Here is a 72,089-nt window from a genome sequence, read left to right as displayed (position 1 = left end):
GACACCATTCAGATGGCTGTGATCCAAAATTAAATATGGTTCAAACATCATGATACAACATGATTTCCTCCAGTACCATCCACCTCCAACATATATTACAGTTTCTCTCAGTCGCTTTGCTGCAGTTCTCACATCAGTGATGCTTTTCCCCAATCAAATTAGCCTTTCTCATTGTTTTCATACACACATACACACTGCTGTTGTTTCTACACTAATAAAGGGATTTGTTACTTCATTGATCCACAACTCACAGCTCACAACTGTAGTGATCGGGCTGTGTCCAGGCAGGAATTGGACCCAAACCAAACTCACTGGAAATAGGACTGAACTCAAAGTGGCAGCTTTTATTGCTGAACAGAAAACTCCACAAAACCTAAACTGGGAAGAATCTAACAAAACACACACAGCATGAGGAAGATCACGGCACTGTAGTAAACAATCAATCAATCAATCAATCAATCAATCAATCTTTACATGAGCCGGGTGAGGAAACACTATCACAGGGAGCCGTCTACACCGGGAGCCTCCAGGCTGGGCAAAGAAGCCCCCCAGCCAGGCTGAGAATGTGTCGATGATGTGAGCAGAACACACATATAGTTTAATGAGTATTATTTTGCTTTTCTCCATTTCATCAGTTTTGTAAGGTTAAAAAAATACAAAAAAAAACATCAGACGTGATTTTTGTTTCTGAAAACAGTTTTAAACTTCTCATTAGCTGTCACAGTCCGGGTGAGCTGCTGGTAAATTTCCACCATGTTCTCCTGTGTCTGCCCCTGTGCAGAGCCGTCATCTCCTCACATGGAGCCAATCTGGAGCAACCTACTCAGGATATTCAAGACCAGCGTTGCCGTCTCTTCACTGCTAGTTTGCCAACTTACCCTCGGTGCTAACAGGCTACCATGCTTCATGCTCCTTGCCCAAGTCTATGCACTCGGCCATACTCACTGCAGTTTCATGCTCCGTCTCCTGGGAAGGATTTCAATATCACACCTGCTGCCCTCTTCCCACTGCTTCTCACAGGATCCCTTGGAGCTCAGGTCAGCTCATCTTAACTTTGTTCAGCTCACCTGGACCTTCACCTACTCCCCTCAAAGTACCACCAGCTCCACCTGCAACATAAGCCATACTCCTCTTTAAAATTCAACCACACCTGGAGAAGTCTGTGAACCCACTAACCCCCTTTTCCTCTCTCCCTCTTGATCACCACGCCACCTTAGGCCACCACGCTACGTTTTCTTGTCAGGAATCCCACGTCAAGTATAACTCTGTGTTTTTGTGCCAAATAAAGATTTGTGTGAAGCAAACTCAACCGTCTCCACATGTGGTCCAGCACTTGAGTCCAGTTTCGTACAGGCCTTTGGCCCCTTGTGACATTAGGCCTACATTTTTTGCAGTACTCTTTCCAAAGTAGGTGAGGTTTTGAGAAAAATGACAAAACAAAAAAACCTGTTTTGATGTCTTAAAACGACGGTGAAAGTGTTTTATGAAGTGTCTTTTGCATAGATGAGTCTGTGTGGTGAAAAAGGCCTTACATATTTGGAGAGCTGCATTAAGAGTGGTGAGAATGACGTTCCTGATGTAAGACTTTCACCAAAGCAACTGAGAAAAGCAGTGATGGGGAAACATTTACTGGAGTTCATTTAAGTGTTCACGAATAAATGTCAGTGAAGTCGTTTGAAAACGTGTGTGTGTGTGTGTGTGTGTGTGTGTGAAACATGTCAAAAGTGAACCAAAGCAACACATGGTGATAAAACCTGAATTGAATGGTAATGTTTACCAGTTAGAAGCCTTCACAGTGAGAACAGCACAGAGCACCGTCTTCTCTACCTGGAAGGAATTTTCAAAACTTCCTAAAACACCATTATTTGTAGACAGCAAATCCAGCATGTCCAAATTAACACTGTCGGATTTGATTTCAACACTATTAAAGTGTCTATATGGGTCCACACCAGAGAGTGTTAATTTAACTCTTTTTGGAGAGTTGGTACGTTAACTCTGATTTAGTGTTAAACACCAAATCTGTCTGGAGTTGATAATTTAACACTTGGTGTTAAGAGTTTATATATTAACTCTCAAAGAGTATTTTAGTTTAACTACGTAAGAGTTATCTTCTAATTCATTCTAAAAAGCGGGATTTTTACTGTTCTGAACTTCTAGAAATTTCTTTTGGAAATAAACATTTACTAAAAAGATGCAATGGTTTTTGAAAAACTTTTATTCTGAACTGTGCACCACAATTTCAAAACATTTTCTGAAAGATGTAACAGTGTACATGTTCTCACTTTCATTAGAATTTTGTTTATCAAAAGGTCTGACATGGTAAATGCAAATAACAGCATCTCATCACTTATTTCTTCAATACAATATGCATGTCCTTCATTCATCCCTTTGTGGAACTTCAGCGCACTTCTGCTCTCCCCCATATTCTATCTTCACAAGCATATCCTGTGCGGAGATTGAATAAAAATTAGTTGACACTAATTGATGGCACAAATAATCCAGTAAACAATTGCAGCACAGTTAAAAAAAAAAAAAAAAGGAATCCTCTTTGAGCCATTACTTGTGTAAAGTATTTTCCCAAAAGACAAAGACACAGGCAACAGGTAATACTGAACTAAATGTAAAACCTCAACCTTTTTCATTTTTACCTAAACCGTGTGCACAAAACTCTGGAGGGATCTAAATGCTAACGTAGAATCCAGTCAGGACGTCTGCTGCTGCTGTTTGCTCGGTTTTTTGTTTTATTTAAAATTTTTTATGGGCGATCGTTTTCAGGCTTCAAGTAGCACCATTATACCAACATTTCACATTCTAGACATTGTTTTAGGTGTATTTGACCAAAAGTTTGACTGAAAATTCACATGCAAGCTTTTTTCAAGGCTGTGGTATTTGCCCGCAAACAATACCTTTCAGCTAGCTTAAAACAGAATGTTATCACCGAGCAACATGGCTAATGCCTTTCACACAGCTTTGTCTCAACTCCAAAGAGCCACAGAAGTAAAAGCTCATGATAATAATTGAAACAATCTTTGAAAAAATGACTTACCAAGCATGGCAAACAACTCAAATATGTAGAGCAAAATGTTCCGAAACGGCTTCACTTCAGCTTCGATTGGAGCCGTGCTGGGGGCGGAGTCTGTGAATTTACTCTGTTGGTGTCATAGCCCCTGTAGGAGTTCAGAGTTAAGAGGTCAAGAGTTAATGTTTCCATTGTAACACCTCCAGATTTGACAGAGAAACACTCATTTTTAACACTCGATTTTAACTACTATCATTTTACACCTCAGAGTTACATTAAAAGAATGTGACTCTGCTTAGAGTAAAATTAACTCTACTTTTGCAAGAAGACTATTAACACCAAAACATTTAACACTTTTGAATTTGCTGTGTAGACAGAATTCCAAAATAGAAATAAAAACTCATTAAATAAACCCTGTATGTGTAGGCAGCGTCTTAACAATGGACATGTTCCTTCAGAAATTAAAAAAAAATTATAGAAAAAAATGCTGGTACACTTTCCAGAACTTAATATTTTTGTGAAATTCAAAACATAACTACATGAATCTGAAGTGTTTTTGAAGCATTTTAGGCTGAGAATTAATTTCAGTGTTTAGAGCTGTGAAAAAATAAGTGCCAGGTTTCAAGAGATGTTTTCACATGTGAAAGCTGTAAAATCTACATTTTGAAATCAGATTCTTTAAATATTGTTGTAATGGGCTTTATTTGTTTTAATTATTATAATATTATCAAATGATACAAACAGTGAATGATTTTGTTGAGTTTGTTTGTCTCAGAGTCAGAGAGCCGTGTCTCTCTACAGTCAGAGGTTTTTGTACGGCGGCTCAATGAGTTTGTATCACTGTGGTACACGTTCGGTGGAGGAACCAGACTGGAATTTGGAAGTAAGTCAAAAACAAAGTTACTTCTATGTCCTATTTTTTTTTTTTTTTTTTAGAAAAAATATATATCTTGAGTAATGTCCAAGTTATGTTTAGCATTTTTATTTTTTATTTTTTGGGGGTTTGGTTTTGGTAGGCTGAGAAACAAACTGACTTTTAGAAAAGTAAACATAAAAAATTATTTAAATTTGGAAAACACAAGGTTATGCACTACAATTATTTGCTTTAACTGGTTGAGCCTGTAGGTTTAGTTCAGTCTGACGGTCAGAGAGCCGTGTCTCTCTACAGTCAGAGGTTTTTGTACGGCGCCTCAATGAGTTTGTATCACTGTGGTGGACTTTTGGTGGAGGAACCAGACTGGAATTTGGAAGTAAGTTACTGTTGTAAAAATAAGATCTTTTATTTGCTTCAATTGTTGACTGTTGGCTGAGAGAAAAACATTTAAAAACTTTTTTCCCCTGATATCACAAGGAGGCTGACAGAAATTTATGTCTAAATATGTGTTTGAAACGTTAACCTACTTGCTGTTGATAAAACTGTTCCTTCAGTGATTTTTCTGTACATGATCTTCACGGTAAGTTGTGGATAAACAACATTTACTTGAATAAAAATCTTCAAATGAAATTAAACAGACTAAACTTAGATAGTTTCAGATCAAGGTTAACTGTATAGTAAATATCTCTGTTTATGAAGTAAATAGTTTGAGTTGTGTTTCTAAACGTATTTCCCAGTAATACTTAAAATCATGAGTGAGTCAGATTTTTGTGAGTTTAACACTCTTTTGTCAAATGTTGCACTTTTTTCCTTCTGTATGTGGTTTGGACATATTTCACTGCTGTTATTTCTGTGCTGAGAGGTTTCTTAAAGGGAAGTGAAACAACGTGTGAGTGACTGTTGGAGCAGAAAAACATCTGACAGAAACTACCTGTTACCCTTTCTCTAAGCTGATTGGTGTCTCCTAGGTGATGTCCGTCCCACCCTGACGGTGCTCGCCCCTTCCAGTAAGGAGCTGGAGCAGGGGAATGCCACGCTCACATGTCTGGCCAACAAGGGCTTTCCCTCAGACTGGAGTCTGTCCTGGATCGTTGACGGCCGCAGATGCAGCGGCATTGGTTGGGAAGTGAGCAGGAGCCCCGGGGCGCTGCAGACAGACAGGCTCTACAGCTGGAGCAGCACCCTGATGCTGCCTGCAGACCAGTGGGAGAAGGTGGGCTCTGTGACCTGTGAGGCCACGAGGGGCTCCGATACTCCACTCTCAGAGACTCTGAGGAGAGACCAGTGTTCCCAGTCCTGAGCTGATTCACTGGGGGCATGATGCTGTTTTCTGTTATTGTTGTTGTTTTCTACACTTTGCTACAGCTCTCAGTCTGCAGTCTTTTTCAGTCTCAGTCTCTTTATTCTTAATCTGTTTGTTTCCTGTTTTATGAACTTGTCAAGATTTTACAGCAATAAAGATTTTTCACCTGAACATGTCCTGTTATTTCTGCTGTTTGTTATATATGTTTATAAATATATTAACATGGATTTGAACGTTTTCAACATACTTTATTAAATAACAGTTTTAATGTGGTTACAAACACACTGATTCATTGAAATAAATAAACCACTTAAAGAAGAAAGAAAAATATATAAATACTGGAAAAGTCAAAAGGCTAAAACGCAGTAAACCATGTTTGTTTGTAAATAATTTATATTCATATGTATCATGTTGATGACAACAATCGTGATATTTGTAAATAAAAATATTATATTTATTAATCATGTAATTTTCCTGCACCTGTCATAGACGAGCACATGACGTCCAACAATGACCCAGTCCAAAGTTTAAATGTTAAACGTCACACTGACGTCCAGGTTGGGTCAGGGGTGGACGTCCAAGTGTCCATAGTGGACTGTGCCTGATACTAAAAATCAATAAGGTCTTGTTTATGCTCTTGAATCATTTTTGTATTGTTCTTCAAACTGAGTTAGAAAGGAAAACTCTAATAAAATGTGTTTATGTGTCCTCAGTGAACTGTATCAGTCTCTGCAGTATCTTCCAGCTGCAGCAGTCACTTCAGTTTCTGTTCAGTCTGACTGAGGGAGGTTTTTGTACGACTGTTTTTCACTGTGTGAACGGGAAGCTGTTGTCCTGCTGACAGTAATAAACTCCTGCATCTTCAGCCTGAACTCCACTGATGGTCAAAGTGAAGTCAGTTCCAGACCGACTCCCACTGAAACGCTCAGAAACTCCAGAGTACCGACTGTCTGCGTTGTAAATGAGGAGTTTGGGAGATTCTCCAGATTTCTGAAGATACCACTGCAACTCATAACTAACACTTGAACTGGCTTTACATCTGATAGAGACAGTCTGTCCTGGAACAACAGACTGAGCTTCTGGAGTCTGAGTCAGGACGACATCTCCAGATGAACCTGAAAACATGAAAATAGGAGAAGTTTAGAGAAAGATGATCAACATCTAAACATTAGAGGATCATTTCTCTAACATGGAGAACAGATGGAAGAAGGTCAGTGCTGCTGGTTTCAGAGTTTCTCCATCATAGCAGAACATCATTGTGGTGAACCTGGCTGCATGCTGAAGCAAAGTTTTCACAGAGAGTCTCACCCTGAACAAGGAGCCCCAGGGTGGCCAGCAGTAGAGTCAGTGACATCATCATTGTGCTGCTGGTGTGTGAGTGGCTCTGAAAGGCCTGGACAGCCACTGATCAACACTGGCCTCTTAACAGCTGTGAGCAGAGAGGCAGGACACATATGCAAACACACAGAGTCAGTCAGCTGCAGCTGCTTCCTTCTCAGTGCTGAAGCCATTTCCACTTTACATTATTACATATTGAGGATATTGAATATTCGGACATGGAATTGTAGTTTGTGAACATTTTTTTCCTGGTTTGCAGTTGCTTTGGTCTTTTCACAAGTGATTAGTAACAACAACAATTTTTTGACATTTTGACATAGGTTTTTACAGTGATTTAAATAGAGAAACATACCACATGAAGGAATGATGAGATCAAAATAGATGATAAACTCCAAACATCAGTCCTGAACATGTGCAAAAGCTGTAAAAACTGGAACTCATGGCAGTTTCCCAACACAAAAACCTTTGTGAGCTCAGATTTCCTCTGGTTTTTATTGTTATGACTGTAACTCAGCACATGGAGTTTGTAGTATTTCCTATTGATAGATGTGTCTCCACCTGTGAGTAAGATCAGGTGTTATGAATGAAAACTGCACCTCAGGTCTTAGTGGTGAGATTGTTCCATCTGTTGTTCCAGTGTAATAAAATGACCTTCAGGTGTTTAACTGGCTCTTGAGCAGAAGCTGTAGAAGTTTAATAAAAGTTTTTATTTTTGATTCAAGTCTTTGAGAATATTTTCTAGTGTGAACCTGAGGTCAAAGTTGAGTGAGGATTTTCTTATTCTCTGTCTGGCGGCTTTCAGGTTTTCGCAAAACAAACAAAAGGTGAGAAATTAACAGAATGTGAATGATTCATGATATCTGACAGGGACAGTAGTCTTTTTTTCAATACATATTCATTTAATCATCATTAACCGTTGATAAAATGTTAGTGTGTGTGTGTGTGTGTGTGTGTGTGTGTGTGTGTGTGTGTGTGTGTGTGTGTCCTCAGTGAACTGTATCAGTCTCTGCAGTATCTTCCAGCTGCAGCAGTCACTTCAGTTTCTGTTCAGTCTGACTGAGGGAGGTTTTTGTACGACTGTTTTTCACTGTGTGAACACATACTGACTGTTTAGATAGTGAAAACTCTGACAGTAATAAACTGCTGCATCTTCAGCCTGGACTCCACTGATGGTCAGAGTGAAGTCAGAGTTTGATCCACTGCCTGTAAAACGAGCTGGAATCCCTGAATATCGAGTGCTAGCATAGTAAATGAGCAGTTTAGGAACTCCTCCATCTTTCTGTTGGTACCAGGCTAAACAGTCGTTGCCATAAACATCCTGACTGGTCGTACACTTGATGTTCACAGTTGCTCCCACAGCAGAGCTCACTGCTCCAGGCTGAGTCACTGTGATCTGTCCTCTGGACTCTGAGGACACAGAGACAAAAACATAAAGCAGCTTCATGGTTTTGTGGGCTTCATTTCAGAGGGACAGATGTTGATAGAGGAGAGGAGTTTGATTCTCTGGACTTTACCTGTGAAGCAGCAGCAGAGGAGAGTCCAGATGAGGACGCAGATCAAAGTCATGTTTTTGATGAGGAGGATTTCTGTGGCTTCTGTTGTGATGAAGGACAGCTGTCAGTCATCCAGTGTTCAACTCTCAGGACTATAAACTCTCCCAGAGCACTGGAGCATGGTGCTGCTGATGCAAAGTGCCTCTCTATGGAAATCATCTGACTCCAGCAGGACTTGTTTAAAAAAAGTTTTTCACAGCATATTTAGCATGTGATACACATGAACCCTGTAGAATTTATAGACAGTTAACAAATGGTCTTTGAGCGCAAAATCTCCAACGGGAGATTGATAAACATTGAGAGCGACTGTAAAATTGACATGCAGTTGTTTGCACTAAAGGAAACTACCATCATTTCATGTGGCTACCATATCGGCGCCAGCTGTGGTCTCAAGGCTGGAGATGACCAACAAAAAAACTCTGTTTCTGATGACAGACTCTGTAGACTCTTCGTTCCCATCCTGTGTCCCCCATCCTGGATTCCAAACACCTTTGAACGCTTATCTCCAAGGCTGAGGTCGAACGGCGGGTCTAGTCCCAGCCCATGCTGCAGGACCGGATGTGCTGTCTACACCGACTTACTCTCACCCCTTACTCATGCCTGTTTCTTGTCATGTGCTTCTATGGTGTATTAAGATTCATGTGCTTTTGTGCTGAGGTGGTTTTTTTTCTGTCCTCAAACTGTTCACCCATCAGGAGCTCAGTCTGGGTGGAGCTTTTTTCTCCTTCTCTCGCCTCATGTTGTGTATCCGTTCTTTAAGTCTGACGTCGTTAGCCATGTCTGGGCCCAAACTCCGCTGCAGGTCCTTAAGTCAAATGATCACTGCAGTATTACTGAGAGTTGAAATACTTTATAAATTCTTTCATCTTTAATAAAATGATCAGTGTGGCTGCTCTACCAGGTATAACAATTAAGTTTAACATCCGGGCATCCATGAAAACAGAATTTATATTTAGACTTCCATCTAAATATATTACACCATGTTCTGACTGAGAGATTTATGAAACAAATTAAAACGTACAGCTCTGCTATCACTTCCAACATAAATGAAGACAGGAAAGTAAACAGCAGTGACGTTTGTAGGGTTACTGAAGTTGGACTACCTGGTATATAATGATGTGCTACGTGATCGCTAGCACGACAAAGCTATGTTAGCATAACATAAACAGTGAAGCTGGAGGACGAACGCTAACGGAGGACTTTTTTCCACTCGATAAAAGTTAATGTGAGGGTTCCCAATGGTTAGGGGCAAATGCAATCGCATGGCAGGATGCTGTAAAAGGACTAAACGTCAGTCCAGTGTTGCCAACTTAGCGACTTTGTAGCTATTTTTAGCAAGTTTTCAGACTCCCTTAGCGACTTTTTTTCTAAAAAGCGACTAGCGACAAATCTGGCGACTTTTTCTGGTGTTAGGGAAAAATATAACTCGACCCCTACAGTGAGGGGATGTGAACGCTGTATGAATTTGAACAGATGTGTTAGAGCTCACCTTTATCCTCCTGTATCATCACCATCATTGACACTGAATGAGGGGACATAATCATAATTATAAGACTTTAGAACAAACAGGAGAATCAGTGCCAAAGAGCACCGAAGGTTTTATAATCAATGTTGACTCAACAATGTAAACAAACACTTGTTCAGTTTTTGCTCTTTTGTTGTGAGTTACTTACCTCACTTTGTCACTGCAGAATGATGTCATGGAAATTTCATTAACAGTCCACAGACACGATGAGATGTAGCCAACACCTTTTAATTCCCAAGCAGGTGAGAGAGAGAGGACATTCAGTGGGGCACTGAAACGCAGTCTCTAAGGCTACGTCCTCACTAATGCGTTTTCATTGGAAAACACATCATTTTCTCTCTGTTTTGGCGTCCCATCTACACTGAGACAGTGTTTTCACTCAAGGAAAATGCTGCGCTCTCGAAAATGCATACATTTGAAAATGGTGTGTTCGCATCATGTGCGGACAGCGAAAACGGAGACTTTCTAAAACGATGATGCATGTTAGTCATGTGATGCAGTCATTTGACCAATTAAACTAAGATAGCGGAGGGCATTATACAGCAGTTGTTTTGTTTGCTCTATTAAGACTAATATCAGTCTGTACATGCTCCAGATTGCTTTTCTTCAAATTCTTTAACTCTTACTCGCTTTTGCAACTTTGTACTTTTGTGTTACTCGCAGCAACAACTCCACCTCCTTGTTAGTCCATTTAAAAAACTCTGTGCTTTTCCTCAACATTTTGCCGTGACGTTTAAAGAGCTGGAAAGTAAATACGCGGCAGACAGAAATGAAGCAGGTCGAATCTTCTTGCGTTTCACACATGCGTGGACCCGCAACTCTGTGAAAACGACTGAAAACCCTAGTGTGGACGTGAAGTGTTTTCAGATGAAAACACCGTTTTCAAATCTATCTGGGCTAGTGTGGACGTAGCCTGAAGATGAATGGCACAGCCCTCTTTAAATACAGTCAAACAGTTGTTGTTCTCACCCTTGTCTCGTCCGAGAGAGAGAGAGAGAGTTTAGAACCTTGTCTCCTCTTCCAGTGTCACATAGAGACTGCTCCTTGCCTCTTCTCCCCATCCCCAAAGACCTGATTAACAAAAGACTTCACCACCTGTTGAATTCTCCCCCTCTGGGTGTCACCAACTTTCTCACGATGTCTGACTTTGTGCAATAGAGTAAAAGCTGAATGCTTCCCCACATGTGAACCTTGAAGTGACCCAAAAGTGATATTACTAAAACATGTGACAAATTCATAAAATAAAATAAATTTCCAGCACATTTCCACTCTTTGGATTACTCTGCTAATCACATCAATAACAGACTTTTCTTTTCTGACATTCTGTATATATTACATCAACATTTTTGTTCATCTCCAATCATCCTCATAGCCTAAACTTCCATATGCAAAGGATAACAATAATGATAAAAAGAAAAAACTTCCCAAAAATGTCAAATTACACATGGACACATGATGTTCATTCATGAGAAACTGTGGCTAAGATAACTGGCGTACTAGAAAAGCAGTGGTAGTTCTGACTGCTGGTATACCACAACTTTATGCTTTCAACAGCTATCATTAAGCGACCTAGTTTGTATGAAGCTTATCTGATATTTATATAGTGATCCTCCAGCTTCCAACTGTATTACCCTTCCAGGACCTGAAGCTCAGTAAAGCGCCCCTCCGACAGCCAAACCCATCTGTTCTCTGATTGAATTGTTAAATTTGTGATTGACATGACATTGACCAATTAGCTGAAAGGAAGAAAAATCGGGTCAAAATTTGTAAGTTGAGAGTCACACACATGAGCGCAGAGATTTGCACATAGTTTTTTGCTTTATATCTGTAACCAGACCTCAACAAACAAAAATTATAACTCGTGTATATTTTTGACACACACACAAATTTTTATCTGTAGATGCACAAACATAAAACTTTCACATATTTTGGTTTACAAGGTTACAAAACTCAGTTCACAACTATGCATTTGATTCACAAGTACAAAATATTTATGACCACAATTTGAGCCCATAAATGGCCTTCATCCCTCCAGTAGAGTTCACAGTCTTAGGCTATGTTCAAGCTGCAGGTCTTAATGCTCAATTGCGATTTTTTTGTCTGGTTGTTCACACTACAAATAAAATGTGACATCAAACGCACTCTACTGTGAACGGTTCACGGCCCTCGAATCGGCCCGCATGAGCAAAAGAAGACGTCACACACGCTCTGTTTACGGAAGTAAAAATGGCGGCTACAGAGCTAGTAGGTGTTGTTGCAGCAGTCTATCAACTTTTGCACAGCCAACAGAATTTTACAAATTAATTAGAGAATGAAGGACACTGAGAAAAAAGAGAGCTTGTGCTTTAACAATGGCCTTGTTTGGAGCAGTGGCTGCTACCTCCGTGTTGTTTAGCTTGAATAGAATTGTCTCCCCATATGCTAATAAAGTCGAAAACCTCAGTTTTTGTCCATTGACTCGCTCCGTCTCCAGTTTCCGCTGTCATGCTTTCTCGTTTGTCTATTCTGGCGCTGATAATTGGCACCTGTCTTGTGTCAGTGATGTAAAAGACGGATTTAATGCAACATGACCATTCACACAGCAGTCGCTTTCTAAAACGTCAGATATGTATCGGATTCAGTACCACATACGAAAGTGAACTAGATCGGATTTGGAAAATATTGGATTTGTGCTTTCTGTCATACCATGATCGGATATGAGTCGCTTAGGGTCAAAAAAGTTGGATTTGATGCACTTTCGCCTGCAGTGTGAACGTAGCCTTAGTCTTGCTGTTCAGTGCTGGCTCAGTACCGTTGTATGTTTGTGTCCTTTGTCAATATATATGCATCTTTGTATGGAGTGGATCAGCCAGTTTATCAGAGCATCAAACACAAATATATCTGATTTTTCTATATTTATGAATATAGTCTCTAAAAATGTAGGAAATCACAAAGTCTTCATTTACACTGATGCATATTAATTAACATTTACATTTCTGTAAATTGGATCCACTCTGTTATTCTCAGATTTTGATATCAGAAAAAGTCCCAAGTCTCTTTGCTTAGGTTGCTGCCCCCGCGACCCGGCCTCGGATAAAGCGGATGAAGATGGATGGATGGAAAAAGTCCCAAGAAATCAAAGTCAAAAGTTTTACATTCCAAATAAATTATTCATTATTTAAATGTGATGCACTGTAATATTTTCAGTTTTCACATGAGCTGACAAAATGATACAAACAGTGAATGATTTTGTTGAGTTTGTTTGTCTCAGAGTCAGAGAGCCGTGTCTCTCTACAGTCAGAGGTTTTTGTACGGCGCCTCAATGAGTTTGTATCACTGTGGTACACGTTCGGTGGAGGAACCAGACTGGATGTTGGAAGTAAGTCAAAAACAAAGTTACTTCTATGCCCTTTTTCTCTTTCATTTAATTTTCTTTTCTTTAATTTCATTTAATATGAAAGGCTAGGAAACTTTTTGTGTAACTGATTAATTATTTTATTCATAAATTTTGTCCTAAGAAACAAAGTCAGCTTTGGAAATGAATATTCAGACACTCAGGACAATTTCCAATGAAAATCTGGGATGTTTCATATTATTCATTATTATTTGTAGTTCTGATGATAAAGTTGCATTTTGAGGGCTTGTAGGTTTAGTTCAGTCTGACAGAGTCAGAGAGCCGTGTCTCTCTACAGTCAGAGGTTTTTGTACGGCGCCTCAATGAGTTTGTATCACTGTGGTGGACTTTTGGTGGAGGAACCAGACTGGATGTTGGAAGTAAGTTAATTAAACTGTGTTTATTATTAAATATTGTATCATTTTATTTAATAACTACTTGTTAGGCTGCTTAGATGAGAGAAAAGTATTTTTTTAAAATAATTTAGTGTTTGATGTTTGTCCTTTTTACTGGACTAATTCAGATGAGCTCTGCGAGTTTCTCTTGTTTAATCTACATTTCTGTCACAGTAAAATGTAGACAAGAGTAAACTTCATCATCTTATGATTAGTTTGTAAATTTCCACCACATCAGCTGCTGTTTGGATGAGTTAAAGTTTGCTTTCTGATGTTTTTATCGTGTCAGATGTTTCAGATTTAGTTTGAAATCATGTGAGCTGTTCAATAACATTTCAAATCTATATGAATGAGTAGCTGCTCTGTGCTTGTGTCCACTAATGTCTTCAGTCGTCCATGATTTAGACTTCTAATCATTTTAAAGCTTCTGCTGTAAATGTTTCCACATCTGCTTCTTTTATTTCCAGTGTAGTTTGAACATATTTCAGCTCAAACTGTGTGATGATTCTCTCTGTGCTGATATGCATGAGAGGTTTCTTACAGGGAAGTGAAACAATGTGTGAGTGAATGACTGGTGGAGCAGAAAAAACACCTGACAGAAACTTCTTAACGGAGAAATTCAAATTGTGGTTCCTGTCCTCTAAGCTGATTGGTGTTTCCTAGGTGATACCCGCCCCGCCCTGAAGGTGCTGGGTCCCTCCAACAAGGAGCTGGAGCAGGGGAAGGCCACGCTCATGTGTGTGGCCAACAAGGGCTTCCCCTCAGACTGGAGTCTGTCCTGGAAGACGAGCGACAGCAGTGGCAGCAGCAGCATCAGAGGGGAGGAGAGCAGGACTCCTGGAGTGCTGCAGAATGACGGCCTCTACAGCTGGAGCAGCACCCTGACGCTCACTGCAGACCAGTGGGGGAAGGTGGGCTCTGTGACCTGTGAGGCCACCCAGGGCTCCCACACTCTGGTCTCAGAGATACTGAGGAGAGACCAGTGTTCCCAGTCCTGATGTCAATCACTGAGTCTTTGATGTTGATTTTCTTCTGTCTCTTTGTTTCTTTGTGTTTACAGATTTAAAAAATAAACTCATCAAACAGTCATGTTTCCATCTCATAATGACAACAATCAGAGCAACAATCTCCTCTAGTTTCATCCTTTTGTGTCTGTTGTAAAGCTGATATTTCAAACTCTTAAAAGAATAAAAACGTACCGAGAAAACATGTTCTTTGACTCTGTGAGTTTAATAAATGCACATTAAAAAATTAAGATTTTGTAATATTTGTAAAACCAGACCAAAATAAAAATGTAAACAGACACATCAAGTGTAATGTGCAGTGAAAATGGTTAAATATATTTTTTAATCCACATATTAAATATTTCTCTATAAGATGTTGAGGTCATGTCAACCATAGATTATCTGTGTGCTCTTCATAATTTCTAGTCTCAAAGCTGTTTTATGATCTACATTTTAATCTGATCTAAAACCTAATAAGTAAAATTAAAGAGCAGGGTATCATCTGTATGTTTAAACAGAGATCATTTAAATCAAGTTCAAGTGAAGATTTACTGAAGTTTGATTAATGAACTATTTGACAGTGAAACTCTGATGAAGCACCAAAGCAGAGAAGAGTCTAGAAGCTGGTGGTGGCAGAGGTGAAGCAGGTGGAGACTTAGCTGAGGATCTCTAATTGTCAGGATGAGGTGGAGATCAGGAGTCTGAGAGTTAAAGCACACAAAACAGAGGCTGAGTAACTCACAGAAGGCAGCGAGACAACAACTGGACTCACATAATGACGACAGAATTGAGCTCGACAGTGGACATGATGTTAAAAACAGACTAACAGAACAAACACAGGAATGCAGGCAGATGAGAGACTACAGGTCTGCTTTAATCAACTTATATAGAAGTTAATCTCTTCTAGTGTTCACAGCAAAATGAGAGAAACTCACTTCACTAAACCTCTTAACACAAGAAAAAGACCACGGTCTGTCAGGAGGACGCTTGCTGGTTTTACATCTGACAGAGACAGTCTGTCCTGGAACAAAAGACTGAGTCGGCACTTTTTCTCCCAGTTAATAATAAAGAATATCAGAGTTATTGAAGTTACAGCTTTCATGTTTCATGCTTCATGCACGACATTCACAGTGTTGGTTTTTGCCCAGTTTAGGTATTTGTGTCTTAGTCCTGTTTTTCCTTTGCTTTGTATTTTTCATGCAGTCTCAATGAACGCCTCGCTTTCTGGTAAATTCCATCCTGTTTCCACGTGTCTGATTTTGGGTCCTTTCACTCTCCGCTCCACACAATCTGCTGCTGCAGATCGTGACATTATTGGAATTATTCATTGTTTTTTTTCTTTTTCTTTTTGCCTGTCCCGTTTGGCTCTTTTGCCATCAGAATTGTTGTCTAAAGGCAAAGAAAGATGCCCAACGGATTTACTTTACCAAATTGACCATCCCAGCCTTGCTGTAATGGTCCATTTGATTCACCTTTTATTGTTTATTTTATTTTCACTTGCTGAATACGGGACAGACTTGACTGGGGGAAAGAAGGGGAGAAAGAAAGAGAAACAGCTGAGAAGAGGGACGGGGGAGAAGGGCAAAAAAACAAAAACCAACAGAATGGGCAGAAAAAAAAATACGTGTATCGATCACCTGGATCACCTGTTGAGAAAGAAAAAAAGAAAGGAAGCAGAAGAAAACAAGAGTAATAGAATAAACAACATCACAATGATATATGGGAATATGACAGTAAATACTAAATATTAAACATTATTGTGCAGCACATAAGATCAACAGAACACAGTGTGCTTTGAGGTAGGAGCCAAAAAGGGTGTAGTTTGTGGGTGTGGTCACCCGTGGTACACCTGTGAGCATGGACGCGCTTGTTTTTTTAAAAGGTTCCTTCATGTAATGATCTGCTAGAGGGTGTGGGGGGGCCACAGCCCCGTCCTCCAGGGCATGAAGCAGGTATGGAGGAGATCAAAACTCCAGACATCCAGAGGCCCCCAGAACACAAGAGACCAAGGAAGACCCACAGAGGGGCAGCCGCGCCACTGTCCCAGAAAGAGCTGAGGAGAGTCCCAGATGAGGGTTCACCCAGCAGCCGCGGAGCAGAAGCCAGGGGGGTTGCAGTGACGTGCCCGTGAGCTCCGCCGGCAGCCAGCTGTGCCTGAGTGACCGAGCCCCAGGCCGAGAGGCCGGGGGCACCCCACCTCCAAAGTGGCCCGAGCGAGCCCCAGGATCCAGGCCCCGATAAGCGGCCGCCAAGGAGTGAGCCGGCGTGTACCTGGATGCCCATCCCCAGATACAAAGAACCACCAACGCACCGATGTCTGAGGGAGTCCGCCACTGGCAGGGGAACTGGTGGTGGGGGGAGATAGGCCTCCAAACCTTGGAGGGCCTGAGATGTCCCCAGAGAGGTGGCGTCTGATACCCAACCTGACATATAGACACAGACATACAGGCACACACAGACACAAACATCCATTCCCACCCTCATGCTCTCATGTGCACTTCACACTCAACCGACGTGGAGACAGACATAAAGAGACGCTGTACACACAATCACACTCCCCAAGCGTACTCTACAAACCGGGTCTAGGTACCCTTGCCCCTGGAGGCGGGAACTGCACCCAGACCCAGGTGGTGTTACCCTTTTCCCTGCGGTGGGGAGAGGCAGACCGCCCCGACTCCGCAGCAGCAGGGAGGCCCACACCCCAGACCGCAGTCGGACGGCCAACTCCTCCTCCCGGCCCTCCCGCTCCAGCAGGCCGCAGATAACGGGGGTGAGAGAAGACTCCAAACCTCCCCCCACCCGCTCATTGTAGTGTTGATGCATGTGTGTTCTAAGGTGCATTTAAAACCCAGGAGGGCATGGAGCTACCTGCCAGAGAGCAGCAGGTAAGCGCATAGTCCCTCCTGCTAGCCCTCAATGTCTACGTGTATTTAAAATTGAGAGGTGGGCAACGACGCCAGGGGTGAGGTGTACACCCTGATGGTAACTTGGACTCCGTGTATCGTGCCCACCCCCAAGATCCTATATGTATGTGTTATGAGAGTGTGAGTAATGTGAATGTCTAAGTTGTGGGATAAAATTGAGGCAGAGGCAGCCAGAAGGGGACAGAGGGGGGGGATAGCCTCCTCTGCACCCTGGTGACATACCCCTACTCCAAGGCCCTGCATGTGTGGGTGGTTGTGGTGGAGCGGGAAGAGGGAGGCAGCTGGAGATGGGGAGGGAAGGTAGGGAGGGGCAGGTGACCCCTCCCTGGGGCCAGCTCCCCCGCTGACCCCAGTAGGCACCCCCATACTCCGCGACCCGCCAAGGAAAGGGGGCCCAGGCCCATCCAGACCGCGGCCCAGTGCAGCAGCGCCTCCCGGCCCCACAGAGCCCGGGACAGTCCACCCAACCCCACCACAGAGAAAACTGCGCCCACCCCCCCACCACTCATCTTCCAGACTACATGAGACAATAGACGCCCAGGCTGAGATCTTCCTCCACCTCTCCTGAATCTCCCCCTCCTGCAGAGAGTTCCTGAGGAGAGGAAAGCTCCTGCAAGATGTGTCAATCTCCCCCACCGGTTGAAGAGCCCCCCAGGTGGCTCGACACACCGGCGGCACCCTGCGCCAGGGCCGGGCCCCCATGCACCCACCCGCCCACAACCCTGGCAACACACCTACCAGGACCCAAGCCCCCAAGGCCCGGCAAGGGCCCCAGCCTAGAGACGGAGCGCCACCAGAACCTCACGCCCATCCCGGACCCACCCAGGGGCAGCCAGGCTACCAGGTCAGTAACCCACGTCCGTCAGCACAGACCCTCCCCTAGCCCCGCTGCACGAAGCCGCGAGGAAACAGTCACCTGAGAGCCAACAGAGCCCCCAACCGGACATGACCGCTACCCCGGGTTGAGCCCCCCAAGGAAGATGCCTCCGGGGAACCCCCTGACGCCCTAAGCCTGTCCCTACCCCCACACCAATCACAACATTGAAGGCAGGACCAGACTATGACCCCCCACTAGGTGATGGAGCCGATCAAAGGAGCCCAGAGCAATTGATCTGATGTGGTGGCAGAGGCTGTATCAAGACTAATGTAATCTAATAGATAATTTCTATATTGGTTAGAATTAAGATTGTTTTTATTTTTCCAGTTCATGAGGACAGTTTTCTTGGCTATGCATAGGGCAGTGAAAACCATATGGGCTATATTGTTTTCTGAAGTGACATTATCTAAGCTGCCCAACAAACACACTAAGGGGGAAGTTGGAATGTTACATTTCAGACACTTCGATAAGTCTTCACATATCTCGCGCCAAAACTTCTGCACTGGTGGACAGAACCAAAGAGCGTGAATGTAATTGTCTGGTGTATTGCTTTGACAGTGTGAGCAGTTGTTGGAAGATGTAAAGCCCATCTTGAACATCCGATGACCTGTATAGTGCACTCTATGTAGTATTTTGTATTGTATTAATTGCAGACTGGGATTTTTAATCAATTTAAAGGTTTTTAAGCAAATCTGAGACCAGAAGTTTAGGTCTAAGTTAACTGATAAATCCGCTTCCCACTTTGCAATAGGAAGTGATATTGATTCATCTGTTTTAGAAAGCATTCTGTAAATTTTGGAAAGTAATTTGGAGGTTTTAAGAGTAAGAAATTGAACCACACTTGGTGGTGTTTGTAGTTCAACTTGACCCGGTTTGAATTTCTTTTTTACTATGGATTTAATTTGTTGATATTCTAAAAATCTTTTCCTGTTGATCCCATATTGTGTAACTAGTCTGTCAAATGGGATAAATTCTGTTCCTTCTAATATATGTTCTAAATATTTGATTCCTTTACCACTCCAATCTGAAAAGTTTATCATATATCATCAGCAGAGCGTCTGTGCACCGTAACTTTGTTCTGTATACCTGTTAATGGATTAACTTGTTCATCACAGCACTGAGCAAATAATAATCAAGACAATACCATACTTGTATCTATACTGAATTGTGCTGTATTAAGTTGTTTTCTGGGAATGTTTAAAAACTTACAAGATATTCAAAATGTTTATTTATCAAGAGTATTAGTGGCACTGCATACAAACATTTTGAAATCATAAAATATAAGCTTTTTAAATATAAACTTTTCTTTTATAATGTAATGTTTTTATAATATAAGCTTTTTTCTGACATTATCAAACAAAGATTAATAAAAATAAAATGAAAGGAGTTGTTACATTTACTCTTAAAAGTTTTTTTTTTATCAACAATGATATTTACACTGTTTTTTACTCTTTTAAGCCAAGTTGATGAGATTTTTCAGTTATCTATATTTCAATATTTTCAAGCTGAGTTCAAAGGTCATAGCTAAGCTTTTTTCAATACACGGCCCAGCTTTCTTTATCATCATTTTTCAAGCAAGAGGAGATTCTCTAGACTTTCTTCCACTTTTCCTTACTACGCAAAAAATGATGGTAGTTGTTTAAGAGATAACAGCGAGTATCTGTCAGTGTGTGTGTGTGTGTGTGTGTGTGTGTGTGTGTCCTCAGTGAACTGTATCAGTCTCTGCAGTATCTTCCAGCTGCAGCAGTCACTTCAGTTTCTGTTCAGTCTGACTGAGGGAGGTTTTTGTACGACTGTTTTTCACTGTGTGAACACATACTGACTGTTGATAACATGAAAACTCTGACAGTAATAAACTGCTGCATCTTCAGCCTGGACTCCACTGATGGTCAGAGTGAAGTCAGAGTTTGATCCACTGCCTGTAAAACGATCTGGAATCCCTGATTCTCGATTGCTAGTGTAGTAAATGAGACGTTTAGGAACTCCTCCATCTTTCTGTTGGTACCAGGCTAAATAGTAGGTGCCATGAACATTCTGACTGGTCGTACACTTGATGCTCACAGATCCTCCCACAGCAGAGCTCACTGCTCCAGGCTGAGTCACTGTGATCTGTCCTCTGGACTCTGAGGACACAGAGACAAAAACATAAAGCAGCTTCATGGTTTTGTGGGCTTCATTTCAGAGGGACAGATGTTGATAGAGGAGAGGAGTTTGATTCTCTGGACTTTACCTGTGAAGCAGCAGCAGAGGAGAGTCCAGATGAGGACGCAGATCAAAGTCATGTTTTTGATGAGGAGGATTTCTGTGGCTTCTGTTGTGATGAAGGACAGCTGTCAGTCATCCAGTGTTCAACTCTCAGGACTATAAACTCTCCCAGAGCACTGGAGCATGGTGCTGCTGATGCAAAGTGCCTCTCTATGGAAATCATCTGACTCCAGCAGGACTTGTTTAAAAAAAGTTTTTCACAGCATATTTAGCATGTGACACACATGAACCCTGTAGAATTTATAGACAGTTAACAAATGGTCTTTGAGCGCAAAATCTCCAACAATAATATGTTATATTTGCTTCAGTTGTTGGCTGTTGGGTGAGATAAAAAACATCCAAACTTTATTTTGTTGTTTTTCCTGATATCACAGGGAGGCTGACAGAAATTTATGTCTAAATTTGTGTTTGAAATTTTTACCTACTTGCTGTTGATAAACCAGTTCCTTCAATGATTTTTCTTTGTATGATCTTCACAGTAAGTTGTGGATAAACTAAATTTTACATGAATAAAAATTCTTCTGCATCATCTTCCTTGGTTTCAGATTAAGGTTAATTGTATAGTAAATATCTCTGTTTATGCAGAAAATTGTTTTAGTGAGTTGTGTTTGTAAACGAATTCTGGCCAACAAGGGCTTCCCCTCAGACTGGAGTCTGTCCTGGATCGTTGACGGCCGCAGATGCAGCAGCATTGATTGTGAAGTGAGCAGGAGCCCCGGGGTGCAGCAGACAGTCCTGAGCTGATTCACTGGGGACATGACGTTGTGTTGTTGTTGTTGTTTAAATTTGCTACAGCTCTCAGTCTGCAGTCTTTTTCAATCTCAGTCTCTTTATTCTTCATCTCTTTGTTGCCTGTTTTATGAACTTGTCTCAAGATTTTACAACAATAAAGATTTTTCAACAGAACATGTCCTGTTATTTCTGCTGTTTGTTATATATGTATATAAATACATTAACATGGATTTAAAAAAAAACAAAAAAACATTTAACACATTTTATTAAACAACAGTTTTGATCTGGTTACAAACATACTGATTCATTGAAATAAATAAACTAGTTAAAAAAAAAGAAAAAAAGACATATATTGGATAAATCAACAGGCTAATTAGATTTACTGTGTTAACACAGTAAATCGTGTTTGTTTGTAAATAACTTGTATTCCTATGTATTATCTTGATAACAATGATAATGTTTGTAAATAAAAATATTATATTTATTAATCATTAATTTTCTCCCTTGATTTTTCACAGCTTATTAAAACTGATTATTTCAACATTTTAATGAATGAAGCAAATATTTTGTGTTGTCAAAAAGGTCGTACCAGTATTGAGATACAACTAATAAACAGCATCAAAGTAAACAATGAAGTAATGTTGCAATTTGTACATTTTCAGACTGAATACATACTATTTTCTGCCTTTAATGAATATTTTTGATATCAGTATTAGCATTATTGCTATTTGATTGGGGATCAGCCATCTGAAAAGTGTTTGGAGACTCATTGTTTTTACAAGACTTTAAATATTTTTGACTTTATCGAAAATAAAAAAATAAAAACACTAATATTTATTTAATAGAAAACAAAAAGGTCCTGGTTTAAATTGATGTGATTATGAGATTTGAATATCATTGCATTTTGTGAAAGTTGCCTGAAAAGCTGTGTGTGTGTGTGTGTGTGTGTGTGTGTGTGTGTGTGTGTGTGTGTGTGTGTGTGTCCTCAGTGAACTGTATCAGTCTCTGCAGTATCTTCCAGGCACAGCAGTCACTTCACCTTCTGTTCAGTCTGACTGAGGGAGGTTTTTGTACGACGGCTTTTCACTGTGTGCGCAGTTCCCAGTAGCTGCTATCAAATCCACCCATACAGTAATAAACTGCTGCATCTTCAGTTTGAATCTGACTGATGGTCAGAGTGAAATCTTTGTTTGATCCACTGCCTGTAAAACGATCTGGAATCCCTGATGCTCGAGTGGTAGCATAGTAAATGAACAGTTTGGGAACTCCTCCATCTTTCTGTTGGTACCAGGATAAAAGGTTGGAGCTCCAAACATTCTGTCCAGTTGTACATTTTATGGTGACAGTTCCTCCCACAGCAGAGCTCACTGCTCCAGGCTGAGTCACTGGGATCTGAGGTTTAGACTCTGAGGACACAGAGACAAAAACATAAAGCAGCTTCATGGTTTTGTGGGCTTCATTTCAGAGGGACAGATGTTGATAGAGGAGAGGAGTTTGATTCTCTGGACTTTACTTGTGAAGCAGCAGCAGAGGAGAGTCCAGATGAGGACGCAGATCAAAGTCATGTTTTTGATAAGGAGGATTTCTGTGGCTTCTGTTGTGATGAAGGACAGCTGTCAGTCATCCAGTGTTCAACTCTCAGGACTATAAACTCTCCCAGAGCACTGGAGCATGGTGCTGCTGATGCAAAGTGCCTCTCTATGGAAATGAACTGACTGACTCCAACAGGGAGTTTGGTTGATCTGATGATGATTGTTCAAAACACATTTAAAGACTTTTAGTGAATCCATTGTTAGATTATAATATTATTTTATGCCATGTTAGACCCCTAATTAAAGATTGGGAATTATTATGTAGTTTTAGTTTGCATTATTCTCCTGAATTAGAAGAAGCTGATAACTATTGCATTAGTTAAACTGATTTGCATTACATTAGACTGCTGATTTATTGTGGATGAATGATATTGTTTTATGATGCATTATACTGCTGAGTTATGAGAAATACTGTTCGCAGAAAGTCATCGCCTTATTTGTCTGATTAGAAGAGAACAGAATATACTGGAGTTTTCTGCCCCATCTCAGCAGGAGCAGATAGACGGGGAGCCAAGGTCGTAGCTTAGGCGCTGTGTGAGAGAAAGCATGTGAATGTTTAGGTTTTATGATAAGGTGGAGGCACCAGAGGCTATAAGAGTTTGAGCAATGCTCCACCATTTTGAGATTTTGAGGCTGTCTGCATACAGTGTCCATCTCCCACGCGTGTGTTCATTAAAATCATCGTTTGACTCAACCCGGCCGGACCAGTGTTGTTATTGTGGTTTTTTCTCTTGTCTCCATCCCCAATATTTGAATCCGTAACAGTTTGGGGGCTCGTCCTGTGGTATTGGGGTGGAAGTTAGAGGTTTGGACGGTCCGAGGTTGTCGAACGGACAGGCACAAGCCAGTGGTCTGACGTGAGTGGGCATAAGCCGGCTTATCTAAAGGTAAGGCACTACCTGTTGAATTATTTCCAAAGTGTGCCAAATTGGATATGACTAAATTAAAGTCTACTCACTGAAATTACTGGTAGAGGGTCTGTTTTGATTTTGATGAGAATCACCGTGTGTGTTATGCAGTTAAAGTCGGTTAATGGTTAATTAATGGTTTAATGAGTGTTTAATGCAGTCGGAAACTGCTAGGAAGAAATATTGGGTTTTAGTCCCAGGATATTGAGTTAAAGTCTCAAGTAGTTTGGTAGGGAATTGGCTATGTGTTGTTCTAGAAATTAGGCCATAGGCTGTTCTGGAGGAAACAGATATTGGTTAATTGATTACAAAAAAGTTAACTTTCTTCGGTCGGACCCGTTATGATAAATTTGTCAAAATCGGTTAGGTGAAAATTATTATAGGACGGCAGTCGGAAACTGCTAAGAAGCGCATAGCCCGGGGGTTACGCCCCCTCCTGGCCGTGGACGCGCGGCTTTGACCTGTCGTCGAACAGGGTTAGTTCAGTTTGGCTTATCTGTGGGGTACAGGGCATCCTGAAATAAGCTAGGAGTTACCGAGTCTCCTCATCGTTGGAAACGGTGTCATGTGCTTTTTTGGACAAAGTTAAATTGAGTTAGGGACTTTAGAATTTAGGCCAGAGACTGTGGAAACAGATACTGGTTAATTGATTACAAAAAAGTTAACTTTCTTCGGTTGGACCCGTTATGATAAATTTGTCAAAATTGTTAGGCGCTGAATCTGTCAGGCCTGTCAGTGATTGTAAATATAAGACGTCTTTGTAATATAAAATAATAGAGTTTTGTCTGAGCTTTGTGTGACCCTGTGTGTGACGACAGCGCACTGCAGCGCTGCGAGCTATTTTTAGACTGTGTGAGCATGCAAATGAGCTATGACGTGCACAGAGGACTTTTGTTGCTGTTTAGCGTGTTTTTGAGTTTTATAATTATGATTTGCAAATAATGATACATGCCTGTAATTAAAACGCTGATTTTGCTGATTATAATATTACCAATAAGGTTATGAATGACTAGGGTGAATGTTTGATGTTTGGCTGGGTTTTGATATAGAAGAGATAAATCGAGCATGATTAAGACCGGCACTTCAGCCGGCAGAGTAAGATTGTGATAAAAATGATATTAAATAAATCTCTCAGTGTGTTGATACAGGTGGCTACGGGCCTGGACCAACTGCCCCCACAAGCACAGCAGCCGAAGCAAATTATAGTAATGGAAACCACACTCAGCAAGAATCAGCAGCTGTGGAAAAGACAGCAGCTAGCAGAGAATTAAAGGAGAAATTAAGAGAAGCTTTTAAACATAAAATTGGGGCCAACAGACTTGTGGAGGTTGGGAAGGTGGCCGGAGCATCACAACAAAAGGTGAAACAAAACACACAAGCAGAGAAATGTGAGAGAGAGGCACATGTTAGAGAAATGCCTTGTTTGAGAAAAAAAACGTTAAATTAGCCAAGAAACAGCTTACATTCATGAACACGTGAAGATTTTCCAGCAAGTTTCAAGCAGTGAAACTTAACATACACCCGCCGTTAAAGAATAAAGTTTATCCACTACTAACAAATAAACTCTCTGGGTTTCAGGACAACAACTTAACTTGAAAAAAAGGCACTGGTCTGACCAACCAGTGATAACACGACAAATTTAGTGGTTAGAAAAGTCAAATTGTGACATGTTTTCTGCTGATTGATTAATACAAGTGATTACCAGATGAAAGAAAATTCCAATTTTTGTGCTTTTAAACACGATCTTAAGAATTTTAACATGTACCTGTGATGTCCTGTCAGCTTGGTGGGTCATGAGTGGATTATATGGTGAGAAAAAACAAAAAAAGGGGGAGAGAAGGCTGACACAGGGCCTGGTCCCGTTGTTTCTCCCCTCTCTGAATAACGCAGCCAAAATAACATCATTTTCCTGTTCGTTTGTTTTTGTTTTGTTTTTTCTCTTTATGCTTGATTACAGGCTGCTTTGCCGGAAAGCCGAGGCTGACCCTGGACTCCTGCTCTCCCCTACCATATTTGCTCTCTCCTCTACCATCTTTGATGTGACCCTGACCAAATGCTAAAGCAGCTGGACCCACAACAACAACTTGAAAATGTCAACAGTGCTGCAGGAAAATGATCTCATGCAGCAGAGACGGAGAGAGTTAAATCCAAGGCCCGTTTCACTACACGGGGAGATTTCCGTCAGCGTCTCTTCTTTCTGAGAAGGTTGGTGTGACCAAGGTGTGGTTTGGCTTGTTGTATGTATATTTTGAGATCATATGGCTCTGGATGGACCAGTTACCGGGGCATGGAAGGAGGACAGACTCATTAAAGGAGGAGAAGGAATTTCCTGGGATTGGAGATCCTCTGGGTGAGTGGTTGATTGAACGCATGCATAAAATAGAAGTTATCTGTTGTTATTGATTGGTAATAGATTGATAATTGGCCACATTTACAGCTGTATTGACTTGTTGTGGACGTAGTCGACTTCAGGTTTAAGCACTCTAATTAACAGGTTGAAAATAGTGACATTAAAGGAAGAGTATGCAGCGCCACCCTGTCAGACGCCAGTGATGGTGGAGCTCACTGATGAATCAGGTGAGCTGGATTCATGGCTGAGTCAAAACTAAGATCCCCCTGCTGTGGTCAGTGAGGGAGAAATCAGGGGGAAATAAAATTTAAAAGAGGCATCTATACACGTTTATGGGTCAAGTGAAACGGGATAAAAGGGGGTGTTTTACTGTTATTTTAATATCAGCAGTATTATTGTATGAGAATCATGTAACAAGCATTGCATCGATGATCATTTATTGAAGCTTTTGACCTTATACTAACATTTGTGTTCCTGTGATTGTTATAACCTCTGATGAATCTTCTATTTACAGGTGTTAGGATAATGATATAATTTTTCATTGCAGGTGTAACCATGTTCATTTTTATACATATCGCGATTTGTTGCTCATTGTAGAGTTGTGCTCAAGTTAATAAGGGTTAAAAGCTACAGTCAGCGTGAATGTCTGACTGATCTATTGAGGGAAAAGGCTTCGAGCATAGAGGGCTGCAAGCGCTTACAAAACACTGATATCATGTTATTGTTTGTGATCTTTTCTTCAATTATGCCTTTTGCTAAGTTTAAGTAGTGGCAGTTAATTAAACGACATTTATTAAAATATTAAATACCTGAGTCAGAACATTACACGCAGATCACCATAACAATCTGGGAAACCTTGTAGCTGCCTAACCATTTCTTTTTTGAATGTTCTAGCTCCGTTGATTTGACACATTGGGATGTGTCAAAAAAGGGGGGGGAAGTTGAGTTTTAACATAACTTTTTATAACTTTATTTGTGTCTTTAATACCTTAGGTATGGTAAAGCTTAAGCTAATAGCGGTCCGAGAAGTTTCTGGTCCTTTGTAGAGAATCAGTGAGAAGCATAGATCATCACGTCCATGTTTAAGCATTAATCATTGAAATGAACTGAATAGCGTTTAGAAGATTTGTTAATTTGTTTGTCTTTTGTTAAAAAGAGTGGTTTCAATAATTTTCAGACACACCTTGCAAATGTGCTTATAATGAGTTGGCACTTGGTCTTTTGAAGGTCATGAGCTTCGTTCGGCGTGATGGTCCGGACTGATATATTGTACGTATTGACTTTGAGTGCAGAGGGCTAAATGCAAACACGCTTACACACACATAGGATATGATTAGAATAAGTCCCTGGGACATTCTGAATGTTTTTAAACCAATTCTGAATCACTAGAAGGTCAGTAGATAACAACATTAGATTATAATTGTTAGGTATTTTAGTACCATGGTAGCATTTACTGGATATTGTTTTATAGTGACATTATGCAGGAAAACTCTGTCATTCAATAAGGCCCCTTTTGTTTTAGTTATTTTTCTCTTTGACCCAAGAATTGATGTGTGAGAATCACAGGCTGGTACAAGGTTGAAATACCACAGAGATCACTCCCTCAGCTACATTAGTTTCTTAATCTTTTAGACGCCTGTTGAAGGCCAAATGGTTTGTTTCAGATTTCACTAATGTAAGAACTCTTCGTTTTGTGCCTTGAAAATATGTCGCTGAGATAATCACAATTGTAGCTGAACTAATAAACTACACAAAGGATGCTTCTTCACCCAAGGGCAGGAAGACGCTGCCTTATCTTGGTCTGTACTGGTTTAAACTGATAAATCTGCTGTCTCATGAATTTTACCCTCTATATAAACTGTTGTACTTGTGAATAAAGTTGAGTCACTTTGGGAAGACAATCTAAAGCAGTCTCTGTTTTCTTGTTCTCCCAAGCTGCTCCCGAGCTGCTCGTACTAACACGCTGAATGGCATGCTTGAATATTACTTGAGAATATATTTGACTGTGTTACAGACTAAGGGACATTCTCTGCTGATAGGTGAAGGTACATTCTCTGCTGATAGACGTCCACGCCTCGGAGGAAGCCGATCCACGGAGTAGGCCCTGGAAACAGTTTCCTTCAATTTTGGTGTCAGAAGTGGGATCCTGACGAAGGTAGGCACTTGTCTTTTTATTTTATAAGACTGTGTTATGCCTTTCTCAGTGATCCACATAAAAACGGGATACGCTGACGAGGCCTTCTTCAGTGGCCCACATAGTAACAAGTGGGATACACTGAGGAGCCTTATTTAGTGGCCCACATAGAAACACAGGAAGTTGCCTGTTGTTTTGTAAATAAAAGCAGAAAGGACACAGGAAGTTGCCTGCTGTCATAAACTAAGAAGTTGCTCACCAGCAGAAAGGACACAGGAAGTTGCCTGGGGTCATAAAACGAGAAGTTGCTCGTTAAAAAGTGAGAAGTTGCTCACTAAAAACATAAAATTGCTAGCAAAAAATCAAGTAACCTCAGGTGTGCCACAGCAAAAATAGAAACTAACTTAAATCCTTCAAAGCGTCTAAACCCCTCTGGAAATCACTGACCATGGGTCAGAATAATTCAAAGACCTTAGACGGGTCCGATAAAAAATCAAAATTAACTGTAAAACCGAAAAAAATAAAATATAAAATCACAAATAGCGGCTCAGTACGACTCCCACTTCCGGTTACGTTTAACCCACGCTCGCGAATCAATGAAGACTTCCATGATTACGTATCCAGGACATGCGGAAGTGCTTACGTGACTGATTTCGTCTCGAACTTAAGAACTATAACTTTAATGCATCCTAATGTATTTCCGGAGCCCTATCCCGAACGATTATCGCCAGAAAACAGGTCAGTAGAAATGTTAAATACTATTTGTGATAAGAAAAGTAGGCTGATTAAAAAGTCCTGTAAAAAATATATGATAGAATGTCGTGATGTGACCAATCGCATGCTACCACTATGGAAAAAAGGACCCGAGCCAGACGTAAATGCTTTAAATCAAGCCAGTGCAGGCTCTAGTAAATCCACTGCAGAAAAAACTAGCCTTATATGCCCATCCGTTCAACCTACGGCTCCGCCGCCTTATGATGAAAAAACAGAATTAATAGCTGCTGCGGCGGCTGCACGTCATCAGCGCGTATATCCTGATTTAACAGCAGAATCCCAAAGGAGTGAGGAAGACACTGAAATGACACCTAAATCAGAAGAAGATGACTGGTTTAACCTAGATCAAAGACAGGAACGAGAATACACTGAACGAGAAAGAGAGTTACAGGAACATAAAAAGCAAACAAAACAGTTAATGACAGAGTGTGAGGAAATCATGAAAGACCCTTTAACTGAACGTACGGAAGCCGAACTGCAGGAAGCCGTTTCTGTCATAGATAATCATGTTCAGCGCCACACTAGAGTAGCAAATGGTTTAACTGTGCCAAAAGCAATAACTAACACCAGAAATTTAATAAGGAACTACTTAAAGCAGAAAAAAGAGGAAAAAACTCAAGAGGGCCCCCACAAAAACACCCGTTATAAAGAAAAGCAGGGATCACAATTTAATGACGTCAGCACCTCCCTCCCGTTCATGATAATAGGGGACATGTGTTGCATTCAACCCCCTAAAATTTCAGAGTTAGCAGCAACCATTAAAGAACTTCCCGATCCTCTACAAAATCCTACAGCCTTTGTTTCTGCATTACAGAGAAGTACCAGATACCACCACTTGGGTGGGCCTGACTATAGATATATATTATGTCAACGAATCCCAGGTGTGACTGAATCTCAGCTTATTGAAGAAGTAGAGGAACTAGACCCTAAAAATGACCAAGCAGCCAACACCTCCTCGTTTTTGTGGATAAATGATGACAAAATCACAGCTTTTTTTCAAAATCTAAAGAGATTTCTGCTCACAATGTCTAGAGATAAAATTGATTTAAATGCAGTAACCATGTGTAAGCAAAAGCCAGATGAATCCATTCTAGTGTTTATGAAACGTTTCACACACTGCTGGACTAATGAGGCATGCATGCCTGAAGGAGGAAATGATCAGATTTTCATAACAACATTCTTAAACAATATTCATCCAGAATGTTCACAACTATTGAAGCTGACTGCCACTGATAATCTCTATGACATGAAAATAAAGAACTTTATCACACTTGTCAAAACAAAAGCTGGTGCAGATCTTTTCCCCAACAGCACGAAGGCTAAAAGTGTTAAGATGATGTTGAATTTTGATGTTGAAGGCTCAGAGGAAAGTGAAAAAATGATGTATGCAGGGGCCCCGCCCCCTCAACAAGCGCAGCAGGGAGATTTCAGAAGGAAAGATAGGAGTGGAGACGTATGTTTTTATTGTGGAAAAATAGGACACTGGAGGACGGAATGCAAATCAGCAGCACATAGGTCTCAACCACAAAACACAGGACCAGCTCCTGCCACTAGGCGTAAGCAGAGCTCTTACAGACAAGGTAACTGGCAACGCAGACAGGAATCACATCAAAATAATGGCCCCTTTGCACTTAGGCAGCAACCTTATAATCCACATTTTAATCCCCACCCATATGATAACGAAAGACTGGACCGACAATAGGGAGGCCCAGGTGAAGATGAGGGACAGTGTGAAGCACTACACACGATGCTGCATTTGCAATTGTCCCGTAACACAGAAAGCTTGCCCATGTTAGATATAGAGATAGGTGAAAAGATTTATTCCTTTTTAGTTGACAGTGGAGCCACTAAAAGTTCACTGTCTGGAAAATTCTATAGTGGGCCTGTTTCCTCTGTGTGCATCAACACCATGGGAATAAACGGAACTCTAGTGCAATGCCCCAAAACTCATTCTCTAAAAACACGCTGGGGCCCAAAACCAGATGAAATTACATATCATCCATTCATAATTATTCCAAACTCGCCTGTGAATCTATTAGGCAGAGATTTAATGGCAAAAATGAACTTGTGTATTTCATTTAACACAAAGGGTGAAATGTTTGCAGATACTGATAACAGCTATGTTTTCTCTGCCCTATGCACCGACACCATGGAGAAGGAACATCCTCTGTGTCAGCTGGACGCCTCAGCGGAGAATGAACTCAATATCCATCTGACTGGTATCCCACGTCACACTCTGTGTCAAAAACATGTGCAAACACCGTTACCAGGTAGCCCCATGCCTGGAAGCCACATATTTGTTTCTCTCACACTGTTCAACAACATGATAACTGCTCACACCAGTGAAGGCCAAACAGTGGTTTTGTCACATAACTCAGACATAGGCTATGACATCACTGCACCATGTCGACACATAGATCTAACCTACCCCATACACTGTACTATCTCTGCTGTCACATTGCCAGCTGAATATCAAAACATGACATTATGGTCAAGAGGTGAGAATGATGTAGGATTTATTGACTGTACACCTTATCATGCTCAGCTGAAAAACAACAAGCCGGTATATGTCAAGCAATATCCCATTTCCGCTGAAAAAGCCGCAGCCTTAGACATCATCATAGGAGATTTATTGACAGCTGGAGTAATAAAGCCCACAGTATCTCCATATAACACTCCTGTCAATCCTGTGCCAAAGCCTAACAAACCTGGCGTATGGCGTTTCACACAAGACTTAAGGCAAGTTAATGCAGTCATTAAGCCTCTGCCACCTATTGTCCCAGATGTTCCCAGCATACTGACATCTATTCCAGCAACAGCTACACATTTTACTGTGGTGGATTTGTGCTCCGCCTTTTTCTCAGTACCTGTGCATATAGACACACAGCCGATATTTGCTTTTACACATAGAGATAAGCAGTACACATGGACTCGCTTACCCCAAGGCATGGTAGACAGCCCTGCGGCTTTCTCAATGGTAGTACGTGCTACCCTGGACGGCTTCACTCCTCCAGAGGGCTGTACTCTGATCCAGTATGTAGATGATCTCCTCCTCTGTGCTGAAAGTGAAAAACTATGTCAAACTGCCACACACATGCTACTCCAGCACCTCCAACAGACTGGCCACAAAGCATCAGCAAAGAAAATGCAGTACTGTCAGACTTCTGTTCAATATTTGAGATTTACACTGTCTCACGGACAACGTTCTATGACTACAGACAGGGTCAAAGCTGTGACCTCTGTCCCTAAGCCCACTACACAGAAAGAAATGCTGTCTTTCCTAGGCATGGTGAACTATTGCAGACAGTGGATACCAGACTGTTCTTTTCATGACCACATTCTGCGTGAATGCTGCAAAAAAGACAAGCCTCCTCGAATACTGTGGTCCACAGAAATGACTGCCTCTTTCAATGCATTACAGGGAGCGCTGACCTCCGCCCCTTGTTTGGGTCTGCCTGACTACCACTTACCGTTCCACCTGTACGTCACAGACAACGGCACAACCTGTGCAGGTGTATTGGCCCAAGAGCATGGCTGTGGCTACCGTCCAGTAGCCTTCTACTCAAAGGTGCTGCCAGCAGTAGTTCAGGGGATGCCGGCCTGCCTGAGAGCAGTAGCAGCTTGCTCTATCATGATAAGGGACTGCGAGAAGCTCACACTCTCACATGACACTATTCTACACACCAATCACCAGGTCACGACCATTCTAGCAAACATAACTACACAACACATGACCGCACAACGTCGCTCAGGTTATGAAGCTACACTAACTTCAACAGCAAATCTCACTATAAAAGCAAGCAGCACACCCAATTCGCCAGCACACTTACTCATTCGTATGCTGTGTTCCTCTGACCGACAGGATGGTTCAGACGACCCTGACGATCATGATTGTATGACACGTATACAGGAATCCACAGCACCACGCCCAGACTTAGAGCAGACACCAATCCCAGACTCAGTCATTGTTTATGTGGACGGGTCCTGTTCAAAACCAAATGACAACTTATTTCTTTGTGGCTATTCGGTGGTGACATTGCCTGACATCATACTAGAGGCTCACTCATTACCATTTCACTCAGCACAAAAAGCAGAGCTCATGGCTTTAATACGCGCCTGTGAGTTACATGTGGATAAGCGGGTAACAATTTACACTGATAGCCGCTATGCATTCGGTGTGGTGCATGACTTTGGCACATTGTGGAGACAAAGAGGATTTAGATCTGCCGATGGAAAACCGATCGCTAATTCTGACCTTGTTCAAAGACTTTTGCAGGCTATACAGCTGCCATCGGCAATTGCAGTTGTTAAAACGAAGGGGCACAGCACGGCTGACACAGACGAAGCAGTGGGAAATGCTCTTGCAGACGTAACCGCGAAAGCAGCTGCTGCCTCACAGCAACCACCCAGAAGGGAAGTATTATCTTTGCCTTTACAGCTGCCACTTGTCACGCTCCCAGACTATTTAGAAACAAATGTTGACCTAAAATTCATACAAGAGCAAGCCTCTGCCTTAGATTACACTTACTGGGAAAGTAATGATTGTACCTTAGATAACAGAGACGGCTTATACAAAAACCTTGAGGGTTTGATTGCCCTCCCATCTTCACTACTGCCAATCCTTGTCCGCCATTTTCACGGTGTGAGTCATGTCGGACAAAGAGGGGTAATAGGAGCAATAAAATCAAGATTTGTAATTGAGAAAACATCACACGCAGTAAAACGCATATTAGCAACCTGTCTAACATGTGCACGAACTAATGTAGGAAAACCAAAAGCAAAACATCAGCATTTACCACAACCAGATTTCCCATTTCATACATTACAAATTGATTTTACACACATGCCAGCACAAGGAAGCATCAAGTACTTACTGGTAATAGTGGATCAATTTAGTAAATGGGTAGAAGCTTACCCAACATCAAAAGAAACTGCAGAAGTAGTCTGTCAAAAGTTGTGCAATGAAATAATACCCAGATTTGGAATACCTCACCAAATTAACAGTGATAGAGGACCTTCATTCACATCAGAAGTAATTCAAAAGTGTGCTAAAACTCTAGCAATAGACTGGAAATATCATGTGCCATACCATCCTCAGAGTTCAGGAGTTGTAGAAAGAATGAATAGGACCATAAAAAATCGCCTGACTAAAGCAATGATAGAAACAGGAATGACCTGGATCAAACTACTTCCTCAAATCCTCTGCGAGATTAGAATGACTCCATCCGCAGCAACCAAATTATCTCCATTTGAAATAATCATGGGAAGACCGTTTCCAACACCATGGTCAGCCTCCAGAGGGGCACCGCTATTGGAAGGGGACATAGACACTGCATTGTCTGACTATGTTCATAACCTGGTAGAAACACTGAATAATAACTATCAGAAAGTTTGTCTCTCTCAGCCTCTCCCTTCCATAGATCCAACCCATCCGTGGAAACCAGGAGATGCGGTGTTGGTACAGTCGCTAAAACCAAGGGCACTCGGGGAGGCCGCGTGTTCCAGCCCCCAGACTGTACTTGCAGTGACGAGAACCAGCATCCTTACAGACGGACAACCTCAGTGGATTCATGCCAGCAGGGTTAAGACCAGCCCCACCAAACCACCTAAGGCGTCGGATCAAGTAGATGACGTCTCCGGCGAGCCAGCGCCCGGATTCAATACACCTATAGATGACGACTCAGGCGAGCCAGCGCCCGGATCCAATCCACCTACACACACACAATCACTGATTAACACACAACGTCGGAAAGAGCCAAGACTCAGAAAGCCCTTTGATCCCCCACCTGAACAACAACAAGGTACTCGAACATCCAGCAGGAACAGAAAGCCTAGAGTACCACACAATGTCTAACCTGATAAAGATAGACTCGTTTCATCCTGATAATGGAGAAAATGAAATGCCCATTGTCATCTCTCGAACCTGGGACCAGGCCAGGAGACGACTAAAGAACTGTCTTTTTTATATATTTAGGTTATTAATCATATCTACTGCATTAATCTTAGGATTTTTATTTACTATTTCGTATTGTAAAGTGCAACCCTGTTCACATTTCTGCAAGCCACATTTTCAATGATAACCCATATAGCTACTAGTACAGCTACTTCAATGTATTTGCAATTAGCACAAATTGATCCTGAGGATGTGCCAGATCTTACCAATGATGTTCCTGATGTGTATATTGAACATTAGGTTGTGAACTATTACATTTTATGATTTGCTTTTTATATTATGTTATTACATTTGTGATTTTTCCTTTCTATTTGAGTTATTATTTTTTTAAAAAATAATAATAAAAAAAGAGTGGAACTGTTAGGTATTTTAGTACCATGGTAGCATTTACTGGATATTGTTTTATAGTGACATTATGCAGGAAAACTCTGTCATTCAATAAGGCCCCTTTTGTTTTAGTTATTTTTCTCTTTGACCCAAGAATTGATGTGTGAGAATCACAGGCTGGTACAAGGTTGAAATACCACAGAGATCACTCCCTCAGCTACATTAGTTTCTTAATCTTTTAGACGCCTGTTGAAGGCCAAATGGTTTGTTTCAGATTTCACTAATGTAAGAACTCTTCGTTTTGTGCCTTGAAAATATGTCGCTGAGATAATCACAATTGTAGCTGAACTAATAAACTACACAAAGGATGCTTCTTCACCCAAGGGCAGGAAGACGCTGCCTTATCTTGGTCTGTACTGGTTTAAACTGATAAATCTGCTGTCTCATGAATTTTACCCTCTATATAAACTGTTGTACTTGTGAATAAAGTTGAGTCACTTTGGGAAGACAATCTAAAGCAGTCTCTGTTTTCTTGTTCTCCCAAGCTGCTCCCGAGCTGCTCGTACTAACACGCTGAATGGCATGCTTGAATATTACTTGAGAATATATTTGACTGTGTTACAGACTAAGGGACATTCTCTGCTGATAGGTGAAGGTACATTCTCTGCTGATAGACGTCCACGCCTCGGAGGAAGCCGATCCACGGAGTAGGCCCTGGAAACAGTTTCCTTCAATAATAATAATAATAATGGATTGGATTTATATAGCGCTTTTCAAGGCACCCAAAGCACTTTACAATGCCACTATTCATTCACTCTCACATTCACACACTGGTGGAGGCAGCTACAGTTGTAGCCACAGCTGCCCTGGGGCAGACTGACAGAGGCGAGGCTGCCATATCGCGCCATCGGCCCCTCTGGCCAACACCAGTAGGCGGTAGAGTAAAGTGTCTTGCCCAAGGACACAACGACCAGGACAGAGAGCCCGGGGATCGAACCGGCAACCTTCCGGTTACAGATACGCTTCCCAACCCCCTGAGCCACGGTCGCCCGATTATTAGGGTTAGGAAGAGAGGTGTTTTGGTTTTCTGTCTCTTACAGAGAAAGGAACAGACACCAGACGAGGTCACAGATATGCGAGGATCCTCCGCAGCAGAGACAGACACAGTGACTGCCGAGACATCAACTGGGTCCAAGGGTCATGGCGTTTGGGCTCCAGCTAGTCACCACAAAAGGATGGATCCCATAAACACAGCAATAACCATGAAGGGGTTGGCGGAAATCCAGGAACACCAGACCAACGAGGTTCGAGAGGCTCTTGGGCAAAAAGGGGGACACCTTCCTGTTCCTTTTTCTGGAGGATACACAGATCGTTGTTTGAAATCGGGGCAGAATAATCCCCTGATCTGTGCCACGACTGAAGGGTTGTCTAACCCCTAAGGTTGAAGAATGAAGAGCAGAGGATCACCCAACTGGACAACACTGGTAGCTGCAGCAATAAAATAAAAGGCTAAAAGCTCCTTGGACAGAGGTTCTAGTCTGAGTACGTCTGAAGGGTATAAGGTAGCACCAAAATAAAGCTGTGGGAGAACTGGGGAGTGTCATCTGTACCTGCTATTGTTGTAATAATAGTTTTTCTTACATCTGAACTGCGCAAACACAGAGGTCATCTCACATATGGTTCGCCCATCAGGGGGACAAAGGACCTCAGGAGTGAGAAGAGATGAACCCGGCCACACTGAATTGAAGGGTGTTGGTGAGGTCATTATTCTAATGACCTCATCAGGGGGAATTGTTAGATTATAATATTATTTTATGCCATGTTAGACCCCTAATTAAAGATGGTGAATTATTATGTAGTTTTAGTTGGCATTATTCTCCTGAATTAGAAGAAGCCGATAACTATTGCATTAGTTAAACTGATTTGCATTACATTAGACTGCTGATTTATTGTGGATGAATGATATTGTTTTATGATGCATTATACTGCTGAGTTATGAGAAATACTGTTTGCAGAAAGTCATCGCCTTATTTGTCTGATTAGAAGAGAACAGAATATACTGGAGTTTTCTGCCCCATCTCAGCAGGAGCAGATAGACGGGGAGCCAAGGTCGTAGCTTAGGCGCTGTGTGAGAGAAAGCATGTGAATGTTTAGGTTTTATGATAAGGTGGGGGCACCAGAGGCTATAAGAGTTTGAGCAATGCTCCACCATTTTGAGATCCGAGGCTATCTGCATACAGTGTCCATCTCCCACGCGTGTGTTCATTAAAATCATCGTTTGACTTAACCCGGCCGGACCAGTGTTGTTATTGTGGTTTTTTCTCTTGTCTCCATCCCCAATATTTGAATCCGTAACACCATATACACACAAAAAAAAAGCTGAACCCTCAGGCCATCTGCTGCGACCGGTTCGGGTGAGAGAGGGAAAACAGGATGAAAGACATGCTGTGGAAGAGAGACAGAGATTAATAACAGATATGATTCAATGCAGAGAGGTCTATTAACACATACTGAGTGAGAAAGGTGACTGGAAAGGAAAACCTCAATGCATCATGGGAATCCCTGGCAGCCTACGTCTATTGCAGCATAACTAAGGGTCAGCTGGTCCAGCACTAACTATATGCTTAAGGAAAAAGGAAAGTTTGAAGCCTAATCTTGAAAGTAGAGATAGTGTCTGTCTCCTGAATCCAAACTGGAAGCTGGTTCCACAGAAGAGGGGCCTGAAAACTGAAGGCTCTGCCTCCCATTCTACTTTTAAATACTCTAGGAACAACAAGTAGGCCTGCAGAGTGAGAGCGAAGTGCCATCGGCTAACCGGGTAAATGCTCGGTATGCGCTTTGGGATCTTTTAAACATCATTAGACGCGTTGCTGCGCGCTGTCAGTCCCGTCTGTGAGCGCAGAACAAGCCCTCACAAAACAGCAGTTCGGGGATGACGTCTCACACATGGGTCCTCTGTCGGACTACAGGAAAACCCGGACATATTCATCAATCTCGAAAATCCCCTCGGACGCCCCGGACAGAACGTGAAAAGTGGACATGTCCGAGGAAAAGAGGACGGTTGGTCACCCTACATAAAATGCTTCTGTTCGGTCAGATGAGCGACTGCATCATTTTGCAGCAGAGCAGCTAATCTCCAAATTTTAACTTTAAAACACCAAACCAACCTCTGGCTCCTTTTTCCATTATAAACTCAGATTTGCGTGAACAACAGTCCCATAATGCATTGTGTCGGTCACGTCAAAATCCAGATGGACGCAGCAGTTTACATGTGGTGGTGTGGCTGCTAAAATTAGAAGTGTTAGCGCTTGATCCTTCATGTGTTTAAAGATTGGGATACAAACTTCTCAGTGAATCTGGACAAAAGCTATTTTTAGCACATACATGTCAATAATAAATGGACGCTTCTATCTGATCGTGTGTTGTCACTGAAAGCTCCTCAACAGGTACTGACTGTAACTCGAGGTGAGATTGTTTCATCTGAAAGTCTAAAGTGCAGGATGAACTTTGAATCTCAGAGTAAGGGTTGTATACATGTGACAAATATGTCACTGCATATGATTTGGATGTTATGTATGTGTAGTTATGGACACATGTGATTTAATCATGAAAGCAACTCATGACTTCTGTTTTTGAGCCGCAAATTTATGTTTAGATTATTTAAAATAAAATTTATTTTTTATGTCGAGCTGTATGATATTTAATGATTGTATTTTGTATATGTTAACAGGAAGGTCTTATGTTACTGATAATTGTTCAAATTTAACAAATCATAGATTATATTACGGCGGCTGTAGTATGAAACTGAGGTCAAAGGTCATGATGAAGCGTTTTTTCAATAACTGTTCGACTTTGGAACATCTGACTTATTTTTAGTTAAATGTAAAGGAAAACGAGAAAGAAACTATTTTTAGATTGAAATCAAATGTGTGCACGTGTGTGTGTGCACGTGTGTGTGTGTGTGTGTGTGTGTGTGTGTGTGTGTGTGTGTCCTCAGTGAACTGTATCAGTCTCTGCAGTATCTTCCAGCTGCAGCAGTCACTTCAGTTTCTGTTCAGTCTGACTGAGGGAGGTTTTTGTACGACTGTTTTTCACTGTGTGAACACATACTGACTGTTAGGATAGTGAAAACTCTGACAGTAATAAACTGCTGCATCTTCAGCCTGGACTCCACTGATGGTCAGAGTGAAGTCAGAGTTTGATCCACTGCCTGTAAAACGAGCTGGAATCCCTGATTCTCGACTGCTAGCATGCTTAATGAGCAGTTTAGGAACTCCTCCATCTTTCTGTTGGTACCAGGCTAAACAGTTGGAGTTATAAACATTCTGACTGGTCCTACACTTGATGCTCACAGATCCTCCCACAGCAGAGCTCACTGCTCCAGGCTGAGTCACTGTGATCTGTCCTCTGGACTCTGAGGACACAGAGACAAAAACATAAAGCAGCTTCATGGTTTTGTGGGCTTCATTTCAGAGGGACAGATGTTGATAGAGGAGAGGAGTTTGATTCTCTGGACTTTACCTGTGAAGCAGCAGCAGAGGAGAGTCCAGATGAGGACGCAGATCAAAGTCATGTTTTTGATGAGGAGGATTTCTGTGGCTTCTGTTGTGATGAAGGACAGCTGTCAGTCATCCAGTGTTCAACTCTCAGGACTATAAACTCTCCCAGAGCACTGGAGCATGGTGCTGCTGATGCAAAGTGCCTCTCTATGGAAATCATCTGACTCCAGCTGGGAGTGGGATCCATCTGATGACGTGGTTTGTTATAACAAATTTTTCAAAACATATTGTTATGGAAATTTAATTAACAAAGTCCACAGACACAGTGAGCAGTAGGTAACACCTTCAAATCTCAGCGCATGTGTTTTATTGAAAGGAAGAATGGTTTTCATCCTTCCAGTCGAGCTCAGAGAGTCAGAGCATGAATGCAGAGGAGGTGATCAGACACTTTATTTTGAATGATCTTTTTCTCTCCTTCGACATTGCTTAATAACCTTTGTGTCTGCGTTTATCAGGGGATCTACTGGAAATATATCTACTCTTTTTTTTCAGTATTTATGAGTGTTTATTTTATTAAATAATCCCACTATCCAAGGTCTTTTATATCTTAAAATCCCATAATTTAGAAGAAAATGAAGGACTTATTTTTTTGAATTCTAGAAAGTTTTGCCACTCACTATGTTATTGTGAACTTTTAATTTTGTGAAACATTTAAAATAAATGAAGAGATTCTAGAAAACCTAAATAAAAAATGAGTTAGTTATAAGAATAGTATCAGCAACTGACGCTGGCTTTACTCTGATACTGGTTCATATACAGTTAAATAATTTTGGGTGAGAGGTTAACCCTGACCCTAACCCAGAGCAAACATGTTGTTCAGGTTATTTGTTCTTCTGTTTGATCATCATCATCATGCTTCTCTCTTTTTCAGTTTTTTGGGACATTTTACAACAAGGTGGATTCACAATTTACGGCCTTATTTCAAAATATCATCTTGTTTCCAAATATCTAATTATTTATTTAAAAATGTGCTAAAAAGTTTATTTTGGGGGTAGAATATCCTGTTAGAAGACCAGTCGATAATATTTGTCTCATTTTAAAAGCCAGTTCTCAAAGCCAGTTTAGCTCCTCTGACACAAAGCTCAGTGCAGAAACCTGGGTTCAAGTCCGACCCAGATCCTGTTGCTGGAATTTAAATAAATGTACTGTTTATAAAACTTTGTTGTTTATATTTGTTTTCATGTTGGCCGACAAACTGGACAAACAGTGAATGATTTTGTTGAGTTTGTTTGTCTCAGAGTCAGAGAGCCGTGTCTCTCTACAGTCAGAGGTTTTTGTACGGCGCCTCAATGAGTTTGTATCACTGTGGTGGACTTTTGGTGGAGGAACCAGACTGGATGTTCACTGTAAATATGTTTAACTGTTTTATGAAAGTAAATTACTTTTATTTAGTTTCATTTTATGATTCTAGAAATTACTACTTTAGAACAATATGAATTATATATAAATGAAAATATGAAATATGAGCTGGTTATTTAATGACTTCAGACAAACTAAATGTTTGACATTTTCTGTCTCTGGAAGTAACTGCAAATTATTTGTCATCCATTTATCTTGATCTGTCAAAAAGATTTCAATTAATAATTACATATTTAACAGATTTGAAGAGTTTTATTGTCTACTTCAGTGCAGTTAATACTTATCTTTCTCAAAAGGAGCAAAAATTCATTTTTGTTAGTTCTCTGTCTGTTTCACATATTTATTTGTTGAAAGTAAGAAGAATAAGAAATGTTGGTAGTTTTATCAGAGGTAGTTTGTTTTTTTTAACTGTTAGATTAAGAATGAGTTTATAGATGGGGATATATTGAAAAACAACACAATGTTTTAAGTTGTTTGTACTGTAACTCGTCTGTTGCAAGGGTTCAGCTGTGATGCTTGTTTGTTTCCATGGTTACCGAGCTCAGCGAGGGAAGTGAAACACTGAAGACCAGTTTCATTTAAACTGTCAACTTCTTTAAAATGTATTTTCTTTCTCTCTCTGCAGTGGGTTTAGTCGCCCCTCCCTGACAGTACTGGCCCCCTCCAGTGATGATGCGCTGAGACCGGAGAAGGCTACACTCATGTGTCTCGCCAATAAAGGCGTCCCCTCAGACTGGACTCTGTCCTGGAAGGTAGATGGAAGAAGCAGCAGTGGGGAGGAGAGCAGGAGCCCCGGGGCGCTGCAGAATGACGGCCTCTACAGCTGGAGCAGCACCCTGAGGCTCCCTGCAGACCAGTGGGAGAAGGTGGGCTCTGTGACCTGTGAGGCCACCCAGACTGTTGTCTCAGACATAATAAGCAGAGACCAGTGTTCCTAGTCCTGAGCTGACTCACTGGGACTCTGATACTGCTCTCTCTTTGTCCTCTTGGTCTGATTATTTTCTTTTTGTCTTGTTGTAATGCTGATGAATTTATTAGCCCAATAAAGATTAATTCAAATATTTTCATGTTTATTGCCTTCTTTACTCTTTCATGCGTTTGGAAATTTCCTGCAGGTTTGTGTCTTATGCAAAACGGACATTTATTGTCACTCTTACAAAATATTAATGATCATTTTAAATCAGTGATATCTGTTATTGGTATTTGTGTAATTTATGAATAAAGTTTGCAGAGGACTGAGAAAAATCCACCTTAAATTGTTCATCAATGGATCAGTTGATGCTTATGGAATATAGGCTTTGGTACATGACTTCACTCCTTATATTTACATTATCTACCCAAACAATTTTCTTTCATTTTATTATGTACTTGTAATAACTGCCTGTGTAAAATTATCAGTGGTGCAGCAATAAATGATTAGCCTCTCTATATAACATAGGATTTACATGTATTCATAATATTTATTTTTCTCTTTGAAATATGTTGATTCCTACTTTTTCGACTTGTGACAAAATTCTAAAACTACTGACATTGAAATAATTTAGCAGTTAAATCACAAATTTTTAACTTGTCAAAAATATTTAATAGTCGACTGTATTTTTTTCCCTAAACTATAGAGTTGAAAACGTGTGATACTGCTTCTATTTTCATTTTTTTAGTTTGTATCACTGTGGTTCACGATTGGTGGAGGAACCCGACTGTGAAACTTACATCCAACATCCCAAGTAAAAGCTGTTTTATACATTTTAACCCTTAATTTATTAATTTATTTTCAGTTAGGAAAAAAGACCCAAATGTTTAAACTGACATGTCTCATCTCTGTAAGCCGTCCACAGCTCTACAACATGTAACTAATTGGAAATTGAAATTGAAAGCCTTTATTGTCATTATATATAGTATAACAAGATTAAAACAGCTCTATAAAAGTGCACTTGTGCTTTAGCACATTATACAAACTATACAACAATTTATCTACAGACTTAATATAAATATAAATACACAGTACAGTATTACATGACAGAGACAGACAGGCAGAGAATTGATGATATTTCAGTGCAGATTACTTTTTCTGCAAGTTTGAGTTGAGTATGGTGATAGACTCAGGGACAGCTTCTTCCCCAAAGCTGTTTGTTCTGGCCCGTATGGATATGAAGCCCCTGCCAGAGGGCAGTAGGTTGAAAAGATGGTAGCCGGGGTGGAGAGTGTCCTTTAACATGTTTCTGGCGCTGCTGAGAGAACGGGAGTTGTTGATGGCAGACAAGGAGGGCAGGGGGCAGCAGATGATTTTTTATGCTTTGTTTACCACCCTCTGCAGTCTCTTCTTGTCTGCCTCCATGCACCTGGCGTGCCACACTGTCACTGCACAGGTAAGCAGGCTCTCGATGGTGGATCTGTAGAAGGTCACCAGCAGTGGGGCGTTTAATTGCTCCTTCCTGAGCACCCTTAGGAAGTGTAGCCACTGCTGGGTTGTCTTGACTAGGGCCGTGGTGTTAGCTGACCAGGAGAGGTCTGCAGAGATGTGGACGCCAAGGAATTTTGAAGGACTCCACTCGCTCTATACATTCTCTGTTGACATGCAGGGGGGCAGGGGCAGTTCTGTTCCACCTGAAGTGCAGGATGAGTTCCTTGGTCTTGATGATGTTAAGTGCCAGGTTGTTTGATGCACACCATTCTCCCAGTCTCAGGACCTCATCTCTGTCAGCCGCCTCATTTCCCCCTGTGATCAGCCCCACCACCGTTGTGTCATCAGCAAATTTGACAATGATGTTCTCTGGGCGGACGGGACTGCAGTCAGATGTGTGGAGGGAGTAGAGTAGCGGGCTCAGTACCCAGCCGGTGCTGAGAGTGTGAGGGGAAGAGAGGTGAGGACCCAGTTTCATCTGCTGGGGTCTGTTGACCAAGAAGTCCTTTATCCAACAGTAGGTGGGTGGTAGGAGCCCCAGGTTTGCTAACTTGGTGATCAAAATGTCTGGTATTATTGTATTAAATGCTGAGCTGAAGTCGATGAAGAGCATTCTGACATAGCTCCCCTGTTGTCCCAGGTGGGTCAGTGCTGTGTGGGAGCGATGGCTATGGCGTCTTCGGTGGATCTGTTAGTCCGGTATGTGAATTGGTGTGGGTGCAGAGTGGGGGAGGCAGGTTCTTGTCATGATCCGGAGTCTGCCACTCCGTGTTTATTCTGTGGTTCTGTTTATTTTGGGTTTCTTGTACGTTCCTTGTTCACATTTCATGTTCCTATGTTCTGTGTTCCCCAGTCTGTGTGAAGTTTGTGTGTTGTGTCAGTGCGTGTATGTGTTTCCTGTTTTATTGTGAAGGTCTGCGTCTTATGTGAGTGTTTTCAGTTGCCTCCCCTGTCTCGTCACGTTAATCACTCCCAGCTGTGTCCCCCACCTGTGTGTAATCTCCCTGTGTTCTCTGAGTGTATTTAAGTCGTGTCTTCTGTCTTAGTAGTTGCTGGTTTGTCTGTGTTGTTCCCCTCCATGTTCTCGTGTATTCTCCCTGCGTCTCTGTTTCTCAACTCAAGGTTTCAGGTTTGTTTTTGCGTAGCTTTTCCCAGTTTAGTTTATTCTTAGGTTTTGGTTTTCATCCTCCTCGTCCCGGTTTGTTTCACCCTTTTGTTAATAAAGCTCACTCACAACTTAAGCAGTCTGCATTTTGGGTCCGTTTATATTCTCACACGGCCTGCCTCGGCACCCTGTGACAGTTTTGATGTGTCCCCGAACCAGTTTCTCAAAGCACTTGGTGATGACACGGGTTAGTGCAATTGGACGGAAATGATTGAGACTGGTTATGAGTGGCTACAACAGTTACATGTGCTGGCATTATAACTTACCAACAGAGCTGAGATCACAAAAACATGTTTTCTGAAATATTGTTTTTCCTTCTTCCAGCTGCTACCTGAGCCTTGTTGATGGTTCCAAACTTTGAGCACAAAAATTAGTCCACTCCATAAAATGCTTCTGTTCGGTCAGATGAGCGACTGCATCATTTTGCAGCAGAGCAGCTAATCTCCAAATTTTAACTTTAAAACACCAAACCAACCTCTGGCTCCTTTTTCCATTATAAACTCAGATTTGCGTGAACAACAGTCCCATAATGCATTGTGTCGGTCACGTCAAAATCCAGATGGACGCAGCAGTTTACATGTGGTGGTGTGGCTGCTAAAATTAGAAGTGTTAGCGCTTGATCCTTCGTGTGTTTAAAGATTGGGATACAAACTTCTCAGTGAATCTGGACAAAAGCTATTTTTAGCACATACATGTCAATAATAAATGGACGCTTCTATCTGATCGTGTGTTGTCACTGAAAGCTCCTCAACAGGTACTGACTGTAACTCGAGGTGAGATTGTTTCATCTGAAAGTCTAAAGTGCAGGATGAACTTTGAATCTCAGAGTAAGGGTTGTATACATGTGACAAACATGTCACTGCATATGATTTGGATGTTATGTATATGTAGTTATGGTCACATGTGATTTAATCATGAAAGCAACTCATGACTTCAGTTTTTGAGCCGCAAACTTAAGTTTAGATTATTTAAAATAAAATTTACTTTTTATGTCGAGCTGTATGATATTTAATGATTGTATTTTGTATATGTTAACAGGAAGGTCTTATGTTACTGATGATTGTTCAAATTTAACAAATCATAGATGATATTGTGGTGCTGGTAGTATGAAACTGAGGTCAAAGGTCATGACCAAGAGTTTTCTCAACTGTTCTCAACTTCAGAACATCTTGACTTATTTTTAGTTAAATTTAAAGGAAAAAGAGAAAGAAACTATTTTTAGATTGATCTCAAATGTCTCTTTGTGTGTGTGTGTGTGTGTGTGTGTGTGTGTGTGTGTGTGTCCTCAGTGAACTGTATCAGTCTCTGCAGTATCTTCCAGCTGCAGCACTCAGTTCAGTTTCTGTTCAGTCTGACTGAGGGAGGTTTTTGTACGACTGTTTTTCACTGTGTGAACACCCACTGACTGTTGATCTCATGAACACTCTGACAGTAATAAACTGCTGCATCTTCAGCCTGGACTCCACTGATGGTCAGAGTGAAGTCAGAGTTTGATCCACTGCCTGTAAAACGAGCTGGAATCCCTGATTCTAGAGTGTCAGCATCATAAATGAGCAGTTTAGGAACTCCTCCATCTTTCTGTTGGTACCAGGCTAAAGCGATGGAAAGAAAAACATCCTGACTGGTCGTACACTTGATGCTCACAGATCCTCCCACAGCAGAGCTCACTGCTCCAGGCTGAGTCACTGTGATCTGTCCTCTGGACTCTGAGGACACAGAGACAAAAACATAAAGCAGCTTCATGGTTTTGTGGGCTTCATTTCAGAGGGACAGATGTTGATAGAGGAGAGGAGTTTGATTCTCTGGACTTTACCTGTGAAGCAGCAGCAGAGGAGAGTCCAGATGAGGACGCAGATCAAAGTCATGTTTTTGATGAGGAGGATTTCTGTGGCTTCTGTTGTGATGAAGGACAGCTGTCAGTCATCCAGTGTTCAACTCTCAGGACTATAAACTCTCCCAGAGCACTGGAGCATGGTGCTGCTGATGCAAAGTGCCTCTCTATGGAAATCATCTGACTGACTCCAGCAGGGATGTTGTTTGTCAATGAATCAAACACTTCATGATATTGACAGAAACAAAGGTGCTCATTTCAGTATCCAGTTAGACTTATTTAAGTGGAAATTATTTTTCTGAATGTCTCTTTTTATTTAACTCTTCTGCCCTCATCAAATTTTCCACCATGTCGACACCTTCATATACAAAAATGTACATGCAAAAAATTTGCCATAAAATCCTCATATGGCAATATTTTTTCTCCTTTGTCTTCAAAAATAAATTGAGCCCTTTTCCAATTTAAATAATTTTCACAGTTTAAACCTTTTAAATGCCACTTTAAACAGTTTAATCTTTATTGAAAAAACTCTCCAAAACTAAATATTTTCCATATAATAAATAGGATGGGACATTAGTGTCTATTAGTGTCTTGGACATGTCAAAGTTGAGCAACAAAACTGATTTGATTGCATAATTATTAAGTTCTTCATGCAAAACAAAAAAGCTGAAAAAATATTGTTGTATGAGGATTTAATGCCAGATTCTGTTCTTGTACATTTTTGTCCACAAAGGTGTCGACAGGGTGCAAAATGCATCAACAGAGTACGGATGACACGTAAAAGTAAAAGACACCAGATTTCAAAAAACTTGACCAAAAAGAAGATTTCCTGCAAAAATCCATGTCACAAGTTATAACACAGCCAAAATGATCACAAAATTTAAAAAAGTATAAAAAATGCTTTAAAATGTGAGCATCTGTTGATCCTGTTGCAGTCCCTAAATTTATGGCTCAAAGAATGAGAGGATGAGATGAGATGCCACAAGGCTGCTGCTGGTCTTTTAATAAAGCTTTTAACCCTTTAAGACCTACCATAGAACCAAGTTCGCCAGAGCTTATATTATATTTTTACATGCTGTGGAGCCATTTTTGGGAGCATTTCAAGTTGCTATACATCAATACAACCATTATAGCCCAAACTTTAATAATATGTCTGCATTAAGTGCATAGTAATTACATAAATTGCAAAAAAGTGCAATAAACTACAAAAAAATTGAAAATCGTTTTTGTTTTTTTAACATATATTTCTAGTTAGAGAAATTTAAGAGGCTTATCCCTCAAAACTGTAAATACAAAAAAGTTACACAAACTAGTTTCCCACCACAGGAAATTTATTTTGAGTGTCTTCATAGTTTTATTTTTGAAATACACCAATTTTTATATACTGCAGGAAAAACGAAAATAAATATTATAGTGCAAATTTGCAAAATAACAGCATGTGCATCAAAATAAACTATTTCCAGCAGTGCAATATGAGTCCTAAGCATCCCAGAAACGACACAGAAAGTCATAAACTCAAACATAACTTTTTAAAACACATAACAAGTAAAACACAAGCTCATAAGGGCCCGATCGTAAAAAACTACATTTCCGCAAAAGACGTCACTTCCGGTTTCGGGCAGGTCATGCGGTCATGTGATAGTTCGCGCTGATGGACGTAGGAAGTGTTACAAACAGCTGATGGATCGGCGAAGCGTGTTTCTGGAATATCATGTTTTTGTTGCTGCAAGTGATTTTTATGCAGTTTTTGCAAAGCTATATGTGGAAGGAAACTGTGACCGAGGACAAGCTGATGGCATAAGATGTAAGTACAACTCCTCCAGTTTCATATGCAAAAAAAATTATTGTGCTAGCTTACTTGGTTGCAGAGCTACCGGGATTTAAAAATAGTTACGCAAAACAGAGCGTGCCCACTCCGATTGGCTGTAAAGGGTTAATAAAGGGGATGTAGCTCCACACGGAAGCAAAAGGAGGAAGAAAACCGTGAAACGTTCCAACAGGGCAGATTGTTAAACATCAGGTGTAGTAAAAAGGTTGAATGTGTTCTTATGTCCACATCTAATGTGAGTCGAGCTGTTTGGGTCACGTCAGCGGTCGATGAACCAGATGCTCTTCATAATTTCTCATCCTGAAGCAGTTCTTTGTCCTGCATTTGATTCTGATCATCACATTAAAACTATATTAATAAAGAGATTCAGTGACATAATTAAAGTACATGGTATCATTTGCATGGAGAACTTTACCAAAAACAGGAGCAGAGAGAAAACAGTCTGTATCTCTTGTTGTCTAACAGTGAATTACTATGATCCCATTTTCATTGCTGACAGTAATGCTAACAATAATTTAAAATAGAACATAAATACTCTCAAATCAGCTGTGTTAATGGAAATATTTATAACTGTCAGTATGTACTGATAAATTAAATTCAAATGTAGTAATATATAATATAGAGCATGTACCTAAAACACTTCAGAGACACATTGCCTGAAGTTTTTGCTTTAAAGATGATTACATGATAATCATAAATATTTGTGTTTGTGTGGAAGTTAAAGCAGGATGAATTAGTCATTAGTCTTTTGACTTTGAGAAAATTGTTTCTAACTTTCATAATTCAAAGATCAAATATTTAAATGATTGCTTTCACTCGTTGCCCGTATGGATATTCTCTGTTTTACAGATAATTAATTGTAGCAATAAAATAAAAATTTTGTACACAAAGAACTTTAAATTAAAATAATAAAAAATAATGAAAATGTTACAACTGATGATATTAACATTTATAAAAAAAAATATTATAACAAAATATAAAACTATTTTATCAACATGAAATAATATGTGTTTCTGAGCAGCTGTCAGTTCAGATGATCTTTTTTCTCAGTTCCTCTCCAGCTGTGTGAGGTTTTTGTACGGCGTTGTATCACTGTGTGAACGGCCAGCTGTTACACTGCTGACAGTAATAAACTCCTGCATCTTCAGCCTGAACTCTGCTGATAGTCAGAGTGTAGTCAGTCCCAGATCCACTTCCACTGAAACGATCAGAAACTCCAGACTGACGGCTGGTAGCAGAATAAATTAAGAGTTTGGGAGATTCTCCGTCCTTTTGAAGGTACCAGTTGAGGCAGCCGCCAACACCTGAACTGGCTTTACATCTGACAGAGACAGTCTGTCCAAGAACAACAGACTGAGCTGTAGGAGTCTGAGTCAGGACTTTTTCTCCTGATGAACCTGAAAACATGAAAAAGTGGAGAAAAGTTATTGAGATGATGAACATCCAAACATTAGAGGATCATTTCTCTAACATGGAGAACAGATGGAAGAAGGTCAGTGCTGCTGGTTCCAGAGTTTCTCCATCATAGCAGAACATCATTGTGGTGAACCTGGCTGCATGCTGAAGCAACGTTTTCACAGAGAGTCTCACCCTGAACAAGGAGCCCCAGGGTGGCCAGCAGTAGAGTCAGTGACATCATCATTGTGCTGCTGGTGTGTGAGTGGCTCTGAAAGGCCTGGACAGCCACTGATCAACACTGGCCTCTTAACAGCTGTGAGCAGAGAGGCAGGACACATATGCAAACACACAGAGTCAGTCAGCTGCAGCTGTTTCCTTCTCAGTGCTGAAGCCATTTCCACTTTACATTATTACATATTGAGGACATCGAATGTTCTGACAGTTATTCACTGAGGAGATGATGGAGCGGGTCAATGCTGGGCTCAGATCTACCCCCCGTCCCAATCCCTTTTTGTCCCCCATAAACCCCCCACCAGAGCGGCCAAAGGTTCGCCATCGAGCCCCACCCTCAACAGAGCAATCGAAGTCACATTGCCCAGCCTCGCCCCCCTTAGTTCCTCTTCATGCCCTGTCTCCGCAGTCTGATGTGTGATGTGTGAAGGGTCCGGGCTGTGAGGATTATGGCAGTGATGACTTTTCCAAGGAGAAGCTGGGACCCTGTTTACTAGAAGGTTTTAAAATTTCTGTACTTTTAGGTGACAGGAGACATGTGGCCTGGTCAAAACACAGAGAGCTGCACTCTCAAAGATCTTTAAATATAGTAAACATACCTTGTGTGCCACAGACTGCTCCCAAACACGAGGGGACAAGTAATACCTCTAAAACACTTAAGTTGGCTTTATTAAACATTAGATCTCTAGCTGGGAAAACATTTTTAATTAATGATTTAATCACTGAGCACAGCCTTGATTTTATGTTTTTAACTGAAACTTGGTTGGACCAAAGTAACAGTGGAGCTGTTCTCATCGAGACGACCCCTCCTAACTACAGTTTTATCAGTGAGGTCAGGGCGAGCAGGAGAGGAGGGGGGGTTGCTGTCTTATTTAATGAATCATTTCAATGTAAGCAGCTATCTCCTGGAAGTTTTCAGTCTTTTGAATATGTGGCTTTACAGCTGAAGGCCCCATCCAAAGTTATGTTTCTTAATGTTTACAGGCCTCCCAAATACTGCACAGACTTTTTTAATGACCTCAGTGAACTGCTGTCTGTGATCTGTGTTGATTTTGACTGTGTAATTATTGCTGGGGATTTTAACATTCATGTGGACAACCCTCAGGACAAAGGGACTAAAGACCTGAGTAACACTCTGGGCAACTTTGGGCTGACTCAGCATGTAACAGAGGCCACACATAATAGAGGACACACTCTTGACCTACTGATCTCCAAAGGCCTGAGCATTTCAAAGGTTACTGTGTCTGATGTGGGCGTGTCTGATCATTACTGTGTTTTCTTTGAAAGTAAAATCTCAGCCCACATAAATATATCAACAACAGTGATCACAAAACGGTGTATAACTGAACACAGTAGTGCAATTTTTAACCAGGTCTTCCCATTAACACCTGACCTGCCCAGAGGGTCAGTCAATGAGCTCGTCAATAGCTTCAATGCTAACATGTTAAATGTAATGGACACTATTGCTCCCATTAAGGTGAAGGTTATCTCTGGAAGGAAAAAGTCTCCATGGAGAAACTCCACACTGGTGAAAAATGAAAAAAGAGAGTGTAGGAAAGCTGAGCGCAGATGGAGGAAAAACAAACCTCCAGGTTCATTATGACATTTATAAAGAGAAACTTCACAATTATAATTTACAACTGAGGAATGCAAGGAGGTCCTACTTCTCTGACATCATCACTAAAAACAGCCATAATGCTCGGGTCTTATTTTCTACAGTTGACAGGCTAACAAACCCTCCTGTGTCAGTGGCAGCTGAACTTCATTCAACCATGGCCTGCAATGACTTTGCCAAATTCTTCACAGAAAAAATCCAAAAAATTAGACAAGCAATTGGTACATCAACAGCAGATCCAGGATGTCCACCAAAAAACTGTTTAAACACCATGAAACAGTTTCAACCTATTAACAGCAAAGACCTGGAGGACATCTTAGGTCAACTGAACTCCTCCTCCTGCTGTTTAGATGTCCTGCCAACAAGTTTTTTCAAAAAGGTCTCAAAGACTTTAGAGTCAGACCTGTTACAGATCGTCAATTTTTCTTTATTATCAGGTGTGTTTCCAGAACCACTAAAAACTGCTGTAATCAAACCTATACTGAAAAAGGACAATCTTGACAAGACACAAATGAACAACTACAGGCCGATCTCAAATCTCCCGTTTTTAAGTAAGATCATTGAAAAAGCAGTTTCTCAACAGCTCAGTTACTTCTTAAAACAGAATAATTGCTACGATGCCTTCCAGTCAGGTTTTAGACAGAACCACAGCACTGAAACCGCTCTGACCAAAGTGTTTAATGACATATGTCTGAATACAGACAGTGGAAAAATGTCAGTCCTAGTTTTACTGGATCTCAGTGCAGCATTTGATACAGTTGACCACAACATATTACTCAAACGACTGGAGAACTGGGCAGGTCTTTCAGGAACTGTACTAAACTGGTTCAAAACATACTTAGAAAACAGGAAATACTTTGTATCAATAGGTAACTTCACATCTGAGCAGACAAGTATCACATGTGGAGTTCCCCAAGGTTCCATCTTGGGACCCCTTCTGTTTAACATCTACATGCTCCCACTGGCACAGATTATAAACAACAACAAAATAAACTATCACAGCTATGCAGATGACACACAAATATATATCACAATGTCACCAGGAGACCGAGGCCCTGTACAGGCTCTTGGTAAATGCATTGAGGAAATCAATGACTGGTTGTGCCACAATTTTCTCCAGCTAAACAAAAACAAAACTGAGGTAATAGTCTTTGGCGCCAAAGAAAAACGATTACAGGTCACCAGAGAACTTCAATCTATACATCTAAAAACCACAAACCAGGCGAGAAATTTGGGTGTAGTGATGGATGCAGACCTAAACTTAGAAAAACACATTAAGACAATAACAAAGTCAGCTTACTATCACCTCAAGAATATTTCAAGGATAAAAGATCTGATGTCTCAACAGGACCTGGAAAAACTAGTCCATGCATTCATCTTTAGTAGGCTTGATTACTGTAACAGCATCTTTACAGGTCTACCTAAAAAATCAGTCAGACAACTACAGCTCATTCAGAACTCTGCTGCTCGAGTCCTCACTAAGACCAAAAAAGTGGACCACATCAGTCCAGCTCTGAGGTCCTTACACTGGCTGCCTGTCCGTCAGAGGATAGACTTTAAAGTTCTGATGCTGGCCTATAAAGCTCTGAATGGTTTAGGACCAAAATACATCAATGACCTCCTGACCCAGTATGAACCATCCAGATCCCTCAGGTCATCTGGATCCGGTCTTTTATCAGTTCCCAGAGTCAGAACCAGACACGGAGAAGCTGCATTCAGCTTTTATGCTCCTTATATCTGGAACAAACTCCCAGAAAGCCTCAGATCAGCTGAAACACTCAGTTTATTTAAATCCAGGTTGAAGACTCACCTGTTCTCAGCTGCATTTGAATAAAGCACCAAATCCACACTTTAAGCTTAAATTTCAAAACTTACATTTAACTACTGATTTTATCTACTGTTCTGATTTTATCTGTTTTGATTTTATATACTGTTGTTTGTTTGTTTGTTTGTTTGTTTATTAATTAGTTAGTTAGTTTATTTGCTTGTTTTAATCAATTTTAAATCATGCTTTTTATTTGTTCTTGTTTCTAATGTCTCTGTAAAGCACTTTGAATCACCTTGTTGTTGAATTGTGCTATACAAATAAACTTGCCTTGCCTTGCCTTGCCTTGCCTTAATTGTAGATTATAAAAAAAATGCTGAAGTGAAGCAAAGTAATTATTAAAAACAACAAAAACAAAGTAAATATGTGGTTTCATGCATTTTTCTGAATTCTGAAGAAAGTTTAAACTCAAAGGTAGAATTGTGTGAACTTGGAAGCCTAAAGAAAACATGACATGAGACATTCTGACGTCAACAGAGTGACAGGAATCCTTGTTGATGGGTGCTGCTTGGCTTGAAATGCTACTGATTTAGCATCAGTGTGTGAGCTAATGATAGTGAAGCTGTTTATGAAATGTGTGCCTGAGTTCTTCTGTGGCTGATCTAAATGAACAGAAGGTCCTCTTTGCAGAAGGCAGATGAGTTCACACTAATGCACTAAGTGACTTTATTCATCCTGAACTCTGCTCTGATTGGCTGAAAGCTGCTAACATGCAGGCTAAAGGCCTCACTTTCAAATGTTTGTTGTCTGAACATGAAGACGAGAAAAAACTGAAAAACTCTGGTCTCATAAGAGCTGAATGTAAAACTGGATATATTTGACTTTAAACTGATTCGATTTTTGGTTTGAAATTATTTATTTTTCCATTGAAAGTTGGATTTATTTATTAAAAGGACACCTGGAGAACCACGCTGACACTGAACTGACTGAGAGCAGTGTTTGTTTTCTTAAAAAGAATCACTTTAATAATCTTTAGAAATCGTTGAGCTTCAGGGTGACTGAGTGTTGAGATTTGTTTCTTTTATTTAAAGACAGTGTGTCTGTGATCCATTATGAAGCTGAGGTCAAAGTTCATGATCAAGCATCTTCTAACTACTCAAAGATTCACAGCAACAACTGTGTTAGTTCGAGATTTCCTGAGTTTTGAGTGGGTAGAAAGAAGTTTCCACCATAATGATCATTTAATAGTGAACTTTAGATTTCTGAGTGATATGATGAAAAATTCAGTCCCTTCATGAAATTGTGTTTGTGCTCATTGAACTGTGTCAGTCTCTGCTGCAGCTGGAAGTTACTGCAGTTTCTGTTCAGTCTGACTGAGGGAGGTTTTTGTACGACTGTTTTTCACTGTGTGAAGAGCTCCCAAGAGCTGACATTAAATTCTCCTTTACAGTAATAAACTGCTGCATCTTCAGCCTGGACTCCACTGATGGTCAGAGTGAAGTCTTTGTTTGACCCACTGCCTGTAAAACGAGCTGGAATCCCTGATGCTCGAGTGCTAGCATAGTAAATGAGCAGTTTCGGAACTCCTCCATCTTTCTGTTGGTACCAGGCTAAAGAGTGGGAGTGGGAACTGCTGTAAAAATAAACATCCTGACTGGTCGTACACTTGATGCTCACAGATCCTCCCACAGCAGAGCTCACTGCTCCAGGCTGAGTCACTGTGATCTGTCCTCTGGACTCTGAGGACACAGAGACAAAAACATAAAGCAGCTTCATGGTTTTGTGGGCTTCATTTCAGAGGGACAGATGTTGATAGAGGAGAGGAGTTTGATTCTCTGGACTTTACCTGTGAAGCAGCAGCAGAGGAGAGTCCAGATGAGGACGCAGATCAAAGTCATGTTTTTGATGAGGAGGATTTCTGTGGCTTCTGTTGTGATGAAGGACAGCTGTCAGTCATCCAGTGTTCAACTCTCAGGACTATAAACTCTCCCAGAGCACTGGAGCATGGTGCTGCTGATGCAAAGTGCCTCTCTATGGAAATGAACTGACTGACTCCAGCACGACTCGTTTAAAAAGAATTTTTCACAGCATATTTGGAATGTGACTCAACTGAACACTGTAGATTCATAGACATGTAACAAATAAAGAAAAACTCAACCCCTACAATGAAGTGATGTGAAAGCTGTGTAAATTTGAGCAGATGTGTTAGAGCTCACGTTTATCCTCCAGTATCATCACCATTATTGACACCGAATGTGGGGACATAATCAAAATGCTGGAGGACCGGATGTGCTGTCTACACCGACTTACTCTCACCCCTTACTCATGCCTGTTTCTTGTCATGTGCTTCTATGGTGTATTAAGATTCATGTGCTTTTGTGCTGAGGTGGTTTTTTTTCTGTCCTCAAACTGTTCACCCATCAGGAGCTCAGTCTGGGTGGAGCTTTTTTCTCCTTCTCTCGCCTCATGTTATGTATCCGTTCATTAAGTCTGATGTCGTTAGCCATGTCTGGGCCCAAACTCCGCTGCAGGTCCTTAAGTCAAATCAAATCAAATCAAATCAAATCACTTTTATTGTCTCATCACATGTGCAGGTACATTGGTACAGCACATGTGAGTGAAATTCTTGTGTGCGAGCTTCACAAGCACCAGAGTTGTGCAAAATACAATAATGTAAACAAGCAAAATACAAGAATGGCTACATCTGAAACTAATAAATATATGTACAATATATAATAGTATATGCATTTCTGGATGTGTATACTAAATATTTCTGTGTGTGTGTGTGTGTGTGTGTGTGTGTGTACACATATTTTACAAATTAAATAGAGTAAACAATAAATAAAATATATGAAAATATACAGAGTGAGACATGTGCAAAACAGTGGCGTTACTGTACAGTATGGAGTGCATAATGTTAAAGTTCCAGTAGTGAAGCTGAGGTTTCTATGACGTGTTCAGCAGTCTGATGGCCTGATGGAAAAAGCTGTCTCTCAGTCTGCTGGTACGGGACCGGATGCTGCAGAACCTCCTTCCTGATGGAAGCAGTCTGAACAGTTTATGGCTGGGGTGACTGGAGTCCTTGATGATCCTCCCCGCTTTCCTCAGGCACCGCTTCCTGTAGATGTCTTGGAGGGAGGGAAGCTCACCTCCAATTATCCGTTCAGAGCACCGCACTACTCGCTGGAGAGCTTTGCAGTTGTAGGCGGTGCTGTTGCCATACCAGGTGGTGATGCATCCAGTGAGGATGCTCTCAATGGCACAGTGATAGAAGGTCCTGAGGATGCGGGGGCTCATGCCGAATCTTTTCAGTCTCCTGAGAAAGAAGAGGCGCTGCTGCGCCTTCTTCACTGTTTTGTTTGTGTGTACTGACCACGTAAGATCCTCAGCCAGATGTACACCAAGGAACCGGAAGCTGCTCACTCTCTCCACAGCAGCGCCGTTGATGGTGATGGGGGTGTGTACTTCTCTGCACCTCCGGAAGTCCACTATCAACTCCTTTGTCTTTGCGGGTTTTTGATTTGGGAAGGATTTAACTGTTCTGGATGGGACGACACTGTCCACTTTTAAATCACGTCTTAAAACCCACTTTTATTCCTTGGCTTTTAACCTCAGTGAGACTTAGTTTCTTTTTTAATGCAGTAGTTATTTAATTAATGATTTCACTCTTCTTTTATTTGTTTTTTATTTATATCTCATGTAATTTTATTTTACAGTTCCAATGTACAGCACTTTGTGTCAGCTGTGGTTGTTTTAAAGTGCTTTATAAATAAAGTTGATGATGATGATGATGATGATGATGACATCTTCGACGCATTTCCTGATAAATCCGCAGACTGAGTCTGTGTACTCGTCAATGTCCCTAGCAGCCACGTGAAACATTTTCCCAGTCCGCGTGATCAAAACAAAAATGATCACTGCAGTATTACTGAGAGTTAAAAAACTTTATAAATTCTTTCATCTTTAATAAAATGATCAGTGTGGCTGCTCTACCAGATATAACAATTAAGTTTAACATCCGGGCATCCATGAAAACAGAATTTATATTTAGACTTCTATCTAAATATATTACACCATGTTCTGACTGAGAGATTTATGAAACAAATTAAAATGTACAGCTCTGCTATCACTTCCAACATAAACGAAGACAGGAAAGAAAACAGCAGTGATATTTGTAGGGTTACTGAAGTTGGACTACCTGGTATATAATGATGTGCTACGTGATCACTAGCCCGACAAAGCTATGTTAGCATAACATAAACAGTAAAGCTGGAGGACGAACGCTAACGGAGGACTTTTTTCCACTGGATAAAAGTTAATGTGAGGGTTCCCAATGGTTAGGGGCAAATGCAATCGCATGGCAGGATGCTGTAAAAGGACTAAACGTCAGTCCAGTGTTGCCAACTTAGCGACTTTGTAGCTATTTTTAGCAAGTTTTCAGACCCCCTTAGCGACTTTTTTTCTAAAAAGCGACTAGCGACAAATCTGGCGACTTTTTCTGGTGTTAGGGAAAAATATAACTCGACCCCTACAGTGAGGGGATGTGAACGCTGTATGAATTTGAACAGATGTGTTAGAGCTCACCTTTATCCTCCTGTATCATCACCATCATTGACACTGAATGAGGCGACATAATCATAATTATAAGACTTTAGAACAAACAGGAGAATCAGTGCCAAAGAGCACCGAAGGTTTTATAATCAATGTTGACTCAACAATGTAAACAAACACTTGTTCAGTTTTTGCTCCTTTGTTGTGAGTTACTTACCTCACTTTGTCACTGCAGAATGATGTCATGGACATTTCATTAACAGTCCACAGACACGATGAGATGTAGCCAACACCTTTTAATTCCCAAGCAGGTGAGAGAGAGGACATTCAGTGGGGCACTGAAACGCAGTCTCTAAGGCTACGTCCACACTAATGTGTTTTCATTGGAAAACACATCATTTTCTCTCTGTTTTGGCGTCCCGTCTACACTGAGACAGCGTTTTCACTCAAGGAAAATGCTGTGCTCTCGAAAATGCATACATTTGAAAATGGTGCATTCGCGTCGCAGTGTGGACAGCGAAAACAGAGACTTTCTAAAACGATGACGCATGTTAGTCATGTGATGCAGTCATTTGACCAATTAAACTAAGATAGCGGAGGACATTATACAGCAGTTGTTTTGTTTGCTCTATTAAGACTAATATCAGTCTGTACATGCTCCAGATAGCTTTTCTTCAAATTCTTTAACTCTTACTCGCTTTTGCAACTTTGTACTTTTGTGTTACTCGCAGCAACAACTCCACCTCATTGTTAGTCCATTTAAAAAACTCGGTGCTTTTCCTCAACATTTTAGAATAGAATAGAATTCAACTTTATTGTCATTGCACATGCACAGGTACAGGGCAACGAAATGCAGTTTGCATCCATCCAGAAGTGCTTTAGTGATATAGATATATTACAATATATATTAGCAATAATATAGATATGTGAGTATATTACAGAAATGGGTCTATTATGGTATGTTATAATGTACACGGTATGAAGTATGTTGTGAATATTCTATAACTATAAGTATGTACAGGCTGTAGTGAGTACAAGCTATGTACAGGATATGAACAGGATATAAATATGAAAAACTATACAGAATATGAAATAAATAACTTTACAGAAATCTGAGATATACAGCTATACAGAAATGGGAACTATGCAAGTTGTAAACAGTTGTAGGGTTAAACATTATCGTATGTACAGAATGATTATTTACACAGAGCTATACAGTAGTGCAGTTAAGATAAGTGAGATATGTGGATAATTTCTACAGAGGCTATGTAAAGTGCTAGTGGTTGTGAGTGGTGGTTCAGTCCATGTTATTATTGTGTTTGAGGGTACAGTTGTCCATTGTGGGTGTGTGTATGTTCAGTCCATGTGTTAACATGGGTCAGATGTCAGGAGGCAGAGTTCAGGAGTCTGACAGCTATGGGGAAGAAGCTGTTCCGGTACCTGGTGGTCTTAGTCCGGAGGCTCCTGTAGCGCCTCCCAGAGGGCAGGAGGGTGAGGAGTCCATGTGATGGGTGGCTGGGGTCTCTGATGATTTTCCCAGCCCTTTTCAGACACCGCTTCCTGTAGATGTCTTTTATGGCAGGAAGTGGTGCTCCGGCGATGCGCTGGGCAGTTTTCACGACCCTCTGCAACGCCTTCCGGTCCGAGGCAGAGCAGTTCCCGTACCAGACTGTTATACAGTTGGTCAGGATGCTCTCGATGGTGCAGCGATAGAAGTTCACCAGGATGTCTGAGGACAGGTGGTTCTTCCTCAGAGTCCTCAAGAAGAAGAGGCGCTGGTGAGCCTTCTTGACCAGCTTGGAGCAGTTGGTCGTCCAGGTGAGATCCTCGGAGATGTGGACTCCCAGGAACTTGAAGCTGCTCACACGCTCCACAGCCGTCCCCTTAATGTGGATGGGTGGATGTGGGTCAGCATTCCTCCTGTAGTCCACGATGAGCTCCTTGGTCTTCTCGGTGTTAAGCAGCAGGTTGTTTCTGTCGCACCACTCAGCCAGACGATCCACCTCCTCCCTGTAGGTGGCCTCATCGTTGTCATTGATGAGGCCAATCACCGTGGTGTCATCTGCAAACTTAATGATGGTGTTGGAACCATCAGCAGGTCTGCAGTCGTGGGTGAAGAGGGAGTAGAGGAAAGGGCTCATCACACAGCCTTGTGGTACACCGGTGTTCATTGTGATGGTAGATGAGCAGCGGTTATCCAGCCGGATATGTTGGGGGCGGTTGGTCAGGAAGTCCAGTAACCATTTGCAGATGAGGGAACTGATGCCCAGGTCTGTCAGTTTCCTGATGAGTTGTGAGGGGTGGATTGTATTGAACGCTGAACTGAAGTCTATAAACAGCATTCTGGCGTAGGTGTTGTTGTTGTCCAGGTGTGAGAGGACAGAGTGCAGTGCGATGGAGACTGCATCCTCTGTGCTCCTGTTCTGGCGGTATGCAGATTGGTGGGGGTCCAGGGTGGGGGGGAGACAGGATTTGAAGTGTGCTAGGACCAGCTGCTCTAAGCACTTAGTGATGATGGGGGTGAGTGCTACTGGGCGGTAGTCATTGAGGCAAGATGGGTTGGAGTTTTTGGGTATCGGGACGGTGGAGGTGGATTTGAAGCAGGCCGGTACCACAGCGTGGGCCAAGGACAGATTGAATATGTCTGTGAGCACTTCTGCAAGCTCCCCAGAACACGCTCTGAGAACACGCCCGGGGATGCCATCAGGGCCTGCAGCCTTGTGGACATTGATCCTGCTCAGCACCGCTCCTACATCGGTGGGGGAGAGAGTCAGAGGTTGGTGGTCTGGCGTCACGTCTGCTTTGGTTGTGGTTGTGGGGTTCCCTCGCTCAAAACGAGCATAAAAGTTGTTGAGCTCGTTGAGGAAGGAGACATCAGAGGATGCGGGGGAGGGTTTGGTGGTCCTGTAGTCTGTGATGGTCTGGAGTCCTTGCCACATGCGTCGGGGGTTGGAGTTGGAGAAGTGTTCTTCTACCTTCTTTTTGTAATGGTGTTTGGCTTTTTTGATGCCCTTCTTTAGATTAGCCCTGGCTGTACTGTAGGCGTGTGCATCTCCTGGCGATGTTGCGGGCCTTCAGAAGGAGACGAACATCCCGGTTCATCCAAGGCTTCTGGTTGGGTTACATCTCCGAAACCACAGACAGTGTCACCACCCAGAAACGGATCACCAGTACAGATGAGGCATACTGGTCCAGGTCTGTGTGGGTGAACATATTCCAGTCTGTGTTTTTAAATCTGTCCTGGAGCACTGCGTCTGTCCCCTCTGGCCACACTTTAATTGTCCTCACAGCAGGTTTCACATGTTGGATGAGTGGTGAATACCGAGGTGTGAGGAACAGGGAGAGCTGGTCCGATTGTCCAATGTGGGGGAGGGGTGTGGCTTTGTAGGCTCCAGCCAGGTTGGAATACACATGGTCTAAAGTCTTGTCTCCTCTGGTGTGGCGGGAGACATGTTGGTGGAATCTGGGGAGGACTGTCTTTAAGTTGGTGTGGTTGAAGTCGCCAGCAACAATAAAAGCAGCCTCGGGGTGTTTATTCTGGTGTTTGTTAATGGCTGCAGAAAGTTCTTTCATGGCCAACCTAGCATTAGCATCGGCGGGGATATACACTGCAGTGAGTATGATCGAAGTGAGTTCTCTGGGGAGATAATAAGGTCTGCATTTGACCATTAAAACTCCGCATTAGGTGAGCAGTGACTCTCAGTAGTAGTGGAGTTCATGCACCATGCATAGTTAATATAAATGCACAAACCTCCACCTCTGGTCTTGCCGGAATCATCTGCTAGCCTGTCGGCTCGGTGTGTGTGGCGTCCTGCTAACTCGATAGCATTGTCCGAGCAGCTGTTGTTCAACCATGTTTCGGTGAAAAACATGACATTTGAGTCCATAATCCGTCTGTTGTTAGTGATGGAGAGCCGTATCTCATCCATTTTGTTTGCCAGAGAATGGACATTGGCGAGGAAAATACTGGGTAAAGGCAGTCGGTGTGGTGTTAGCTTTAGCTTAGCCCGTAGCCCTCCGCGCCTACCTCGCCTTTGTTTACGATCTCGGCGCCGTCTGCGTGCACTTCCTCCCGGCCGGGGAGAGTGGGCAGCCTCCGGTGTTCTGGAGATCTCTGGGATTAGTCGGAGATCGGCGATAAAACTGTTGGAGTTATGAGTCCAGATGTCCATAAGCTCTTGTCTGCTGTAGGTCAGCAACGCACAGCAATTCTGGACGAATAATCCGGTTAAAAGTAGATAAAAAAAACCGCTAAATAGCAGATTCTGGAGAGACACTGAGCCTCGCGTTGTTCACGCGCCGCCATCTTGGAAAAAGTCTTTTTTTTTTTGCCGCAATGTTTAAAGAGCTGGAAAGTAAATACGTGGCAGGCAGAAATGAAGCAGGTCCAATCTTCTTGTGTTTCACACATGCACAGTACTGAAATGAAAACATTTTCAGCCGTTTCAATGTGGACCCGCAACTCTGTGAAAACGACTGAAAACCCTAGTGTGGACGTGGAGTGTTTTCAGATGAAAACGCCGTTTTCAAATCTATCTGGACTAGTGTGGACGTAGCCTGAAGATGAATGGCACAGCCCTCTTTAAATACAGTCAAACAGTTGTTGTTCTCACCCTTGTCCCATCCGAGAGGGAGAGAGAGTTTACAACCTTGTCTCCTCTTCCAGTGTCACATAGAGACTGCTCCTTGCCTCTTCACCCCATCCTCAAAGACCTGATTAACAAAAGACTTCACCACCTGTTGAATTCTCCCCCTCTGGGTGTCACCAACTTTCTCACGATGCCTGACTTTGTGCAACAGAGTTAAAGCTGAATGCTTCCCCACATGTGAACCTTGAAGTGACCCAAAAGTGATATTACTAAAACATGTGACAAATTCATAAAATAAAAGAAATTTCCAGCACATTCCCACTCTTTGGATTACTCTGCTAATCACATCAATAACAGACATTTCTTTTCTGACATCAACACCATTGTACACTCAAAGAGGTTTCACTATGTGCATCCTCACTTCACTATTCTCCTCTCCACCCTTTTGTTCATCTCCAATCGTCCTCATAGCCTAAACTTCTATATGCAAAAGATAACAAGAATGATTAAAAGAAAAAGCTTCCCAAAAATGTCAAATTACACATGGACACATGATGTTCATTCAATAGAAACTGTGGTTAAGATAACTGGCGTACTAGAAAAGCAGTGGTAGTTCTGACCGCTGGTATACCACAACTTTATGCTTTCAACAGCTATCGTTAAGCGACCTAGCTTGTATGAAGCTTATCTGATATTTATATAGTGATCCTCCAGCTTCCAATTGTATTGCCTTCCATGTGACCAATGACCATTCACACAGCAGTCGCTTTCTAAAACGTCAGATATGTCTCGGATTCAGTACCGCAGACAAAAGTGAACTAGGTCGGATTTGGAAAATATTGGATTTGTGCTGTTCTGTCATACCATGATCGGATATGAGTCGCTTAGGGTCAAAATAGTTGGATTTGATGCACTTTCGCCTGCAGTGTGAACGTAGCCTTAGTCTTGCTGTTCAGTGCTGGCTCAGTACCGTTGTATGTTTGTGTCCTTTGTCAATATATATGCATCTTTGTATGGAGTGGATCAGCCAGTTTATCAGAGCATCAAACACAAATATATCTGATTTTTCTATATTTATGAATATAGTCTCTAAAAATGTAGAAAATCAGCAAAGTCTTAATTTACACTGATGCATTTTAATTAACATTTACATTTCTGTAAATTGGATCCACTGTGTTATTCTCAGAGTTTGATATCAGAAAAAGTCCCAAGAAATCAAAGTCAAAAGTTTTACATTCCAAATAAATTATTCATTATTTAAATGTGATGCACTGTAATATTTTCAGTTTTCACATGAGCTGACAAAATGATACAAACAGTGAATGATTTTGTTGAGTTTGTTTGTCTCAGAGTCAGAGAGCCGCGTCTCTCTACAGTCAGAGGTTTTTGTACGGCGCCTCAATGAGTTTGTATCACTGTGGTACACGTTCAGTGGAGGAACCAGACTGGAGGTTAACTGTAAGTACATTTCACTCATTTATGAAGCTCAAACTTGTATCATTAAGGTGGATTTCATTTCCTTCTACATAAATACTTCATGTTTCTCATGAATATAAAATCTAATATCAGTGTAAATTTTGAATTCAGACTAAAATCGTCTTGTGCATTTATTTTTACTGGAAATTAAACTTTTAAAAGTTTTTTTTTTCTTGAAGGAAAGTAGAAAAAGTTTATATATTTTACATTTCCATAAAAGTTTTGTCTTCAACCTTTTGCTGCAAAAAATGTGACATCCATCTTGATCCAAGATGGCGCCGAGTATGGCAGCCTCGTCGCGAGCTCCCCCAAGCAACAGCTTTTTTCTGTGTTTAATTTTACTTTTCCTTCATTTTTTCGCGAGTAGCACATGTCTCCTTGTGTACGACCGACAAACCTTACTGGACATAAAAGACGGTCTTTCTTATAACTTTCCGGAGTTCAAGTTTTGCAACACGGACGCTCCGTTTGCAGACCCCCCATTCATCTCACCTGAGACGCCTTTGTTCTCTGGCCCTGGAGGCCGCAAACGCCGACGCAGAGGGAGAAGATCTGGCGTTCTGGTTCGACTGAGACGGCGCACTAACAGACCACCGTTACCCAGTTTATTACTGGCTAATGTGCAGTCTCTGGAGAACAAGCTGTGCGAGCTTCGGGCACGGATCTCATTCCAGCGAGAGATGCGGGACTGCTGCGTGATCTGCCTCACAGAAACCTGGCTATCGGACAAGGTACCGGACTCCGCAATACAACTACCGGGGTTCTCCGTGCATCGCGTGGACAGGTCACAGGATCTTACTGGGAAAAGCAGAGGCGGTGGTGTGTGTTTCATGATCAACAACAGCTGGTGTGATTATGCGAACGTGCACCCGGTCAAATCCTTCTGCTCACCGGACCTGGAGTACCTGATGATTAAGTGCCGGCCATTCTGGCTACCGAGGGAATTTACAGCAGTGATTATTACGGCTGTTTACATTCCCCCACAAGCCGACACTGACCGTGCACTCAGGGAACTGTACAGCGCGATCAGCAGCGAGGAAACCGCACACCCAGAGGCAGCGTTTATCACAGCCGGAGACTTTAATAAGGGAAACCTGAAGAAAGTCTCACCCAAACTCCACCAACAAATCCATTTTAACACTCGTGGAGACCGGCTACTCGACCACTGCTACACCTCTTTCCGGGATGCGTACAAAGCCCTCCCCCGCGCCCCATTCGGCTAATCAGATCACCGCTCCATCCTGCTCCTGCCCGCCTACAGGCAGAAGCTGAAACAGGAAGCTCCAACCCGGAGGGCGGTGCACTGTTGGACGGACCAATCGGAGTCTGCGCTGCGGGACTGTTTTGATCACGCGGACTGGGAAATGTTTCACGTGGCTGCTAGGGACATTGATGAGTACACAGACTCAGTCTGCGGATTTATCAGGAAATGCGTGGAAGATGTCGTCCCATCCAGAACAGTTAAATCCTTCCCAAATCAAAAACCCTGGATTAACGGAGATGTTCGCGCGGCACGGAGCACCGCCTTTGCCTCCGCGAACACATCGGACTACAAACACGCACATTACCAACTCCGGAAGACGATCAAAGCAGCCAAACGTGAGTACAGGGACAGGGTGGAGCAACAGTTTGACAACCCTCGGAGTATGTGGCAGGGACTAAACACGATCACAGACTTTAGAGGGAAAACCAGCACACCGCAGACCACGGCCTCTCTGTGTGAGGATCTAAACGTATTCTACGCTAGATTCGACACAGCGAACACCATGAGACCGGACAGTGTGCGCACCGCGGATGACGTCAGTGCGCACACTGTGTCTGAGGAGGATGTGCGGAAGTGCTTCAGGAAGGTGAACGCACGCAAAGCTACTGGTCCGGACGGGATTCCCGGCCGCGTCCTCAAGTCATGCGCGGCTCAGCTGGCTGGAGTGTTCACGCACATCTTCAACCTTTCCCTCTCTCTGTCTGTAGTCCCAGCCTGCTTCAAAATGGCCACCATCGTCCCTGTACCCAAATCCTCCACCATCTCCTCATTGAACGACTGGCGACCTGTAGCCCTGACCCCCATCGTAAGCAAATGCTTCGAGAAGCTGGTCAGGGACTTCATCTGCTCTGCACTACCCGACTCACTGGACCCTCTACAGTTTGCATACCGCCACAACAGGTCCACTGATGATGCCATAGCCCTGACACTACACACTGCCCTGTCACACCTGGAGAAGAGAGACACGTATGTGAGAATGCTGTTTGTAGATTACAGCTCAGCATTCAATACCATCGTTCCCTCGAAGCTGGACAGGAAACTGCAGGATCTAGGACTGAGTAGCTCCCTCTGCAGCTGGATCCTTAGCTTCCTGTCTGACAGACGCCAGGTGGTCAGACTGGGCAGCATCACCTCATCCCCCATCACACTGAACACTGGTGCTCCACAGGGGTGTGTACTGAGCCCTCTCCTATACTCACTCTACACCTACGACTGCACAGCCACTAACAACTCCAACATCATTGTGAAGTTTGCGGACGACACTACAGTGGTGGGTCTTATCACCAACGGTGATGAGACGGCTTACAGGGAGGAGGTCAGCGCCCTGACCCGCTGGTGTCAAGACAACCATCTCACCCTCAACGTCGCAAAGACAAAGGAGTTGATAGTGGACTTCCGGAGGTGCAGAGAAGTACACACCCCCATCACCATCAACGGCGCTGCTGTGGAGAGAGTGAGCAGCTTCCAGTTCCTTGGAGTACATCTGGCTGAGGATCTTACGTGGTCAGTACACACAAACAAAACAGTGAAGAAGGCGCAGCAGCGCCTCTTCTTTCTCAGGAGACTGAAAAGATTCGGCATGAGCCCCCGCATCCTCAGGACCTTCTATCACTGTGCCATTGAGAGCATCCTCACTGGATGCATCACCACCTGGTATGGCAACAGCACCGCCTACAACTGCAAAGCTCTCCAGCGAGTAGTGCGGTGCTCTGAACGGATAATTGGAGGTGAGCTTCCCTCCCTCCAAGACATCTACAGGAAGCGGTGCCTGAGGAAAGCGGGGAGGATCATCAAGGACTCCAGTCACCCCAGCCATAAACTGTTCAGACTGCTTCCATCAGGAAGGAGGTTCTGCAGCATCCGGTCCCGTACCAGCAGACTGAGAGACAGCTTTTTCCATCAGGCCATCAGACTGCTGAACACGTCATAGACACCTCAGCTTCACTACTGGAACTTCAACATTATGCACTACACACTGTATATAAATGCCACTTGTTTTGCACATATTCAACTCTGTATATTTTTATATATTTTATCTATTATTTTTTTACTATTTAATTTGTAAAAATGTGTACACACACACACACACACACACACACACACACACACGTAGAAAAATATTTAGTATACAAATCCAGAAATGCATATACTATTATATATTGTAAATATATTTATTAGTTTCAGATGTAGCCATTCTTGTATTTTGCACAACTCTGTTGCTTGTGAAGCTCGCACACAAGAATTTCACTCACATGTGCTGTACCAATGTACCTGCACATGTGATGTGACAATAAAAGTGATTTGATTTGATTTGATTTGATCTAAAATTAATAGTTCTTAAAGATTTAACATTATTAACGACACATTAACAGTTTGCTGTCTGAGGTTTGCTGAGTTTATGAATTTTAATGTGTGAGTAAGTACAGTTATCTTTATTGTTCCAAAATAGAGCAAAACAGGTCTATGCTTTTTTCTTTTTTACATAATAAATTGTTTATGACAAAATTCTCACATTTTAATATTTTGTTTGTTTTCTAATTATAAAACTAATAAATAATACAAACATAACACACATGAGTATATCAGAAGTCAAAGAAACACTTTAATATTTTTATCTTTGGTACTGAAACTCGTCTGTTGCCATGGTTCAGCAGTGAAGCCTGTCTGTTACCATGGTTACCAAGCTCAGAGAGGGAAGTGAAACATCTGGAGAGCAGTTTCACCCAAACTCCCAGTTTCTCTAACATCTCTCTCTCTCTCTCTGCAGTGGGTCGAGTCCCCCCCTCCCTGACAGTACTGGCCCCCTCCAGTGATGATGCGCTGAAACCAGAGAAGGCTACACTCATGTGTCTCACCAATAAAGGCTTCCCCTCAGACTGGAGGCTGTCCTGGAAGGTGGATGGAAGAAGCAGCAGTGGAGAGGAGAGCAGGAGCCCCGGGGCGCTGCAGAATGACGGCCACTACAGCTGGAGCAGCACCCTGAGGCTCCCTGCAGACCAGTGGGAGAAGGTGGGCTCTGTGACCTGTGAGGCCACCCAGGGCTCCCACACTCCACTCTCAGAGACTCTGATGACAGACCAGTGTTCCCAGTCCTGAGCTGACTCACTGGGACTCTGATACTGGCTTTAGTCTGCAGCTTCTCTCAGTCTGCTCCCTCTGTGTCTGTATTGCTTTGATAGTTTTCATGTTTTCATGCTTGTGGCACTGTTGATGGTTTTAATACTTCAAATAAAAACTGAGGTCTTCAAATAGTGGTTTTCATGTGTTTCCATTCAGCTGCTCTTCTGTCTGATAATCATCCTTCAGCTTCAGCAGTGATGCTTCCATACACTGAAAATCTCTGCTTCAGTAACTTTGACTGAGAGAATCACATGTGCTGTATCACATCAGACTGTAAACGTAAAAAAATGAAAACAACTAAAAAAAAGAAAAGAAAAAGCAATAAGTTAAAAATAGAATCACAGCCAACAGCTGCTCCCTGTTATAAATAGTTTTAAGGTCTTTTGCAGCTGCATTATTTTCCATCATGTTGGATTTTGTGATGATCTTTGCTGTTGGGTGTAGAAGAAGTAGAAAACATGGTGACAGATTATTGTAACCTGCATGTGACCCGTGATGAGACCCGTCCTGGTTTTCTTCAAAGTCAGAATTGATAAAATAACCCAAAGAAAAACTAAACTTTCTTTATCAACATAGGAGACACTAAAAATGTCTCTTTCAGAACATCAGTGCAGGTTAAAAAGTGTAAATGTCAGAATAATTTATGTCACAAAGATGAAGTTAAAGACTTGATGAACTAAACTTTAAATCTTCAGATCAAATCATGTGAAATATTTCTGTGACCAAGAATGTAGCTGAGCAATCTACATACATACATATATCAGTACTGCAGTTTACTAAAATATTCTCATTTAATAACTACTTCCCAGTTTGAATATTTACAGGAGAGTTTCTTCATCACAGATCTGACTCACAGTATCAACTGTTTTGTGTTTCACATGTTCTTCTGTGCGAGCTCGTCAGGATGGACACAAGTCTGATGTTTTGAGTCAAACCCACATTAACATTACTGTGTGTGTGTGTGTGTGTGTGTGTGTGTGTGTGTGTGTGTGTGTGTGTGTGTGTGTGTGTCCTCAGTGAACTGTATCAGTCTCTGCAGTATCTTCCAGCTGCAGCAGTCACTTCAGTTTCTGTTCAGTCTGACTGAGGGAGGTTTTTGTACGACTGTTTTTCACTGTGTGAACACACGCTGACTGCCAGGCCAGTGAAAACTCTGACAGTAATAAACTGCTGCATCTTCAGCCTGGACTCCACTGATGGTCAGAGTGAAGTCAGAGTTTGATCCACTGCCTGTAAAACGAGCTGGAATCCCTGATGCTCGACTGCTAGCACGATAAATGAGCAGTTTAGGAACTCCTCCATCTTTCTGTTGGTACCAGGCTAAACAGTTGGAGCTCCAAACATTCTGACTGGTCGTACACTTGATGCTCACAGTTCCTCCCACAGCAGAGCTCACTGCTCCAGGCTGAGTCACTGTATATTGCCCTCTGGACTCTGAGGACACAGAGACAAAAACATAAAGCAGCTTCATGGTTTTGTGGGCTTCATTTCAGAGGGACAGATGTTGATAGAGGAGAGGAGTTTGATTCTCTGGACTTTACCTGTGAAGCAGCAGCAGAGGAGAGTCCAGATGAGGACGCAGATCAAAGTCATGTTTTTGATGAGGAGGATTTCTGTGGCTTCTGTTGTGATGAAGGACAGCTGTCAGTCATCCAGTGTTCAACTCTCAGGACTATAAACTCTCCCAGAGCACTGGAGCATGGTGCTGCTGATGCAAAGTGCCTCTCTATGGAAATGACTGCAACAGGGAGTGGGATCGATCTGATGATGCTGTTGATGATGTTCACTGTAAATTATTTCAAAAAGAACATTTCTTCCTCCTTCTATGAAAAATTCAATTCTTTTTATCTTGATCTGGTGGTGAATCAACTGATTTTATCATTAGTTAGAAAGATATTTCAGATTTTGTATAATTATATTTTTGAGTGAATGTATGATTGTAACGTCGTGTCTTAGGTTACAATCATACATAGGTATGTTTTTAAATAGGACATTTTCTGCAATCCTTTTAAAAAAACATCTCAGCTGAAGGAGAAGACAAGAAAATATTTCAAGAGCAAACCTGAGCCCTACATTGTAATATAATACTAAGTGTTGACCAGTCTGGACTGTACAGGGTGCCAGTTCAAGCTCAGTGGGTGCGCAGACGACCACATGCCCCATGGGATTAGGGTATCGCTGTCATGGTACTGGGTCTGAGACCCAGTGTTTTGTGTATTTTAGTGCTATTTCGTTGTTTATTGTATTTTTTGGCCGTTTTCCCTGTTTTATTTTTGTTTTATTTTAATTTTGAGTCTTGTGTTCTTTGTTCGTTGTATTAGGTTCACTTCTCCTGTCCCGTCATTATGTTAATGTCAGTCAGCTGTTTCCCCATTTGTTCCCACGTCCCCATATCACCTCCTGTGTACAATACAATGCAATACAATTTTATTTATATAGCACATTTAAAAAAACACAGGTATGCCAAAGTGCTTCACAGAACGAGTTAGAGCAATAATAAATACAAAACACAAAACACAAAATACAAATAAAATATACTAACAGGCGGGTGACATAACTAACCAATAATACACCAGGCGTAGTAGGCACAACCTGAAAGGCTGAAGGTTAAAACATTATAAATAAAGCGAAAAAGATAACTTACAGTACACCAAAAATGCAGGTTCTAGGAGGCGGGGAAAGCAAGGCTAAACAAATAAGTTTTTAATCGAGATTTAAAAGATTGAATTGAATCAGACGCCCGAATAGCTAGAGGGAGGTTATTCCAGAGGTAGGGTGTGACAGCAGCGAATGCGCGGTCACCTCTGGTCTTGAGCCGAGATCTAGGTCGCACCAGGAGCATTTGGCCTGCTGATCTAAGCGCTCTCCCAGGGGTATAAAAGCTGAGGAGATCCGTAAGATAGCTGGGCGCGGTGTTACTTATGATTTTAAAAGTGAGCAATAAGATTTTAAAATCAATACAAAGTTTAATAGGGAGCCAGTGCAGGTCGGAAAGAACTGGAGTAATAGAGTCAAACCTGCCAGTTCCAGTTAAAAGACGCGCAGCCGCATTTTGAACGAGCCGCAGTTTGTGAACAAGGGCAGAATGGAGACCAGTGTAAAGGGAATTACAGTAATCTAATCTTGATGTAACAAAGGCATGGATAAGTTTCTCCAGGTCCTTACGTGGTAAGTAGGGCTTGGCCTTAGAGATTAGACGTAGTTGACTGAAACTCGATTTAACTACAGAGGACACGTGTTTGTCCAACTTGAAGGAACTGTCCAAGACAACACCCAGGTTCCTCACAGTGTCATAAAGGGAGTCAGCAAAGGGCCCAAAAATACCAATTAGTTCAGCCCGAGAGAAGGGAGTATCAAAGATTACAATTTCAGTCTTCTGATCATTTAGAATGAGGGAATTGCTCAGTTGCCAGATTTTAACTTCATTCATACAATCGGAGAAATGTTGCAACGACAACATGACATCCTCAGCTAGTTCAAAATAGATTTGAATGTCATCTGCATAAAAGTGGAAATATTGTATTTATCAAAGATTCGGCCCAAGGGTAACAAGTATAAAGAGAACAGCATGGGACCCAGCACAGACCCCTGGGGGACACCAGAGGTAACAGGGGCAATGGAGGAGGCGTAGGTACCCATGGTGACAGAAAAGGACCTGTGTGTATTTTTTTCATACACTTGATTAATGAAAAAATTCTTGGCAAATGCTTTCGCTTT

The 72,089-nt window shown here is 41.7% G+C and overlaps 1 long non-coding RNA gene, 2 pseudogenes and 3 gene segments (V, D, J or C); 4 read left to right on the top strand and 2 right to left on the bottom strand.

Moving 5' to 3' along the window:
- Positions 1-2,197: 2,197 nt before the first annotated feature.
- LOC146548582 (uncharacterized) lies at positions 2,198-3,343 on the bottom strand. The gene is made up of 2 exons (XR_014890516.1): positions 3,047-3,343; positions 2,198-2,445 (listed from the first exon to the last, which is right to left on the bottom strand). It is a non-coding gene; the product is annotated as an uncharacterized LOC146548582 (long non-coding RNA).
- A 160-nt stretch (positions 3,344-3,503) lies between these two features.
- LOC146548581 (Ig kappa-b4 chain C region pseudogene) lies at positions 3,504-5,367 on the top strand (annotated as a pseudogene).
- Positions 5,368-5,663: 296 nt separating this feature from the next.
- Positions 5,664-6,616, bottom strand: LOC146548580 (immunoglobulin kappa variable 2-29-like). The segment is given in 2 exon segments: positions 5,664-6,311; positions 6,505-6,616. Coding segments are annotated over 2 exon segments (360 nt in total).
- Positions 6,617-11,628: 5,012 nt separating this feature from the next.
- On the top strand, positions 11,629-14,378 carry LOC146548579 (Ig kappa-b4 chain C region pseudogene; annotated as a pseudogene).
- Positions 14,379-40,100: 25,722 nt separating this feature from the next.
- Positions 40,101-42,076, top strand: LOC146548578 (Ig kappa-b4 chain C region-like). The segment is given in 2 exon segments: positions 40,101-40,132; positions 41,764-42,076. Coding segments are annotated over 2 exon segments (345 nt in total).
- A 2,127-nt stretch (positions 42,077-44,203) lies between these two features.
- Positions 44,204-68,748, top strand: LOC146548577 (Ig lambda chain C region-like). The segment is given in 3 exon segments: positions 44,204-44,238; positions 48,158-48,339; positions 68,020-68,748. Coding segments are annotated over 3 exon segments (546 nt in total).
- The last annotated feature ends 3,341 nt before the right edge of the window (positions 68,749-72,089 follow it).

The sequence above is a fragment of the Mchenga conophoros genome, linkage group LG22 (assembly GCF_057382185.1).
Source record: "Mchenga conophoros isolate Kocher_MC1m ecotype Shallow Benthic linkage group LG22, M_conophoros_male_GT1.1, whole genome shotgun sequence".
NCBI classification, from domain to species: Eukaryota; Metazoa; Chordata; class Actinopteri; order Cichliformes; family Cichlidae; genus Mchenga; species Mchenga conophoros.
Note: the sequence above shows the minus strand (reverse complement) of the source record. Positions and strands in the feature narration are given on the sequence as shown.